The sequence below is a fragment of the Sphaerodactylus townsendi genome, linkage group LG05 (genome assembly GCF_021028975.2).
Source record: "Sphaerodactylus townsendi isolate TG3544 linkage group LG05, MPM_Stown_v2.3, whole genome shotgun sequence".
NCBI classification, from domain to species: domain Eukaryota; kingdom Metazoa; phylum Chordata; class Lepidosauria; order Squamata; family Sphaerodactylidae; genus Sphaerodactylus; species Sphaerodactylus townsendi.
The window spans coordinates 10,789,553-10,859,168 of record NC_059429.1 but is presented as its reverse complement, the minus strand read 5'-3'; the positions used below and the strand labels follow the sequence as shown (position 1 = coordinate 10,859,168).

The 69,616-nt window shown below is 51.6% G+C and overlaps 3 protein-coding genes and 1 long non-coding RNA gene across 7 annotated transcripts in view; all 4 read left to right on the top strand.

The window, feature by feature from the left end:
- The first annotated feature begins 9,654 nt into the window (after positions 1–9,654).
- On the top strand, positions 9,655–23,500 carry ABHD17A (abhydrolase domain containing 17A, depalmitoylase). Of its 4 annotated transcripts, none has more exons than XM_048498284.1 (6): positions 9,655–9,969; positions 10,537–10,581; positions 14,416–14,981; positions 18,656–18,850; positions 21,305–21,484; positions 22,319–23,500. In XM_048498284.1, the coding sequence occupies exons 3-6, from the start codon at positions 14,668–14,670 to the stop codon at positions 22,542–22,544; spliced, it is 915 nt and encodes a 304-aa protein (XP_048354241.1). In that variant the 5' UTR covers positions 9,655–9,969; positions 10,537–10,581; positions 14,416–14,667; the 3' UTR covers positions 22,545–23,500. The 4 variants fall into 4 exon arrangements, with proteins under 4 accessions (XP_048354241.1, XP_048354242.1, XP_048354243.1 ...); XM_048498285.1 differs by having other exon boundaries at positions 10,493–10,581; XM_048498286.1 differs by lacking the exon at positions 10,537–10,581.
- Positions 23,501–32,576: 9,076 nt separating this feature from the next.
- On the top strand, positions 32,577–44,886 carry LOC125433611. Its single transcript, XR_007244637.1, has 3 exons — positions 32,577–32,713; positions 42,275–42,850; positions 44,314–44,886. It is a non-coding gene; the product is annotated as an uncharacterized LOC125433611 (long non-coding RNA).
- A 3,442-nt stretch (positions 44,887–48,328) lies between these two features.
- On the top strand, positions 48,329–59,296 carry KLF16 (Kruppel like factor 16). The gene is made up of 2 exons (XM_048498002.1): positions 48,329–49,000; positions 58,143–59,296. Exons 1-2 carry the CDS (start codon positions 48,667–48,669, stop codon positions 58,439–58,441), a joined length of 633 nt encoding a protein of 210 aa, XP_048353959.1. The 5' UTR covers positions 48,329–48,666; the 3' UTR covers positions 58,442–59,296.
- Positions 59,297–68,827: 9,531 nt separating this feature from the next.
- REXO1 (RNA exonuclease 1 homolog) overlaps positions 68,828–69,616 on the top strand; it is a 28,125-nt gene continuing 27,336 nt past the window's right edge. The window contains exon 1 of the mRNA XM_048496137.1: positions 68,828–69,166. Within this exon, the coding sequence (XP_048352094.1) occupies positions 69,001–69,166 (166 nt within the window). The 5' untranslated portion in view covers positions 68,828–69,000. The remainder of the gene's footprint in view (positions 69,167–69,616) is intronic.

The window sequence follows — 69,616 nt, the reverse complement described above, 5'->3', positions numbered from 1 at the left end:
GGGGGGGGGGGTGGGGGGGGGGGGGGGTGGGGGGGGGGGGGGGTGGGGGGGGGGGGGGGTGGGGGGGGGGGGGGGTGGGGGGGGGGGGGGGTGGGGGGGGGGGGGGGTGGGGGGGGGGGGGGGTGGGGGGGGGGGGGGGTGGGGGGGGGGGGGGGTGGGGGGGGGGGGGGGTGGGGGGGGGGGGGGGTGGGGGGGGGGGGGGGTGGGGGGGGGGGGGGGTGGGGGGGGGGGGGGGTGGGGGGGGGGGGGGGTGGGGGGGGGGGGGGGTGGGGGGGGGGGGGGGTGGGGGGGGGGGGGGGTGGGGGGGGGGGGGGGTGGGGGGGGGGGGGGGTGGGGGGGGGGGGGGGTGGGGGGGGGGGGGGGTGGGGGGGGGGGGGGGTGGGGGGGGGGGGGGGTGGGGGGGGGGGGGGGTGGGGGGGGGGGGGGGTGGGGGGGGGGGGGGGTGGGGGGGGGGGGGGGTGGGGGGGGGGGGGGGTGGGGGGGGGGGGGGGTGGGGGGGGGGGGGGGTGGGGGGGGGGGGGGGTGGGGGGGGGGGGGGGTGGGGGGGGGGGGGGGTGGGGGGGGGGGGGGGTGGGGGGGGGGGGGGGTGGGGGGGGGGGGGGGTGGGGGGGGGGGGGGGTGGGGGGGGGGGGGGGTGGGGGGGGGGGGGGGTGGGGGGGGGGGGGGGTGGGGGGGGGGGGGGGTGGGGGGGGGGGGGGGTGGGGGGGGGGGGGGGTGGGGGGGGGGGGGGGTGGGGGGGGGGGGGGGTGGGGGGGGGGGGGGGTGGGGGGGGGGGGGGGTGGGGGGGGGGGGGGGTGGGGGGGGGGGGGGGTGGGGGGGGGGGGGGGTGGGGGGGGGGGGGGGTGGGGGGGGGGGGGGGTGGGGGGGGGGGGGGGTGGGGGGGGGGGGGGGTGGGGGGGGGGGGGGGTGGGGGGGGGGGGGGGTGGGGGGGGGGGGGGGTGGGGGGGGGGGGGGGTGGGGGGGGGGGGGGGTGGGGGGGGGGGGGGGTGGGGGGGGGGGGGGGTGGGGGGGGGGGGGGGTGGGGGGGGGGGGGGGTGGGGGGGGGGGGGGGTGGGGGGGGGGGGGGGTGGGGGGGGGGGGGGGTGGGGGGGGGGGGGGGTGGGGGGGGGGGGGGGTGGGGGGGGGGGGGGGTGGGGGGGGGGGGGGGTGGGGGGGGGGGGGGGTGGGGGGGGGGGGGGGTGGGGGGGGGGGGGGGTGGGGGGGGGGGGGGGTGGGGGGGGGGGGGGGTGGGGGGGGGGGGGGGTGGGGGGGGGGGGGGGTGGGGGGGGGGGGGGGTGGGGGGGGGGGGGGGTGGGGGGGGGGGGGGGTGGGGGGGGGGGGGGGTGGGGGGGGGGGGGGGTGGGGGGGGGGGGGGGTGGGGGGGGGGGGGGGTGGGGGGGGGGGGGGGTGGGGGGGGGGGGGGGTGGGGGGGGGGGGGGGTGGGGGGGGGGGGGGGTGGGGGGGGGGGGGGGTGGGGGGGGGGGGGGGTGGGGGGGGGGGGGGGTGGGGGGGGGGGGGGGTGGGGGGGGGGGGGGGTGGGGGGGGGGGGGGGTGGGGGGGGGGGGGGGTGGGGGGGGGGGGGGGTGGGGGGGGGGGGGGGTGGGGGGGGGGGGGGGTGGGGGGGGGGGGGGGTGGGGGGGGGGGGGGGTGGGGGGGGGGGGGGGTGGGGGGGGGGGGGGGTGGGGGGGGGGGGGGGTGGGGGGGGGGGGGGGTGGGGGGGGGGGGGGGTGGGGGGGGGGGGGGGTGGGGGGGGGGGGGGGTGGGGGGGGGGGGGGGTGGGGGGGGGGGGGGGTGGGGGGGGGGGGGGGTGGGGGGGGGGGGGGGTGGGGGGGGGGGGGGGTGGGGGGGGGGGGGGGTGGGGGGGGGGGGGGGTGGGGGGGGGGGGGGGTGGGGGGGGGGGGGGGTGGGGGGGGGGGGGGGTGGGGGGGGGGGGGGGTGGGGGGGGGGGGGGGTGGGGGGGGGGGGGGGTGGGGGGGGGGGGGGGTGGGGGGGGGGGGGGGTGGGGGGGGGGGGGGGTGGGGGGGGGGGGGGGTGGGGGGGGGGGGGGGTGGGGGGGGGGGGGGGTGGGGGGGGGGGGGGGTGGGGGGGGGGGGGGGTGGGGGGGGGGGGGGGTGGGGGGGGGGGGGGGTGGGGGGGGGGGGGGGTGGGGGGGGGGGGGGGTGGGGGGGGGGGGGGGTGGGGGGGGGGGGGGGTGGGGGGGGGGGGGGGTGGGGGGGGGGGGGGGTGGGGGGGGGGGGGGGTGGGGGGGGGGGGGGGTGGGGGGGGGGGGGGGTGGGGGGGGGGGGGGGTGGGGGGGGGGGGGGGTGGGGGGGGGGGGGGGTGGGGGGGGGGGGGGGTGGGGGGGGGGGGGGGTGGGGGGGGGGGGGGGTGGGGGGGGGGGGGGGTGGGGGGGGGGGGGGGTGGGGGGGGGGGGGGGTGGGGGGGGGGGGGGGTGGGGGGGGGGGGGGGTGGGGGGGGGGGGGGGTGGGGGGGGGGGGGGGTGGGGGGGGGGGGGGGTGGGGGGGGGGGGGGGTGGGGGGGGGGGGGGGTGGGGGGGGTTTGGGAGGGGTGGGGGGGGGAAAACAGAGAGAAAACGGGGGCACTTAGCTTACTCCTACTGATCCTGGATATTTTCAGAACTAGTGGGTCTATTTACAATCCCCAACTGGTTGTTGTGGGTTTTCCAGGCTGTGTGACCATGGTCTGGTAGATCTTGTTCCTAACATTTCACCTGTTAGGGACGAGATCTACCAGACCACGGCCTCACAGCCCGGAAAACCCACAACAACCAGTTGAATCCGGCCGTGAAAGCCTTCGACAATACACTGAATCCCCAACTAATGCCCCTGTCAAATTGAAGGTCCCCAGAGCTCCCAGGAAAGCAAGAGTCCATTGGATTCTGCGCAGGCCAAATACAATGGGAGTAGGGGGGAGACTTCACATTGGTCCCTGCCAAGGGCTGATGGGATTTGTAGTCCATGAACATCTGGAGAGCCGCAGGTTGCAGACCCCTGGGCCAGATATTCTTAGCCTAACCCACCTCATAAGGTTGCTGAGAGGGCAGAGCAGAAAAGGGGGAGAACTCTGCATGCCTCCTTGAGTGCTGTTTTTTGTGACGCTCACAAGCTGGGCTGTTCCTTGCTGCTTGACCTCAGCCTTCGGTAATCTAAGGTAAACTGCTTGTGCTCCTGCAGGTTCCACTCAACCTCCACAGCTCACGACCCTAAATATGTTTTCATCCTCCAAGAATTGGTCTCTCTGTTCCCAAAGCTCAAGGCCATTGCTGTATCTTGCAGGATCGAGTTTTAGGAGTTAAGCATTTCTCGGCTTCCGATTCTATTATATGCAGATGATGCGGTCCTTTTGTCTAGATCCAGAGTTGGCTCAAAATGTCTCCTAAGAACATAAGAACAAGCCAGCTGGATCAGACCAGAGTCCATCTAGTTCAGCTCTCTGCTACTCGCAGTGGCCCACCAGGTGCCTTTGGGAGCTCACCTGCAGGAGGTGAAAGCAATGGCCTTCTGCGGCTGCTGCTCCTGAGCACCTGGTCTGCTAAGGCCTTTGCAACCTCAGATCAAGGAGGATCAAGATGGGTAGCCATAAATCGACTTCAACGCGTGATTGAAGCAGGATTATACAGCAGCCACAGGGAGGTGGAGGTGGACATCATCCTGGATAGCTTTAAAAAAGGCTTGGGGTGTTAAGCCAGATGATTGATGGGAGAGAAAATGATCTCGGTTAATAAGGATCCTTTCCTTGATCTGAGAATGCAAATACCTTAGGAGACCAGGTGCTCAGGAGCAGCAGCAGCAGCAGAAGGCCATTGCTTTCACATCCTGCAGGTGAGCTCCCAACGGCATCTGGTGGGCCACTGCGAGTAGCAGAGTGCTGGACTAGAAGGACTCTGGTCTGATCCAGCAGGCTCTTTCTTATGTTCTTAACATCTTCTCGAAACCAGGGCATGGTTAGTGGCCTTCAAGTTCTGGGTCCATTTGGGCTTCTATCCAGAGGTCTCAAGTTTAATGTATGAAGCTTTGCCCGCCCTCTGAAGATCTGAGTGGTGGGAATGCATAGAGGCAAAAAAAAATTGCTTTGTGTGTTGTGGGTTTTCCGGGTTGCATGGCCATGTTCCAGTAGCATTTTATCCTGACATTTTGCCTGCTGGTGGCCATACAACCCGGAAAACCCACAACATCCTAGTGATTCCGGCCGTGAAAGCCTTCGACAATACATACTTGCTTTGGTTCGTCACTTGAGGCTTTGGCAATTGTTGCCAGCCAATGAAATCCTTCAGAGCTTGAAAAGGAGGCTGATCGACCAAGAATCTAACCAGAGAAGCCAGTAAATTCTGTTTCCCGCTCTTCTTTGGAATCCACCACAGGGTCGCTTTTATGGCAAAGGGCTCAATCCAACTAACAGAGCCCAATCATCGCTGAGCCTTCACCCGTGCGAGATGTGACGTGTTACCGTCAGCTCTGTTGCAAGGGAGACCGCTGGAAATTCCCCATCCTGAGACAATTTGCACGCGCACCGTGAACTGTGTAAAATCGCTCAAGCATATGATATTGTGCTGCCCGCTCTATGAGCAAACCAAACTAAGGCCCCTTCCTCACATGCAGAATAATGCACTTCCAATCCACTTTCACGATTGCTTGCAAGTGGATTTTGCTATTCCGCACGCTAAAATCCAGCTGCATCGTGCATTGAAAGTGGTTTGAAAGTACCTTATTCTGCATGTGCGGAAGGGGCCTAAATCTTTCACAACCGGTTCTGGCGAAGAGAAAAAAGTTTGTCAGATCACCGAAAAATCTTATACCTGTTGAATAATGATGTTGATAATAAAATGGAGACAACAGCCAAATTTCTATGTCTCGCTACTGAGATGCATTCGCAAATGAAGACTTCTATAGTACTTCAGCCGATTCTCAAGATCTATTATATCATTTATGGATATTCTTCTTTTTTTTTGTCTTTTATGCTGAGGTGCCAATAAAGAAGAAGAAGAGTTTGGATTTATATCCCCCCTTTTTCTCCTGTAGGAGACTCAAAGGGGCTTACAATCTCCTTGCCCTTCCCCGCTCACAACAAACACCCTGTGAGGTGGGTGGGGCTGAGAGAGCTCCAAAGAACTGTGACTAGCCCAAGGTCACCCAGCTGGCATGTGTTGGAGTGCACAGGCTAATCTGAATTCCCCAGATAAGCCTCCACAGCTCAGGCGGTAGAGCGGGGAATCAAACCCGGTTTGACTTGACTTGAAGTTAAACATTTTCGTGTGCCTTCCTTTCCACCGGGTGACCCTCAAATCCTGGGCCTCAGTTCCCGGTTGCTTGAGGCATACTCTTTTCTGAATTCAACTCGGAAACATTGACTTTTGCAGAACAGAAGAGGGTCTATCCCACTTCACGCAGAGATATACCTGGATAACATGTGGAAGCTATAAGAACATAAGAACATAAGAACAAGCCAGCTGGATCAGACCAGAGTCCATCTAGTCCAGCTCTCTGCTACTCGCAGTGGCCTACCAGGTGCCATTGGGAGCTCACATGCAGGATGTGAAAGCAAGGGCCTTCTGCGGCTGTTGCTCCCGAGCACCTGGACTGTTAAGGCATTTGCAATCTCAGATCAAGGAGGATCAAGATTGGTAGCCATAAATCGACTTCTCCTCCATCAATCTGTCCAAGCCCCTTTTAAAGCTATCCAGGTTAGTGGCCATCACCACCTCCTGTGGCAGCATATTCCAAACACCAATCACACGTTGCGTGAAGAAGCAATGCCAGAATGACAACTTGTACAGAGATGCAACAGGAATCCGTTGCTAAAAAAATAAGCCAGCCAGCTGCCTCACATAACTGTGAGATGCTGGATGTGAGGGCGATCTGGCTGCGACATCGGCCACCCGGTTGATCGCCAGGGTTGATTCGGCTGATCTGGCTGGCTAGGCGGGTGTCACCCTACCTCCCTCACCGCTCCATGTGCGCCCCTCCCAAAGCTGTGCACTCAGTGGAAGAGGACGACCATTCCAGTTAGAAGGAGTGTACCGTTCTTCGGTCAAGGGCAGACGATAGCTGCGCTCCCCTGCTAGAACCTCCAAGCACGCCCATAATTGCGATATGCTGAAGTCTCCAATAAGGTCAGATGCGCAGACATGGCAGAATCACGGGTTCTGTGAAGCTGGAGCAGCGACTCGTGCAGAGTTGCAGAGGGGACCAAATGCTGGGATCATGACCGAATTATTGCTGTAACGCAATCTACAGCAGTGGCGTAGTGATGACGTTCATTAGAACCTCCAGATTCAGAGGCAGTCTACCACTGCATTCCAGATATCGGGAGGGAGGATTTTATCCATCTCCACACCAGCCACTATGGCACAGTGGCGTAGTGGTTAAGGGCAGGTGCATTCTAATCTGGAGGAACCGGGTTTGATTCCCCGCTCTGCCGCTTGAGCTGTGGAGGCTTATCTGGGGAATTCAGATTAGCCCAGGGGTCTGCAACCTGTGGCTCTTCAATTGGCCATGCTGGCAGGGGCTGATGGGAATTGTAGTCCATGAACCTCTGGAGAGCCGCAGGTTGCAGACCCCTGGATTAGCCTGTGCACTCCCACACACGCCAGCTGGGTGACCTTGGGCTGAGCTCTCTCAGCCCCACCTACCTCACAGGGTGTTTGTTGTGAGGGGGGGAAGGGAAAGGAGTTTGTAAGCCCCTTTGAGTCTCCTACAGGAGAGAAAGGGAGGATATAAATCCAAACTCTTCTTCAAACTCTTCTACATGAATCAGATAGCAGAGACAAAAGAAAAAAGGATCGTGACACATTAAGGGACATTTCGATTGATTGTGGCAGAAACTCTTGTGGGAAAGGAGAAGTGAGACCTCCGATCGAGACACTGGAGGTGGGGGTGGGAATAAAACCGGAAGGATAAAAAGGCCACAAAACGTAAGAGCCCAGAATCTCTGGTGAAGCTTACGGCAAGGTGAGAGACCTCCTCTCAATTCATTCCTCGCTACACATTTTTCCCCCAACTGAAATTAATTGCACTGTATGTTGTGGTTGTCGTGAAGTGCTGTGAAGTGCCGAAGGCCAGGCCGAGACTCACACAGAGACACAGCATCCTCCCCCATGGAAGACCCATTAGTGTGGGTTTGCTTCGGGGCGACTTGGGAACAAATGTTATACCGAGCTTCCCCCTCCTGTGTTGAAGATTGTTGTTTTAAAAAGGGACTCAGCTGCCGAAGCCCGGGCTGAGACTCATGTAGAGATGAAGAAGCCTCCTCCACAGTTTATCCTTTTTGTGGGTTCTCTAAGGGGGCGGCTGGGAGCGAATGTTCCACCATGATGGCCCCCCCACCCGTGTTGAAGACTGTTGTTAAAAAGAGTGACTCAGCTGCCAAATCCCTGGCTGAGTCTCATGCAGAGACACAGAAACCTCCTCCATGCTTCATCCTTTATTTGAGTTCTCCGAGGGGGCGTTTGGGAGCAAACGTTCTACCGTGACACACGCACACCCTACACTGAAGATGGCTGTTGTTAAAAAAGAGTGACTCAGAAGCAGAAGCCCGGACTGAGTCTCATGCAGAGACACAGAAGCCTCCTCCACAGTTTTTCCTTTATTTGGGTTCTCGGCGGGGGCGCCAGGGAGCGAATGTTCCACCTTGACACACACACACACACACACACACACATCTCCTTGCATTGAAGATGGTTGTTAAAAAGAGTGATTCAGCTGCCAAAGCCCGGGCTGAGACTCATGCAGAGATGAAGAAGCCTCCTCCACAGTTTTTCCTTTATTTGGGTTCTCAGCGGGGGCGCCAGGGAGTGAATGTTCCACCTTTTTTTACACACACACACGCACACACACAGAGAGAGACCTTGCATTGAAGATGGTTGTTAAAAAGTGATTCAGCTGCCGAAGTCCGGGCTGAGACTCATGCAGAGACACAGAAGCCTCCTCCACAGTTTTTCCTTTATTTGGGTTCTCGGTGGGGGCGCCAGGGAGCGAATGTTCCACCTTGACACACACAAACACACACACACCTCCTTGCATTGAAGAGGGTTCTTAAAAAGAGTGATTCAGCTGCCAAAGCCCGGGCTGAGACTCATGCAGAGATGAAGAAGCCTCCTCCACAGTTTTTCCTTTATTTGGGTTCTCAGTAGAGCCAAGGAGGCGAATGTTCCGCAACACACACAAACACACCTCCTTGCATTGAAGGCGGTTTATTAAAAAGAGCGATTCAGCTGCCAAAGCCCGGGCTGAGACTCATGCAGAGATGAAGAAGCCTCCTCCACAGTTTTTCCTTTATTTGGGTTCTCAGCGGGGGCGCCAGGGAGTGAATGTTCCACCTTTTTTTACACACACACACGCACACACACAGAGAGAGACCTTGCATTGAAGATGGTTGTTAAAAAGTGATTCAGCTGCCGAAGTCCGGGCTGAGACTCATGCAGAGACACAGAAGCCTCCTCCACAGTTTTTCCTTTATTTGGGTTCTCAGTGGGGGCGCCAGGGAGCGAATGTTCCACCTTGACACACACAAACACACACACACCTCCTTGCATTGAAGACGGTTGTTAAAAAGAGTGATTCAGCTGCCAAAGCCCGGGCTGAGACTCATGCAGAGATGAAGAAGCCTCCTCCACAGTTTTTCCTTTATTTGGGTTCTCAGCGGGGGCACCAGAGAGCGAATGTTCCACCTTCACACACACACACACACTCACTCACTCACTCACTCACACAGCCTTGCATTGAAGAGGGTTCTTAAAAAGAGCGATTCAGCTGCCGAAGCCCGGGCTGAGAGTCATGCAGAGATGAAGAAGCCTCCTCCACAGTTTTTCCTTTATTTGGGTTCTCGGCGGGGGCGCCAGGGAGTGAATGTTCCACCTTTTTTTACACACACACACGCACACACACAGAGAGAGACCTTGCATTGAAGATGGTTGTTAAAAAGTGATTCAGCTGCCGAAGTCCGGGCTGAGACTCATGCAGAGACACAGAAGCCTCCTCCACAGTTTTTCCTTTATTTGGGTTCTCGGTGGGGGCGCCAGGGAGCGAATGTTCCACCTTGACACACACAAACACACACACACCTCCTTGCATTGAAGACGGTTGTTAAAAAGAGTGATTCAGCTGCCAAAGCCCGGGCTGAGACTCATGCAGAGATGAAGAAGCCTCCTCCACAGTTTTTCCTTTATTTGGGTTCTCAGCGGGGGCGCCAGGGAGTGAATGTTCCACCTTCACACACACACACACACTCACTCACTCACTCACTCACTCACACAGCCTTGCATTGAAGAGGGTTCTTAAAAAGAGCGATTCAGCTGCCGAAGCCCGGGCTGAGAGTCATGCAGAGATGAAGAAGCCTCCTCCACAGTTTTTCCTTTATTTGGGTTCTCGGCGGGGGCGCCAGAGAGCGAATGTTCCACCTTCACACACACACACACACACACACACCCCTTGCATTGAAGATGGTTCTCTCTCTTTCTCTCTCTCTCTCACACACACACACACCCCTCTTGCATTGGTTGTTAAAAAGAGCGATTCAGCCGCCGAAGCCCGGGCGGGCCGAGACTCACGCAGAGACGCAGAAGCCTCCTCCACCCTTTTTCCAGTAACACGGACTGGCTTGGGGAGGCGCTGGGGAGCGACTGCTCCGCCGCGGCACCCCCTCCTCGTCGTCATTTCCAGCGCAGGCTCCTTTCCCGTCACATCCGCCTCCCTGGAGCAGGAGCAGGAGGAGGCGGCGGCGGCGGCGGCGGCGGCGCTGCTGGAGCTGGAGCGGGGCCGGGAAGGGGCCGCGTCCTGCTGCTGCCATCTGAGCCCAGCAGCAGCAGCAGCAGCAGCAGCAGCCGCGCCCCCGGCTGGCAGGCGGTCCCGGCGCGGAATGCGAAGCGCCATCGGGGGGGCGCCCGGCGGAGGCGGCGCAGGGGCGGATCGGGGCCGGCTGAGCGGCGGCGGCGGCGGGAAGGAGCCGGAGCCCAGCCGAGGGAGGGTCTGCTTGGGGGCTGCCCGCGATCTGAAGGTAGGCGGCTCGGGGGAGGGTCTCTGCCTTGTCCTTCCTTGGGGTGGGGGTGGGGGCGCGAGTTTGCATGCCGGGCCTCGCCCCCCCCCCCCCCCCGCGCTCTGGTCTCTTTGCCCCCTCCCTCCTTTTGCAGTCCTTGCCCGGGAGCAAGCCCGCTTAGGGGCTTGGCCGTCTGGGGTTGCCCTCCTGTTGGCGACCCCCCCTCCCCCGCCGCCGCATGCACCCCCCTTGGGGATCTGCCAGCCGTTTGCAGAGCCTGGGGGGCGCGGGGGGGGGGCGTTGCAGCGCCGTCGCCAGCTGCCTCGCTCTTGCAATGGCTGGGGAACAATCGTATTAAAAATGCTGCCATTGTGTGTACGTGTGTGTGTGTGTGTGTGTGTTAAGTGTTGTGTGTCCGGGCGGATTACACACTCGCTCCTGCTGTCTCTCTTGCCTTCCCCTGCATGGAACGGTCCCCGTTTCCCAAGATGCACCTGGCCTGGCTTATGTCATCGTCATCATCATGTTTGTTTGTTTGTTTTAGGCAAAACATTCACACTGAATCCCGCCCCCCCCCTCTCTCCCTAGATTGGCGGCTCGACGGTCGTGGGAAGCTAAGCAGGGTCGGCCCTGGTGAGTCCTTGGATGGGAGACCTCCAGTGAAGTTCAGAGTTGCTATTACAGAGGCAGGCGGTGGCAAACCACCTCTGAACACCTGTCACCCTGACCTGGCTGGCCCAGGCTCGCCTGGTCTTGACAGAGCCCAGAAGCTAAGCAGGGTCGGTCCTGGTTAGTACTTGGATGGGAGACCATCAAAGAAGTCCAGGGTTGCTCTGTAGAGACAGGCAGTGGCAAACCCTTTCTGTCTGTCTCCATACCCTTTCCCGCCGAAAGATGTAAGTACAGTCAGCAGGGGTATGGTGCAAAAGGATACTTCCGCAGTAGAAAATAGTACCAAACGGTGAGTTGGTGGGAATGGGGGCAGGGGAATCGGGAGGCTGTTGCCAGGCCTAGTGGGACTCAGCTTGATGTTTGGGCTGGGTGGGGGGATGGGGAGGCCGTTGCCAGGCCCAACAGGACAAGCTGTCGCTGTCCTGTGGGGGCCATCTTGGTGTTGGTGGAGGCAAACGGCTCCCCATTCCCACCTCCTGCCGCTGGCATCTGGGGCAGCTTGGTGTTTGGGGTAGTGGGAGTGGGGTTTTGGGGAGGCTGTTCCTGGGCACTAGGACCCAACGGGAGCGTTCTAGAACAAAGAAGGTCCAGGAAGCGGCAGCAGAGGAATTCAACATTTTACTTGGATCTCTCGGTGGGAAAGGGTATTGCTTTGGCCTAGATGGCCGAGGTTAGCCTGTTTTCATCAGATTTTGAAAGCTAAGCAGGGTTGTCCCTGGTTAGGATTTGGATCGGAGACCCCCGAGTCCAGGGTCGCTCTGCAGAGGCAAACCAACCAACCAATCAATGAGCACATCTTTGTTACGGTCATAGACCAGCATAAGATCATTAAGATCCTTTCAGTTAAAAAGGTAAAATGTCTTAAAACTGAAAATGAATATCTAAAACGATCTACTGGCAGAAGAAATTTGGGGATGCAAGAATGTATGGGAACGTAAGGGGGATGATGGGATAAGAGGATAAAATATTAGAAGGGAACAAGGTATAAGTCAACCATAAAATTGGCTAATAAAGGTTATAACTGGGAGGTCATTCTAGTACCGTGGTGGTGAACCTTTGGCACTCCAGATGTTATGGACTACAATTCCCATCAGCCAATTGGCCATGCTGGCAGGGGCTGATGGGAATTGTAGTCCATAACATCTGGAGCGCCAAAAGTTCGCCACCACGGTTCTAGTAAGACATTCTTACATATTCTTACATATAACTATTAGTACATTCTAGTAAGACAGCCTTAGGATTCCTTAAAACGTTTTGTAGTTTAGTTTTCGTTTATTATATTTATACCCCGCTCTTTCCTGGCCTAAATCCGGCTCAGGAAGTACGCAACCAGGGGTCCTTTGAATACCCGTCAAATTTATTAGGTTTGAATGGTTGGGTTTTAACTTGTGTAATTGAGACTTAAAAGCATCAAAACACAGTCTCAATTACACATGTTAAAACCCAACCATTCAGGCTTGATTTGATCCAGACCCCACTCAGTCCACGGCATCCGTAAAGCTCTCCTCTGACAGCACATTTGAAATGAATCCAACGTCTTCCAATGCCTTCAATTGTCTGTCTGCATTCTTCAAATGTCTTCACATTGGGCGGGGCATGGGATGACTTGGGAGGGGCCTGCCAGCTGTGGTTAGAACGGTGGCATTTTTGTCTTGGCTGTGCGTTTGGGCAGTAGGGAATACTTCCTGTTTGGAATTTCCAACAAGCAAGTTCCTAGTCCCTACTGCTCAATAGTGCGTGGCCCTGCTGGGGTGGACCCTAGGACAGTGGTGGCGAACCTATGGCACGGGTGCCAGAGGTGGCACTCAGAGCCCTCTCCGTGGGCACACATGCACAGAGTTTGTCATGTGGGGAGGAAATCACGCCCCCCCACACACACATCTAGGCTGGCCTGAGCCGCTGGACTTGATGTTGGGGGGGGGGGGGGAGAAGAGGCGGCAAAGATGCTAGAGAGGCGCAGAGCGGCGCATGTGGGACTTGCTGGAGGCTACAGCAGGCTGGCCCCTGCTCGAGGGGGTTATTCAGGTTAAATTGCCACATTGGCACTTTGCGATAAATAAGTGGGTTTTGGGTTGCAATTTGGGCACTCGGTCTCGAAAAGGTTCGCCATCGCTGCCCTAGGAAGAAGAAGAAGTTTGGATTTATATCCCCCCTTTCTCTCCTATAGGAGACTCAAAGGGGCTTACAATCTCCTTGCCCTTCCCCCCTCACAACAAACACCCTGTGAGGTAGGTGGGGCCGAGAGAGCTCCGTAGAGCTGTGACTAGCCCAAGGTCACCCAGCTGGCGTGTGTTGGAGTGCACAGGCTAATCTGAATTCCCCAGATAAGCCTCCACAGCTTAGGCAGCAGAGCGGGGGAATCAAACCCGGTTCCTCCAGATTAGAATGCCCCTGCCCTTAACCACTACGCCACTGTGCCATAGTGGCTGGTGTGGAGATGGATTAAAATCCTCCCTCCCGCTATCTTGAATGCCGTGGTAGACTGCCTCTGAATCTGGAGGTTCTGATGAACGCCATTCAGGCCAAAAGGTGCCGCCCAGAGGTGTCACGACAAATTACACAGCGGCTCTTCAAAATCTCTCAGGGGTTTGGGGGAAAGACCTCCCGACCTCTGACCTCCCCGATTCTTCTTGAGAAAGCTGTCGGGCTCCTGAATCCCAGCCAGACGTTGCTGCAGACTTCTCTAGCTGAATCGTGAGGGCTGGAGTCTCCCCCACCCCCTTCAACCCCAGACAGGATTGCGATGGCTGCAGCCTCGCCATAAAATTGTGGCATGTGCATTCTAGTAGAAGTTCGGGAATTTTGGTGCGGGCGTTCTCCAGAGGTCTTCATGGGATTCGAGCAATTCCCATCAGCCCCTGCCAGCATGACCAATTGGCCATGCTGGCAGGGGCTGATGGGATTAGTAGTCCATGAACATCTGGAGAGCCGCAGGTTGCAGACACCTGTTCTAGTGGGCAGGAGGCTTTGGAGGGGAACTTCTGTAACATGTTCTTGGGCGCGTGGGTTGTGGAGAGTGTTCCCTGTGTGCCTGGCAGTGGCGTACCTAGGCAAACTGGAGCCCTGGGCAAAACCTGAGTTTGATGCCCCCCCCCCAACAACAACAACAACAACCTTTATTAGGCATTGAAAGAATAAAAGAAAGAGAGAAAACAAGCATTGGCAGGAAGGAGGTGGATTTAAAAGGAGAATCTGGGGAAATTTAGGGTGTGCCTGCTGTGAGGGGTGCAATTATTAAAATAGCAGCACCAAAATTTCAGAGTATCTTCAGGAGCCTCTCCTGATGATACCACCCAGGTTTGGTGAAGTTTGGTTCAGGGGGTCCAAAGTTATGGACCCTCAAAAGTGTAGCCCCCATCTCCTATTATCTCCCATTGGAAACAATGGGGGATGGGGACACTCCCTATGGGAGTCCTTAACTTTGGACTTCTAAACCAAACCTCACCAAACCTGGACGATATCATTAGGATAGTCTCCTGAAAAATCCCTGAAATTTTGGTGCTGCTAGCCTAAAAACTGCGCCCCCTGCAGGTCAAAAACAGAAAAAACACTGAAAATTCAAAAAAAAAATCCCACCTGCATTTTTGGCGCCCCCCACAAGGTGGTACCCTGGGCAACTGCCCACTTTGCCCAATGGGAGGAACGCCTCTGGTGCCTGGGGAGCTTTGCTGTGTGTGAGTGTGTGCCTTCACACGGGCGCATGGGCTTTCCGCTGCCCTCGTGTGGGATCAGCGTGCTCTAACATGTTCTTCATGCCCTCTGTTACCCAGTTTTCCCTCCTTTTTTTGCCTTCAGGAGCCTGCGCAGCGGAGAATGCGCGCAGCCAGAGTCGCTGCGGTTCTCAAGCCCTACCCCGGAATGCGGGAGCCCCCGACTGCGGCCGTTCCAGAGAGCCATGTCACAAAGGATCTGTTTATCTCCCCGGAAGCTGAAACGCTTTCCTAAGCAGCCGGGGTTGCTGATTTCCTGAGGAGGCCCCGCTGTTCTCCTCGATCCACCCCCCGAAACTTATCCAATCTCCTGGTCTACAGACGATCACCAGCTGCCATGAACGGGCTTTCGGTCAGCGAACTGTGTTGTCTCTTCTGCTGCCCGCCGTGCCCTGGCCGGATTGCCGCCAAGTTAGCTTTCTTGCCCCCGGAGCCGACTTACGCCATGGTGCTGGAACCGGAACCGGCGGGCAGTACCAGCAGCAGCTCCCTGCGGAGCAGCGCCATGACGCGGTGGAAGCTGCACTTAACAGAGCGGGCCGATTTTCAGTACAACCAACGGGATCTGGACACCATCGAGGTGTTCCTGACCAAAAGCAACCGAGGGAACCGGGTCAGCTGCATGTACGTCCGATGCGTACCTGGCGCCAGGTGAGCCGCGACCCGGGAGATAGCGCAAGTGGCATGCGTGTGCAGGGGTGTAACGAGGCAAACTGGAGCCCTGGGCAAAACCTGAGTTGGATGCCCCCCCATGGGCGGCCACTCCACCACGACCAAATGTTTTTGCACCAGGACATTGGTGCCTGCAGGGGGTGCATTTTTAGACATATCAGCACCAAAAGTTCAGCGTATCATCAGGAGACTGTCCTTATGCTCCCCCCCAGGTTTGGCGAGGTTTGGTTCAAGGAGTCCAAAGTTATGGACTCCCAAAGGGGGTGCCCCATCCCCCATTGTTTCCAATGGGAGCTAATAGGAGATGGGGGCTACAGTTTTGAGGGTCCATAACTTTGGCCCCCCTGAACCAAACTGCACCAAACCTGGGGGGTCCCATCAGGACAGTCTCCAGATGATATCCTGAAATTTTGGTTCTGATACATCCAAAAATGCACCCCCTGCAGGAACATCCCAGAAATTTGCCCAAGAATCTTTGTTCTGCATTGAGTTTTCTGCATTGCTGTCAATTGGGGTTGCAGGCTGGGGGGGCCACATTTCTGAAGGCACAGTCTCAAAACTTTCATGGTCTCATCAGGAGACTGCCCTAATGATGCCCCCCAGGTTTGGTGCAGTTTGGTTCAGGGGGGCCAAAGTTATGGACCCTCAAAACTGTAGCCCACATCTCCTATTAGCTCCCATTGGAAACAATGGGGGATGGGTCACCCGCTTTGGGAGTCCATAACTTTGGACTCCCTGAACCAAACCTCGCCAAACCTGGGGGGGGGAGCATAAGGACAGTCTCCTGATGATTCGCTGAAATTTTGGTGCCGCTAGCCTAAAAACTACACCCCCTGCAGGCCAAAAATGGAAAACCACTAAAAATACCCCAAAACAAACCCTGCATTTTGATGCCCCCCCCCCCCCCAAGGTGGTGCCCTGGGCAGATGCCCACCTTGCCCAATGGGCATTACGCCCCTGCAGCGTATGCACCATGAATTGGGAGGCTATTGTTGTGAGCCAAAGTTGAATATGTATGACCGAAGAGCAGCCATGCTGACCAGCCGCGCAGGTTTCCCAGATAAATGCTTGCTTTGGACACACCTTCTATAGCTTATGTTTTCTCTTTGCTACAAACAATAATCCATAGTGCCCCCCAGCTCAGTACAAAAATGTACATCACAAAAGAAGTGAATAATAAAGTTTTGTCGAAGGCTTTCACGGCCGGAATCACTAGGGTGTTGTGGGTTTTCCGGGTTCTGTGGCCGCGTTCCAGTAACATTTTCAGATGCCAGCCACAGATGCAGGCAAAATGTCAGGAGAAAATGCTACTGGAACACGGCCATACTACCCATACAACCCACAACACTCTAATAATGAAGTAATTACAGACGTCTGGATGTGGCTGCCATAGTACGTCTTGTGGTAAAGAGCTAGCAGAAGCATCAATGATTACTTGATTTGTGTTGAGGACTTGGGAGAACTGGCGATTTGAGATCTCACATTCGAGGTGCTTGTGTCAATGTATGACTAACAGCAGAATAGCAGCTGAAAAAGTGACAGTTATTTGTATAAAGGAAAGCATAGAGCTGGAAGGGATCTCAAGGGCCATCTAGTCCAGCCCCCTGTACAACATAAGAACACAAGAAAGAGCCTGCTCGTTCAGACCAGAGTCCATCTAGTCCAGCACTCTGCTACTCGCAGTGGCCCACCAGGTGCCTTTGGGAGCTCACCTGCAGGAGGTGAAAGCAATGGCCTTCTGCTGCTGCTGCTGCTCCCGAGCACCTGGTCTTCTGAGGCATTTGCAATCTCAGATCAAGGAGGATCAAGATTGGTAGCCAGAGATCGACTTCTCCTCCATAAATCTGTCCAGATGTATGACGTGCTGTTGAAGACTTTCACGGCCGGACTCAACTGATTGTTGCGGGCTTTCTGGGCTGTGTGGCTGTGGTCTGGTAGATCTTGTTCCTACCGTTTCGCCAGGCGAAATGTTACCGTAGGAACAAGATCTACCAGACCACAGCCCCACAGCCCAGAAAGCCCACGACAACCTGTCCAGATGTATGATTTGCCCCTAAAAGCAGATGCAACATATAATGGCAATGGGGCGGAGGATTTATTTGACTGTAGGAGTACCCCATTCCTCATTGAAAATGTGTCCCTCCCCCAAATGCTTTAAGGGACTCAAGACCACAGCGAGACTTATAGCTACCAAGGCTTATAGCTTTAAGAAGCGGGGGACATTTGATTAAGGAACGCGTACGGAGGGGAAGATTTACCCTTCCCCCTTTCCCCATTCTTAATTCATACTGCCTCACTCCAGCTTCAGCTTCTTGCAGTTTTCTTCATAGCGGATCCTTTATATCTCCAGATGTTAGGTGGATTCATACTTCCATCAGCCCCTGCCAGCATGGCCAATTGGCCATGCTGGCAGGGGCTGATGGGAATTGTTGTCCATAACATCTGGAGTGCCAAAGGTTCGCCACCACTATCCCAGGAGCAGTGGTGGGATCCAAAAATTTTAGTAACAGGTTCCCATGGTGGTGGGATTTAAACTGTGGCGTAGCGCCAATGGGGCTGGGCGGGGTACGACGCGGGCGTAGCCAGGCATTCCGGGGCGGGGCATTCCTGGGGCAGAGCTGTGGCAAGGACGCAGCTGCTGCACCGGTCCTTGGGCAGGAAACGAATGCACGCAGGCGCAGGCTGCCACGCCCGCCGGTGCACCTCCTGCTAGACTGCGTCAAGTTCTGCGCGCTACTGCTGAGAGGAGGGGCGTAAGTAAGGCAAAAATCACATGGCAAAATCACCCATTAGCAACCCCCTCTCGGCACACACAAATAATGAGTCACCTACTCTCGGGAACCTGTGAGAACCTGCTGGATCCCACCTCTGCCTAGGAGTACAGTTTGAATCTGTGTGAATTCTCCCTTCTGAAGGATAAGTATACCCTTCTTTGGGTTGGTCTTGAGGTCTGTAGAGTGAGTTTCAAAGCTGATTTGTGTTATTACCCAGAAGATACTGCTCCAGAGGAGAGAAAGAAGGGGGGTGGGGGGTGGAAAAAACAGGAAAGGGTGGTGTGTGAGAAGCATCAGAGTTGTGTGGGGCAGAGGGAAGTGGGTGGTGGGCGTTTTCTGGTTGGAATTTTCTTCCTCTTTGTAAAAACCACTTTTAGCATCCTTGGCTGCCGGCTTCTGCGGGGCTTTCAAAAGCGCCTCGCCCCCCCTGCCTTTTGGCCCGGCCCTCCACAATATTTTCTGTTTCTTATGTGGCCCCATGGAAAAAATAATTGCCCACCCCTGGTCTAGTCACACAGTTCTTTGGAGCTCTCTCAGCCCCCCCTACTACCTCCATGGGTGTTTGTTGTGAGGGGGGAAGGGAAAGTTTGTGAGCCCCTCTGAGTCTTCTTACAGGAGAGAAAGGGGGGATATAAATCCAACTCTTCTTCTTCTTCTTCTTCTTCTTCTTCTTCTTCTTCTTCTTCTTCTTCTTCTTCTTCTTCTTCTTCTTCTTCTTCTTCTTCTTCTTCTTCTTCTTCTTCTTCTTCTTCTTCTTCTTCTTCTTCAAATATGCTGTAGGAACAGAATTCCAATCCAGTAAAGGAGGGCGAAAGAGGTCAGCTGAATTGTGGGAAACCGCAGCATGTCACAGGCTGACACTTCCTTCTTCCCCTCCAGGTTCACGGTTCTATTCTCCCACGGCAACGCTGTCGACTTGGGCCAGATGTGCAGTTTCTACATCAGCCTGGGGACCCGAATCAGCTGCAACATCTTCTCCTACGACTATTCCGGATACGGGGTTAGCACGGGGAAGCCCTCGGAGAAGAACCTCTACGCCGACGTCGACGCAGCCTGGCAGGCGCTCCGCACCCGGTAAGCCTCGAGCAGGGCTCTCTCGCGATGACTGGATTAACCTGGATGGTTTGAAAAAGAGCCTTCCCGTGTAGGGGCAGCATATCTCCGAGCAACAGGAGCAGCAGTGGTGCAGTGGATAAGAGCAGGTGTGCTCTAATCTGGAGGAACCGGGTTTGATTCCCCGCTCTGCCGCCTGAGCTGCGGAGGCTTATCTGGGGAATTCAGATTAGCCTGTACATTCCCACACACGCCAGCTGGGTGACCTTGGGCGAGTCACAGTTCTTCGGAGCTCTCTCAGCCCCACCTACCCTCACAGGGTGTTGGTTGTGAGGGGGAGGGGGAAGGGAAAGGAGCTTGTAAGCCCCTTTGAGTCTCCTTACAGGAGAGAAAGGGGGGATATAAATCCAACTCTTCTTCTTCTTCAAAGGATGGGAATGTCCCCTGTCACTCAGTGGTTTATAATACCGATATTCCAAGTCTGACACATTGTCCTACAGTAATAATATCTCAAGGGCTCTTTTCATAAGCTCTCCTCGGCGTGTTGATTGTTATTACGGGTACAAGCTGAGGCCTGTGAGAAATCGAGGCAAGGGGAACAGTCTTGCAATCGTTTTTGAAATTTTGCACTGTGATCTTACGAAGTAACAGAAGTCCAGATCAGTCGGGGGCTATGCCCCTGCGGGACTTGCAGTCTCAAACAATGGGAGGGGGGTACACAGCAGACCCCGAAAACAGGTTCAATGTAAGAAGCTCCGCTAGACTAAACCAAAGGTACTTCTAGACCAGCTTCCTGTTTTCATCTAGGCCTCTTGGGCCGTAGTTGTATTCCCTGTCTACCACCCATTCACAGGTAGACTGCATCCAGACAGGGAGGTTCCGCTGTCCTGGGAGGGCATTAAGAATGCCATTTGTAATTCATGCCCACCGTATTTGTCCTGTATTCAACCATGTCCCAAAGGCATACAGGTGTTTTTATTTTATTTTTCAAGAGGAAGGGACTTCTTCTGCTAGTTCCCCACTCTAGCTGCTGTTCTAGCAGGGGCAAAATTTGGATGAGACAGTCCGGTGGGGTACGGTGGGGTCCCTAAGTTTAATATAGGCTTCTTTCTAGCCGTGACTAAACAGATACCTGAAGAGGTTGCCAAACAGTCGGTCCCTGTGATTGGTCATTCTCCACTGTAGTGGTAGACTTCCATTCAACGTGGAGGATCTGCTCAGCGATTGTGGCTGATTGCCCCGCACCACTTTCCCCTCCCAGCAATGTGCCTTGTTCTTTTTTTAAAGAATAGCCGTTGCCACTTCCGGTGGCAGGGAGTTCCACAGCTTCATTCGTCCTGTGTTTGTGTGAAGGGGTATTGGGAGGCATGAGGAGGTACATACGATTAGTCTAGAGTTGGGGTCTCAAACCCTTTTGCGCCTTGCGGGCGCCTTTGGAATTCTGAGACAGTGGGGTGGGGGCAGCCGCAAAATGGCCGCCTCAGGGGGCGGAGTCAGACATGTAACGGGATGCAGGTTACCTTGAGCTGCACAGAGAATAATCTTTGTGCTGTGATGGCAGCAATTTGCACAATCAGGAGCCTTGCTGGACGAAAACCCCGTCTGGCCTCACCTGCTGTCTAAAACATTTGGTGGGCACCAGGCAAGGGGTTAGTGGACACCGTTGCAGCCGTGGGCCCAGTGTTGGGGACCCCTGCTTTAGAGAAGTTACTACAACTGAAACCGTGAGGGTTATGTTGTTATTATAGGCTGGGTGACAATGTTCTTATCCTGTGTATGATACGTTATGATATAATGTTTTATTATGGATGTAATGATGTTGTGATGTTTGATATTATGATGTTGTTATATTATGAAATGTTACTATGTTATGATGCTGTTATGTTATTATGCTGATTATGTTATGAGCTTGTTAACCTGTTTGTTAAATCGAAACAAACGATAACCAAGCAGGTATCAATATCATATAACCTTCGAGTAGTACCTTAACTATAGTTCAACACCAGATTTAGTAACAAATTTTACTAATCTGGTGTTAGACTATTGTTAGGGTTTATGGTCAGATTGTTAATGATGTCGTTACTATGACCAGTCCAATTGTATTGTTATGTTATTGTTTATTTCGTTGTACACCGCCCTGAGCCCTCCAGGGGAGGGCATTACAGTGGAACCTCGGTTTTCTTCGGTAATCCGTCCGAAAACAATCAGCGAAATCCAAAACCGACGAAAACCAAGGCAATGATTTCCATAGGACAGTTCCATAGGAAATTAGCAGCAATCTATGACCACGAAAGCGGCGAAATCCGATGAAATCCAAGGCAACCAATGAAACCCGAGACAAAATGTTCACGGAAAAAATCGATGAAACCCGAAACCAACGATAACCGCAGTCAACGAAAACCGAGGTTCCACTGTATGTAAATTAAAGTTCCAGTGCAATCCAATGTCTCTTTGGATCTTCTCTCCGCTATGCAGATATGGGATCAGCCCAGAGAACATCATCTTGTATGGGCAGAGCATTGGTACCGTACCCACGGTGGACCTGGCCTCTCGCTACGAGTGCGCCGCGGTCATCTTGCATTCACCTCTGACCTCGGGCATGCGTGTCGCCTTTCCAGAAACCAAGAAGACATACTGCTTTGATGCTTTTCCCAAGTAAGTCTTGGCGACTCCCTCTAAGCTACTTCCTTTCCTTCAAGGAGTGGGGTGGTGGTGGTGATATGTGGCTCTCTTTGAATCCTCACAGCAAACCTGTGAGGAAGGTCAGGTGGAGAAAGAGTGACTGGGTCAAGCTTCTTCAGTAAGGTTTGTGGCAGAGTGGGGAATTTGAACTCAGGTCTCATTTCAAGGTTAAGGGGTGTGTGCGGATTTGTGCAGGGAGAATTAATAGACAGTTGAGGTATGGCGAGTCTCTTTGAGCTTGTCAGTTTTAACCTCCCTCCCCCTAGCATGTTATTATTGATTAAACATTTAGATTGGGCCTAAATATCTCACAATACACCACACTGGCTTTCTGGCTGATCATAAATCCCCCATGGCACATACGGTTTGGATTTTGCTGCCAGTATGAGCTTGTTTAGCACCTGGAATCTTTTTTTTAACATTGTACCCTTCCATTGGTAAAAGGGTCATAGCATTTCCTTTGCATGCAGAGGTCCCTGGGTTCAATCCCTAATTTCTCCACTGTTTAGTAGAGTCTCGAGAGTTTGCCAGCCCTGGGCTCACACTGGCTTTCTGGCTGATCATAAATCCCCCATGTCACATACGGTTTGGATTTTGCTGCCAGTATGAGCTTGTTTAGCACCTGGAATCTTTTTTTTAACATTGTACCCTTCCATTGGTAAAAGGGTCGTAGCACTTCCTTTGCATGCAGAGGTCCCTGGGTCCAATCCCTAATTTCTCCACTGTTTAGTAGAGTCTCAAGAGTTTATCAGCCCTGGGCTCGGTTTGCTCCAGGCCTCGTGTCCTCAGTTCCTTTCTCTCCCACAGCATCGACAAAGTATCCCGCATCACGTCCCCAGTCCTCTTCATTCACGGCACCGAAGATGAGGTGATCGACTTCTCGCATGGCCTGGCCCTCTACGAGCGCTGCCCCAAAGCCGTCGAGCCCCTGTGGGTGGAAGGTGCCGGCCACAACGACATCGAACTCTACAGCCAATACTTGGAACGCCTCCGCAAGTTTATTTCCCAAGATCTGGCCAACCAGCACAACTGACAGGCCGACGTTCGGCGTTCCCCTTGGTGACCGTTCCCGTTGGCAACCGTTTCCGTGGTCTTTGGTGATGGAGACGAGGGGATGCTCGCAAACTCCAAAAGCGGAACAGTGTCCACGCCACACCCCTTCCATCAAAGCGTGACTGGTCCCCGGGCTCTTCGAGACGAGCTCGGTCTCCGTGCAGGTCTCCACCAGCAATGCCTCGTCTTCGTCGGAGTGCTCCAGTGACTCTTGCTTGATGCCACGTCTTTGACGATGATGTGTCTGTCTGTGAACATGCGCCAAGGATGGGGGCCCTCCGTCTGCTCCCATCCCTCGGTTTCAGACTGAAGAAGACTGGCTTCTTGCCATCATACCTTTTTTTTTTTAATGACCACATCTGCTGGGACTACACTGTGTTTTTTTGCCGCCGTTACACCATCCTGTGCAAAACTTTTCACTTCTCCCTGTGCCAAGCAATAGCAATAAGCCACTTTGGGGAAGGGGAAAAGGGGCGGGCGTGGGAGACCCCAGTGCTGCCTTGGGGTAATGAGATGCTTTGCATGATGGCCGTCTTTTGGGGTCCGCCCCGCCCCGCCCCTCAAAGCAGGGGAAGAAAACTCCATCCAGGTTCCCTTGAGAGGGAGGGAACAGCGGAAGAGGAGCAGGATTGGGGACGGCCGCAGTTTGGCTCCTGCCGCTTACTGCGCCCAATCCACAGAGCCCAGCGATGAACTTGCCCGGGGGGGGGGGGGGGGGGGTTGAGAAATGCCAGCTGTTTGGGGGAACAGATCCATTTGCCCATGTTTGGGGGAACAGGTCCTGGATTCCCCATGTTTAACCCTCTCCCCTGCCCCTTCCGAAAGCCCCCACACATTTGGACCATGCGTTCCTTCATTTCAGGTATGTGGACAGAGGGGTCTGATGCCTCCACGCATTCATTTTGGAAACAAGAAGGAATAAAAGTTTGAACGATCCGGGCTGTTTTTCCAAGAAATGTTGTCTGGTGTGTCTCTAGCGGGGGGGGGGGGGGCGCATCTGTCTTTTTGTATATTTTTACCCTACCTGTTCTCCAAGAGAACATCTGGATGATAGTTGATAGTTCCATGGGAGTGTCAATTCAATGCATGGCTGCTGTGAAAAAGGCAAACTCTATGCTGGGGATCATTAGGAAAGGAGTTGATAATAAAACTGCAAGGATTGTCATGCCCTTATATAAAGCCGTGGTGCGACCGTACTTGGAGTCCTGTGTTCAGTTCTGGTCGCCACATCTCAAAAAGGATATTGAAGAGATAGAAAAAGTGCAGAGAAGGACAACGAGGATGACTGAGGGACTGGAGCACCTTCCCTATGAGGAGAAGCTGCAGCGTTTGGGACTCTTTAGTTTGGAGAGGAGACGTCTGAGGGGGGATATGATTGAAGTCTATAAAATTATGCATGGGGTAGAAAATGTTGACAGAGAGAAATTTTTCTGTCTTTCTCACAATACTAGAACCAGGGGGCATTCATTGAAAATGCTGGGGCGAAGAATTAGGACTAATAAAAGGAAACACTACTTCACACAACGTGTGATTGGCGTTTGGAATATGCTGCCACAGGAGGTGGTGATGGCCACTAACCTGGATAGCTTTAAAAAGGGCTTGGACAGATTGATGGAGGAGAAGTCGATCTCTGGCTACCAATCTTGATCCTCTTTGATCTGTGATTGCAAATGCCTGAGCAGACCAGGTGCTCAGGAGCAGCAGCAGCAGAAGGCCATTGCTTTCACCTCCTGCACGTGAGCTCCCAAAGGCACCTGGTGGGCCACTGCGAGTAGCAGAGTGCTGGACTAGATGGACTCTGGTCTGATCCAGCAGGCTAGTTCTTATGTTCTTATGATGTACTCTGCTCCCACAATAACCCTGCGAGGTTGGTAAGGGTAAAAGAAGTAACTGGCCCAAAGGCAGACATAGCTGAGCGGGGATTTGAACTGAGACATTCTAACACTACACCACCCTAACGTTTATGCACAGCAGTCCCTTTAACAAGAGAATGAAGCGAGTGTGTGTTTTGTTAGTTCATGCATGCTTTCATTCTAACATTATTATTATTGTAGATTTCTCAGCTGCCAGATCTTTAGCTGGTTGTTGGGCTTCATTACAATTTGTGCCTTACCCAGAGGCCTAGGAAGTTGAAATGTATCGGCGTAGTATTCGTGCGGATCCCAGCAGGGCTGCCTTCTGAATTTGACAGATGTTAATTTTGTCAATTCGAAGTTATTTCAAGTGCTGCCCTAGTGTTAGTATGGCGCCCAGCGTGCCGATTACCAGTGGGATGACCTCAACTGGTTTGTGCCATAGACGCTGAAGCTCGATTTTCAAATCGCAGTATCTAGTGACCTTCTCATGTTCTTTTTCAATGACCCTGCTGACACTGGGGACTGCTATGTCGATGATGGTCACTTTCTTGTCCTCGATCACGGTGGTGTCTGGTGTATTGTGTTTCAACACTTTGTCCATCTGGATTCGAAAGTCCCACAGGATCTTGACCGTCTCATTTTCCATTACTTTCTCTGGACAATGTTCCCACCAGTTCTTAGCTGTTCTTATGTTGTAGTTCTTGCATAAATTCCAGTGGATCATCTTGGCCACTGAGTTGTGTGTCTGTACTCAGTCTGGGCAATCTTTTTGCAGCAGCTGAGGACATGATCTACAGTTTCGTCAGCTTCCTTGCACAATCTGCATTTTGCATCATCTGAGGATTTTTCGATTTTGGCCTTGATCGAATTTGTTCTGATGGCTTGCTCTTGGGCGGCTAAAATCAGGGATTCCGTTTCCTTTTTCAGAGTTCCAGTTGTTAACCATAAGAACATAAGAACATAAGAACAAGACTGCTGGATCAGACCAAAGTCCATCTAGTCCAGCTCTCTGCTACTCGCAGTGGCCCACCAGGTGCCTTTGGGAGCTCACATGCAGGATGTGAACGCAGTGGCCTTCTGCGGCTGTTGCTCCCGATCACCTGGTCTGCTCCCAAACCACAGCCAGGTCTTTTATTATTATTATTATTATTATTATTATTATTATTATTATTATTATTATTATTATTATTATTATTATTATTATTATTACTACTACTACTACTACTACTACTACTACTACTATTGTTACTACTACTACTACTATTATTATTATTATTATTATTATTAAAACTTATACATCGCCCTCCCCCGGAGGGCTCAGGGCGGTGCACAGCAGGAATATAATAGATAGAGCACAACATAAAATAATTAAACAACCATAAATAAATAAATATAGGCTCTATAATATTAAAATACTAACCCCATTAAAATACAGCATTCCAAGTTACCAATTACTAATATAACAGGTGGCGTCCAGCAGCTAAAAACCCTCCTGAGAGGGGAACGGCAGGGTCTACCGATGTTATAAAGGGGGGGGGGCACACAATCAGCGGCCGGCCTCCTCAAAAGCCCGGTGGAACAGCTCAGTCTTACAGGCCCTGCGGAACTCGCCAAGGTCCCACGGGGCCCGGACCGCTGAAGGAAGAGCGTTCCACCAGGCAGGGGCCAGGGCCGTAAAAGCCCTGGCCCTAGTGGAGGCCAGCCGCATCATTGAGGGGCCGGGGACCACCAGTAAATTGGCCTCTGCGGAACGCATTATGAATGCCGAACGCATTATTAATTATTAATATTATCTAGGTTATTTTTATCCTGTTCTGAGGAGCACCCGTGTGCTTCGTGCGTTAAAAGAATACCGGAAGGCAACTGTCGGTTGAAAAAACAAAAACACCAAAACACATTACGACACTAACAACAGGCGCCAAACATCTAAGGCTGTACAGGAAACAAAACCCGCCGCTTAAACAAAAACAGAAGAGCCCAGAGAGGAAAATGCTAAAAGCGGGAGCTGTACAGCGACACGCTCAGAGCGGCTGCCTAAAAATAGCAGCTAAAATTATTTCGAAACTGCAGGCTCCGGAGGTGGAGAACATCTTCCTCTTGAAGAAAATCTCCCTTGGTCCCAAAGGCCCCCCGGAAAAAAAGCAGATATTTGCAGAATGGACTGAAAGGCTGGCTGACAAGAGGGTGCCTGGACTTCCAGAGGCTGAAAGTTTAACGGAAGGGAGCCACCACTAAAATGGCCCTAGTGGATGCGCCTGCTTTAGGGGCGTAACGAGGCAAACTGGAGCCCTGGGCAAAACCTGAGTTGGATGGCCCCCCATGGGCGGCCACCCCACCACGACCAAAATTCTTTTTGCACCAGGACATTGGTGCCTGCAGGGGGTGCAGTTTTAGACATATCAGCACCAAAATTTCAGCTTATCATCAGGGAACTGTCCTTATGCTACCCCCCAAGTTTGGTGAGGTTTGGTTCAAGGAGTCCAAAGTTATGGACTCCCAAAGGGGGTGCCCCCATCCCCCATTGTTTCCAATGGGAGCTAATAGGAGATGGGGGCTGCGGTTTTGAGGGTCCATAACTTTGGCCCCCCTGAACCAAACTGCACCAAGCCTGGGGGGTATCATTAGGGCAGTCTCCTGATGAGACCCTGAAAGTTTTGAGACTGTGCCTTCAGAAATGTGCCCCCCCCCCCAGCCTGCAACCCCCATTGACTGCAATACAGAAAACTCAATGCAGAACGAAGATTCTTGGGCAAATTTCTGGGATGTTCCTGCAGGGGGTGCATTTTTGGACATATCAGCACCAAAATTTCAGGGTATCATCTGGAAACTGTCCTGATGGGACCCCCCATGTTTGTTGCAGTATGGTTCAGGGGGGCCAAAGTTATGGACCCTCAAAACTGTACCCCCATCTCCTATTAGCTCCCATTGGAAACAATGGGGGATGAGGGCACCCCCCCTTTGGGAGTCCATAGCTTTGGACTCATTGAACCAAACCTCACCAAACTTGGGGGGTAGCATAAGGACAGTCTCCTGATGATACGCTGAAATTATGGTGCTGCTAGCCTAAAAACAGCTCCCCCTGCAGGTCAAAAATGGAAATTTACTAAAAAATACCCAAAAACGAACCCTGCATTTTGATGCCCCCCCACAAGGTGGTGCCCTGGGCAGCTGCCCACCTTGACCAATGGGCATTACGCCCCTGGCCTGCTTGATCTCGCCTCTCGCAGAGCAGCCTCTTGGCACCTGATTTTAATGGGATGGGGTGTGGGGTAGGAAGTCTTTGTGGCCCTACTTAGATGAAAGATTTGGTTAAGGGGGCTACTAAAATGGCTCCAGCAACTGGCATCGCTCTGCCTTGCCTTGGCCCTGGTCAGTATTTGAATGGGAGATCACCAAGGAAATCCAGGGTTGCTGTTCAGAGGCAGGAAATGGCAAACCACCTCTGAATGCCTTGCCTTGAAAACTCTATGGTCGTTACCATCAGTCAGCTGCCATTTGATAGCTCCTCCTACCTCCGGTTTGATGCCCCTTAGCCCCAGATAGCCCAGGCTGGCCCGATCTCCTGAGATCTGGGAAGCTAAGCTGGGCCAGCCCTTGGTGCTTGGATGAGAGATCACAAGGAAGTCCAGAGTTACCATCCAGAGGCAGCCAATGACAACTCTGTTATACTCTCATCTCAGAAAATTATGTTAGTATAGTCAGTGGAGGCGCAGCAGTCAAGGAAATTGTATGCTTCGGCATTAGGATATAGTCCTGAATGAATATGAGAATTCTCTCTCTCTCTCTACCTACCTACCTACCTACCTACCTACCTACCTACCTACCTACCTACCTACCTACCTACCTATCTATCTACCTATCTACCTATCTATTGCTTAAACTTTTATACCGCCCCATGCCCAAGGGGCTCTGGCCGGTGTACAACACAAAATATAAATATAAATAAAGTTAATTAAATTATTAAAACCATTAAAACAGCGGTAACAATAAAAGTGTGAAAACCGTTATTTTGTGCATTATGGAACATGGTACTTTGATACAAGAGCATTTACAGCTTCAAACTTTCAAACAGATTGCGGGTAGCGGGGGGGAGAGCAGGGCTAGGTAGGCACTAAGGACCAGGTGTGGGGCTGCAAAGACCAGCCCCAAAGAGCTCAACAGAAGGGCAGCACGTTGGGGAAGAGTCATAATGTGTGCCTCTATGCCCCCCCCCCCCCCGCTCCCCCCCTGCCATTTGCCAATCACCCCCAGGGTCTTTGCAGTTTTTGGTTAGGACATCGTTGCTTGTGATACTCCCTGCGTGACATTCCTTTGGCAGGGTGTGTCCATATTTCACGTCCTTTTTCTAAAATGCGCCTTCTAGCGTTCCGAACCGAGACCAGCCGGATTCCGCAACCGTAGAGATTTGCATAATTTTACTCTGGTTTTCTGGGGCAGGAAGGGGGTGACGAGAAAGGAACGCAAGCAGTTATTTGGGATGTCGACAGCCCCACTGGGAGTCTTGCTGAACTGCCCCTCTGGCTTTTGAGATTTCAGCCGGGCGTTGCTGACGGGATTTGCAACCGTGGGGAACTGGTACGGAGTTTAAAAGAGGAAAATGAGATTATGGACGTTACTTAGAAAGTTCTGTCACTTGTAAAAGAAATGTTGCCACTTTTCCCAAGCCTCTGTGTTATTTAACAAAAGCTCCACAACGGAGTTGTCAGAGTCTCTTTCAGATTTGTCTAAGACCTGCCCAGGAGAGAAATTCCTAATACCCACATATCTCGGACAGTCAAGTATAATGTGAGCAAGAGTCTCCCCTTGGTTTTTACAGTGTGGACAGACCCGATCATGTCTTTTTCCTTTCACACCCCCCCCCCCATTTCCTGAGTGGCTCCATCCCACCCCACCCCACCGCAGCTTTCCCACACACAGTCTCCGCTTGTCCTGGGTGGCCTCGTATTCGTAAAGCTGCTGGAACAGCTAGCGCTTTAATCCCAACAGAGGACTAGCTTGTGCCAAAGGTGGAGGGGAGGGGAGGATTATCCACTTAGCAGTGTTGACTTCCTGTTGGGGGAAGTCAGGAGGGACGGCGTGAACTTGAGGTCCACGGGGAAACTGGGCTGCTGGGGTGGAGGCCTGCCTTTGGGGCAGAGCTGGGGAAAGGACCGCTCTCAAGCAAAAATACCAGAAGGTCGCAGACGAGGCTTGTTAATAAGAAAAAGGGGACAGGATGGGGATTTATTAAGTCCGCGCCGTTGAATGAACAATCCGTATGCAACTCAGGGTCAGCCAGCTGGCGGCTGGCAAAAGGATGTGGTTCTCTACTGCAGATAGGGCCGGTGGAACCCCCTGCCACATGATTGAATGACCGGTCGTGAAGTTAGCTAGCTTTATAAACGGTACAAACTGTCTTGCAGGAGAGGCCTTTAGATGGCTCTTAACAGTGAGAGCTGCAAAGAAACCTGTGGCCAGCTCCTGCATCTCAAAGTAGATGCGGTTGGAGTACCAGCGTGCGATGCTCGTTTCCCGAATCGAGCACCCGTGATCGCTACTCCGAGGGAGCAACGTTTCAAGTCTTGTGTGCTGGTGTCTTTAGCAGCATCCAGTACTGCAACTGGGCTGTCGGTGCATGGTCAGAAACACTTGGGTCTAGGACAGGGGTCTGCAACCTGCGGCTCTCCAGATGTTCATGGACTACAAATCCCAGCAATGCTGGCAGGGGTTGTTTGTAGTCCATGAACATCTGGAGAGCCGCAGGTTGCAGACCCCTGGTCTAGGAGATGATGTGTGCTCCAGAGCCATCGTTGTCTGGTCCGGCATCATTTCATGCGCTGTTTTTAAATGCCTAAACCAGTGATGGCGAACCTTTTGAGACCGAGTGCCCAAATGGCAGCCCAAGACCCACTTATTAATCACAAAGTGCCAACACAGCAATTCAGCCTGAACACTGAGGTTTTAGCTTAGAAAAAATGGTTGGCTCCGAAGCGCGCGTTACTTGGGAGTAAGCTTGGTGGTAGTGGGTGGCTTTGCTTTGAAGCAACCTTGCAACTCTTCAAATGGGTGAATCACGACCCTAGGAGGGTTTACTCAGAAGCAAGCCCCATTGCCAGCAACCGAGCTTACTCCCAGGTAAAGGATCGCACTTTAGTTCTTCGCAAGAAAATCAGTGGGGTTTAGCAGCGCTTAACAGGGTCACCTACACTGCTTCCCCAAAACTAGGTCTTAGGTTTAATGCTAATAATCAAGCCCAGCGGCCCAGGCCAGCCTAGATGTGTGTGGGGGGGGCACTCTGTTTGCGCATGCCCACAAAGGGGGCTCTGAGTGCCACCTCTGGCACCCGTGCCATAGGTTCGCCACCACTGGCCTAAACTGTTGGCAGCGATTGCCATGTTGCAGCATGCTCTGTAATGCCTGGATTAAGCAAATGTTCCACACAGCAGAGTAAAAACTCATCAAGGACTGGCAAGACAATTTAGAACATATAAGGCTTTGGGCGTCAAGCCGGGCCACATGGGCTCAGGCAAAACTGTAGAGTGACAAATCTGGCAATTTCCAGCAGGCAGAAGTTCACCAGGAAAAGTGCCTAAAGCTCAGGTGGATTTTTCTACGGGGCATATTGGCCAGACAGGTGTGGGGGCAGGGGCGTGAGAACACGAGCATGTTTTCCAGGGCTTGCTTTGTTTTCATATTGACGATGTGTGAGATTTGTGATGGTTTTACAGTATTGTTTTTACCCATAAGCCACCTTGAGCGGGACTCTGGAGAAACGGAGAACGAACGACATGCAAAGGGTTTGCAGAACACACCGAATCATTCTGCTTCCAAGAGTGTTGCTTGCGAGTGCTGCTCAGAAGTGGTCTGTTTGCCCATCTCTGAGAGCTTTTTCTGGCCACAGGGGTTTGGTTCTCTTGGATCCGAACAATCTTCTGGCCCTCCTGGCCTTATTGTGAGGCTCCCTGACCTATTTCAGCCACAGGGAATGGCCGCAAAATGGCTGCCACAGGGAATGGCCACAAAATGGCTGCCCACAAAATGGCCGCCCCAGCTTTTCTTCAGTCACGCAGTGAAGATCCTGTGGGCTGGCAGCTGCCGCCAAAGCAAATCTCTCAACAAAAGCCTTGCTGGGTAAAAGTCCTACCATGTCCTTCTCAAAAGCATTTGGCACATGCCAAAAAACCCATTGGTGGGCAATATGACACCTGTAGACGTCACATTGAGGACCCCTGACATTGAAGAAGAAGAAGAAGAGTTTGGATTTATATCCCCCCTTTCTCTCCTGTAGGAGACTCAAAGGGGCTTACAATCTCCTTGCCCCTCCTGAGGTGGGTGAGGCTGAGAGAGCTCTGAGAAGCTGTGACTAGCCCAAGGTCACCCAGCTGGCGTGTGTGGGAGTGCACAGGCTAATCTGAATTCCCCAGAGAAGCCTCCACAACTCAAGCGGCAGAGCGGGGAATCAAACCCGGTTCCTCCAAATAAGATACACGAGCTCTTAACCTCCTACGCCACTGCTGCTGAATTCTATAGATTTAGCAGACCAACAAACTGTATAACTTGGAGGGTGTTCTCAAAATCTTCCACAGCCAGAATCAACAGGATGTTGTAGATTTTCGAGGCTGTGTGGGTGTGGGCTGGTAGTTTTTGCTCCTGACGCTTCACCTGCACCTGTGGCTGGCATCTTCAAAGGCATGTCACTGTAAGAAAAAAAAATTTTGAATTGTCACATGCCTCTGAAGATGCCAGCCATAGATGCAGGCAAAACGTCAGGAGCAAAAACTACCAGACCACCGCCCCACAGCTCAGAAAACCCTCAACGGCCAGGTAACTTGGAGGGCTCCCCCAATGCGGCTGACCCTTCTCCACTTGTTCACGGCCTGGGAAGTCGGGCCCGACCCTGCGCAAAAAATGGCCGCCCCGCAGCTCTCTTTGGCTCGGTTGGCGACCCTGTCCGATAAATCACCCAGCCGAGGGAGCGGAGGTCACGGAGAAGAATAAAGACCCCTTTGAGAATTCGGGCTCGGCATGCCCCAGTCATGGGATTCCTCCTCAGCACCACGGGCTGATCATGGGATCCGACAAAGTGAATTAAGTCTGCTTAAAGGGGATTTTTCATTCCACTCCGGCCTCCCCCAAGCCCACCCCTTTCCCCCCCGGTTAGCTTTTCACGTGCTTGTCATCTGAACGGCTATGGCATAAAAGAGACTGTGGAGGGACCCGAGTTTCACTGCCCAGAAGGAAATAGGCTCTGCTTTGGCCGCGAGTAAAGACGGGATGCTGGGAAGACGCCCTTCCGAAGCCTGAGATGTGGTTGGTAAGAAGAGAAGACCTCATTCTCGTAGGGCACAGATGGAAATGGTGAACTTGCATGTGGGCTAAGGAGGGGGGGGGCATAATTGGAGTTTCCAGGTGGGTGGGGGTGGGGGTGGCGTACCGTTGCCAGATCCAGGTTAGGAAACTCCTGGAAATTTGGGGATACAGGCTGACAAGAAGCCTAATTCCAGCATGAATTCTTAAAGGGTTACAGGCAGTAAACAAACAAAACTTTAACATGTTAACAATGGGTTTAACTGAGAAACGCACTGCACACCGGCTCTGGCAAACGTAAACAATATGTTCGCAACCTTTCAGATTTCAATCGGTTCATAATTCATTCGAGAAAAGATATCATAATCATTCGTAACTCAAATTTGTCAGATTTGTAGAATTGGATTCTATGACTTGTCTTTTTGACTTTGTGAGAAGTAGAAGTATTTGGATTCCACAAATCTGACAAATTTGAGTTACGAATGATTGTGATATCTTTTCTTGAATGAATTATGAACTAATTGAAATATAAAAGGTTGCTAACATATTGTTTACGTTTGCCAGAGCCAGTGTGTCGCGCGTTTCTCAGGCTCATTCCGCACATGCAAAATAATGCACTTTCAAACTGCTTTCAGTGCTCTTTGAAGCTGTGCGGAATGGCAAAATCCACTTGCAAACAGTTGTGAAAGTGGTTTGAAAATGCATTATTTTGCGTGTGCGGAAGGGGTCTCAGTTTCTCCACTTTTTACGTTGCACACAATTGTTTGTCAACAGAGCCCTACGGGGATGGGGCGGTATAATAAATCGAAAAAATAAATAAATAAAAAACAATGGGGTTTTAAAAAAACCATTAAAACCAAATGCGTTTTGACCCAATAGATAGAGCTTCTTCGGCGATAGAAATGGTTAAAACGCACCTCGTCGAGTAAAATTGTTCAAAAAACGAAATACGGCATCTTTGATCAAGCTTTGACATACGCAGAAGAAGTAGTAGGGCCACTACATTAACTACCGTGTCTCCCCGAAAATAAGACAGTGTCTTATATTAATTTTTGCTCCCAAAGATGTGCTATGTCTTATTTTCAGGGGATGTCTTATTTTTCTGCTCCACAGCTGCATGCTCTGGTCGACGGGCATGCTTCCAAACAAAAACTTTGCTACGTCTTACTTTCGGGGGATGCTTTATATTTAGCACTTCAGCAAAACCTCTACTACGTCTTATTTTCCGGAGATGTCTTCTTTTCGGGGAAACAGGGTAGATAATCTCCTCTTCCTTATTGGAAAAGATTGAGACCTTGAAGGATTTTTTTAAAAATTAAATTAATTTTATCCATATACGCACACGCACCAAAATAGAAAATCATTGGGAAAAAAAACATCAAACCATATAACAAACAAAATGACAATACAAAGGATCTTAACAGCGAATGAAATATAGACGTGCCCGTTTGAGAGGGACCCTTCCGTTTTGCTTGTTTCATCGCACATTCTGCTATTTATTTATTTAATTAATTTGAAGGATCCTTTTTTGCAGGGTGTGGTTATCAGCCGGGCCAAACATCTCAGTAAGCAAGATCTGTAGCTCTGTGGTGTACATATCCACAACCAGGAAGCAAACTACAACAACTCACTTTGGAACATGTTAAATGTTTGTGCATTGGTGGCATGCAACCCCCAAATATTCATTTGAGCACTAGGCCAGTAGTGGCGAACCTATGGCACGGGTGCCAGAGGTGGCACTCAGAGCCTTCTCTGTGGGCACGTGCAAACAGAATGCCCTCCCCCCCCCCATCTAGGCTGGCCTGGGCCACTGGGCTTAATTATTAGCATTAAACCTAAGACCTAGTTTTGGGGAAGCAGCGTAGCCCTGTTAAGCGCTGTTAAACCTGATTTTCATTCGAAGAACTAAAGCACGATCCTTTACCTGGGAGTAAGCTCGGTTGCTGGCAATGGGGCTTGCTTCTGAGTAAACCCTCCTAGGGTCGTGATTCACCCGTTGGAAGAGTTGCACAGTTGCTTCAAAGCAAAGCCACCGACTACCACCAAGCTTACTCCCGAGTAACGCACGCCTCGGAGCCAACCGTTTTTTCTAAACTAAAACCTCGGTATTCAGGTTCAATTGCCATGTTGACACTTTGCGATAAATAAATGGGTTTTGGGTTGCAATTTGGGCACTCGGTCCCAAAAAGGTTCGCCATCACTGCGCTAGGCTGTTTGTCAGCCTTCTTGGTTACCTGGTCTTTCTCAGTTGAAGGTTTTTTCCCCCTTTCCATTTTGGAATTGGGAATAGAACCTGGGGAGGACAGGTTCCTACCATATCCTACTCACTGGGGCGCAATCCAGAGTCTTCTCTGATCTCCGTAGCGTGGAGATGACCTCAAGGTCCACCTGCCCGCCAACATCCCCAAAATGTTGCGTCCTCGGGATTTAAAGGGGAGGGCATACGGTCCTCCCCTTTAAATCCCGAGGACACAACATTTTTCTAGGTATGGGGATTTGGGGGTGTGGTATTCAATTCTGCCAACCTTCCTTAGTGGTGCACCTGAGGGCTACAGAGAGCCCCTCCCCCCAATAGCGTGATGCACCGGGGCCAAAGTGTCAGTGAAGAATGGTGCGCAGAGTTGCGTTAAACATTCATTCTCCGCCTTTCTGCCTCGTAGGGATTCGACTCGAGGCAGCTTGCAAAGAAAATAATAATGAAATACGTAACTCCCCGCCCCAGTTAAGGTGGATAATTCTGCTGGTAGGCAGACGAACTAATCCAAATGCCGTCATGAATAGAACTGCCTTCCGCTGCCTCCTGGAGATTGAAAGCGAGGCGCACCTCTTTGGGGAGGTTGTTTCATAACGGCAGAGCTGCCACTGAAAAGGCCCCGTCTCGGGTACCCACTCCCTCTGATCCTAGTTTCTGGGCAGGAGAATATAGAAGAAGATGGCCATGTAGGCAGTGGTGGGATCCAAAAATTTGAATAACAGGTTCCGATGGTGGTGGGATTCAAACAGTGGCGGCACCGCACACACGCACCTCCAGTCCCTATTGGGCAGGGAGGTTGCTTTAGTAACCCCTTCTCGGCACTCAGAAAAAAAATTAGTAACCACTTCTAGACAAGTGGTGAGAACGGGTTGGATCCCACCTCTGCATGTAGGGCTTTAAAAGATCAAAACCAACTCTTGGGCTGTTTACGCAGACAATACTTATCCTGGGGCTGTTTGCTTCCCAGTGTGGTTTACCCACAGTTTTTTTAAAAATGCACAGGGATTCTCCTCTTACAAAAAGTCCCCGGCCAAGCCAATCCGCCATTGTGCCTGCCTGCCATTTCCTCGTCGTTTCTAGGCAACTTCAACTGAGGGAGGTTACCATCCACCTTCCCCCTCTTTGGTCTAGTGCAGGGGTCTGCAACCTGCGGCTCTCCAGATGTTCATGGACTACAAACCCCATCAGCCCCTGCCAGCATGGCCAATTGGCTATGCTGGCAGAGGCTGTTGGGAATTGTAGTTCATGAATATCTGGAGAGCCGCAGGTTGCAGACCCCTGGTCTAGCGTTAGCTTGCTAGACCATGTCTATTTCTTGTCGATTTCAGTGTGTCTGTCACCCCATCAATAGATCTTCAGCGTGATTTTTTTTTAAAAAAAGAAAGCCCTTCTGATCCTTCTAAATTTGGAATTTAGAATTTGGAATTGGCCCGAAGAGGAACTTCTGTTGTCTGAGTGGGGGGAGGTGAGGAAAAGCAAGGAAACACGAAGAAAGCATAACACAAACAGTTCTCTGCTTTCCATGCAAAGGGAGAGGGAAAGACGCACTTTCAGAGCTTTTTGGAAGCTGTAAGGATTCTCTGATCTGAAGGCGGGGTGACTGCGGAAGGAAGGGAAACGTGTGCATAACTAAGAATCCAACCTGAAGCGAATGTACACTCAATGCAAAGGAGACCACAAGAGCATAAATGTTCTCTGTTTCAGGCTCATGAGCGAATCGGAAGTCAGTGTAATTGTGGTAGGGTTGAGGTCACATGATCCCAGCAGCTGGCCCCCCAACCACGTGAATGAAGCAACGGGTTTGCAGTGTTGTCCCAAGTGAATGCTCCTCCATGAATATGCCCTACAGCCGTGGTGGCGAACCTTTGGCACTCCAGATGTTATGGACTACAATTCCCATCAGCCCCTGCCAGCATGGCCTGATGGGAATTGTAGTCCATAACATCTGGAGTGCCAAAGGTTCGCCACCACTGCCCTACAGTATGGGGGAGGGGGAAGATGTATTTATTTATTTATTTATTTCATTCATATATACCCCACCTTTCCCCCCCAATGAGCACACAGAGTGGTTTACATCCTTTCCCTCTTCTCCATGTTATTCTCACAAGAACCCTGTGAGGTTAGGCTAGGGGTGGCCAACCTGTGGTGCTCCAGATGTTCACGTACTACAATTCCCATCAGCCCCTGCATATTTGTTGCATCGGCATGCCGGCAGGGACTGATGGGAATTGTAGTCCATGCACATCTGGAGCACCGTAGGTCGGCCACCCCTGGAGGGTGAGAAAGAAGACACATACTCTCCCTCCACTCCAGATTTCCATGTTCGATATTTATTTATTTTAATTTAGGGGGACATCCCTGTTCCCTCTGTGAATGACAATCGTTCCTTCATATGGAAGAAAGAGGGATTGCATTTGGAGACAGCAGTGGTGTAGTAAGGCAGGATATGGCAGACTGCAGCCCCAGTGTCATTTCCTTGGGGGTGCATTGGGTTGCGCCCCCACCCCTTCACAACTGCGCCCTGGCTCGAACACCGAGTTAGGGGCACAGGCGCAGTTGGATGCTGGCGAGCAGGACTTACCCAATTCCCAGTCTTCACATAGAGATTGGGTGTGTGTGTGTGTGTGGGGGGGGAGCCCAGCTTACCTGCCCCCATTTCCACATGGAGATCAGGAGCGGGGCTAGCCAGAGTGCCAGCCCAAGGCACTGTTTTATGAAGCAATGCCCCTGGAAGAGAGACATACCTGTTGCTATTGCTGGCAATCCAAGCCATGAGCATAATGGATCCTGCTCTGGTCTGCCTAGCAGCCCCATTCCTTAATTTGCACAGCTACCTCTTAAATTCTACTAGGTCAGTGATGGTGAACCTTTTTGAGACTGAGTGCCCAAATTGCAACCCAAAACCCACTTATTTATCGCAAAGTGCCAACACAGCAGTTTAACCGGAATACTGAGGTTTTCGTTTAGAAAAAACGGTTGGCTCCGAGGCGTGCTTTACTCAGGAGTAAGCTTGGTGGTAGTCGGTGGCTTTGCTTTGAAGCAACCGTGCAGCTCTTCCGACGAGTGACTCACGACCCTAGGAGGGTTTACTCAGAAGCAAGCCCCATTGCCAGCAACCAAGCTTACTCCCAGGTAAAGGATCACGCTTTAGTTCTTCACATGAAAATCAGTGGGGTTTAACAGCGCTTAACAGGGTTAACTACACTGCTTCCCCAAAACTAGGTCTTAGGTTGAATGCTAATAATCGAGCCCAGTGGCCCAGGCCAGCCTAGATGGGGAGGGGGGGGGGCTCTGTTTGCACGTGCCCACAGAGAGGGCTCTGAGTGCCACCTCTGGCACCCGTGCCATAGGTTCGCCACCACTGTACTAGGTCATGTTTCTTGGTAATATTTGGGTTTCTTTTTAAAGGAAGGCTTTGAGCCTTTTATTAATCATTGACGTTCCACCCACATACGGACTGAGATGCGAAATGTGGGGAAAAAATGAAATCAATGCACCAGGAAAGATCCCTGGTACAATTTAAGACTGTTCAAAATGCCTTGTTTGAAGCCAAAAATAATGTTCGGCATTCTTGCCCTAGTCAAATCAGGTGAGAAGTGATCAAAGGCAGTCAATGGCTTCACAGACGTTTATTTAATCTTTACAAAACCTTGGCACGTTTCTGGGACGAAGTGTGACTAGAAAGCCAACCCATTGGGAGGTAGGACGAAATGGTGTGCCCAACCTAAATTCCCTATAGTTTGCAACTGGCATGAGTTATGCAAATGTGAGGTCTACTGTTTTGCATAATGCTCTGTTATGCATATTTGCACCCAGCGTTTGCTTTTGCTAAAGGAAGGAGCCGCGTGGCGTAGCGGTTAAGTGCTTGCACTGCCACTCACACGGTCAGGAGGTCGAGCCTCCTGTGGGTCAGATATCCTGGCAGCTGGCTCATGGTCAACTCAGCCATCCATCCATTCCTTGGTCGGTAAATCAGTACCTAGCTCATAGCCAGGGGGTAAAGAATAGCCGGGGAAAGCAATGGCAAACTACCCCACAAAAGAGGCTTGCCCATTAAATCACTGCTCGCAGTGGTACCCCAGGGTCGGACACGACTGAAGGGGAAACTTTACCCTTTTTTTGGCTAAATAAGAGAGAGAGAAATAAAACACATCTCTTTCCACATGTTCCTTGACCCCACCGGCTTTATAAGATTTAATTAATTAATCAATTGACACACTTTTTGTGGAGCAGCAGTGGCGTAGGAGGTTAAGAGCTCGTGTATCTGATCTGGAGGAACCGGGTTTGATTCCCCGCTCTGCCGCCTGAGCTGTGGAGGCTTATCTGGGGAATTCAGATTAGCCTGTGCACTCCCACACACGCCAGCTGGGTGACCTTGGGCTAGTCACAGCTTCTCGGAGCTCTCTCAGCCCCACCTACCTCACAGGGTGTTTGTTGTGAGGGGGGGAAGGGCAAGGAGATTGTCAGCCCCTTTGAGTCTCCTACAGGAGAGAAAGGGGGGATATAAATCCAAACTCCTCCTCCTCCTCTTCTTCTTCTTCTTCTTCGGGCTTACAATCTCCTTGCAATATCCACCTAATTCGCCAGTAGGCCCCAAAGCTGCCTCCATCATTCTCCTCTCCCCCGTTCTATCCCTACAACAACCCTGCGAGGTTTGTTAGTGTGAAGCTGTGTGACTGTCCAAGCAGGGTTTCAAGCAGATTAGAACCTGGGTCATCCTAGGTCCCGGTCGTACACTCTAACCACTACGCCACACCGGTAGAAGTCCTCTGCTTAATTCCAAATTCTAAACTCTAATGGCATACACGGGCTACATCTTTTGCTTCCCAGCTCATTCATTGGTACAGCTGCTGTGATGTCACGGAAACTTCACAAACATTCTCTGGGGAGTGTGGAGAAACTGCCGCTTTTTTGAGGGAAGAAAAATATGCTTAATATTTTTGTTTTTATACCTTGCTTCAAGGATCACAAAGTGGCTTATAATTGCCTCACAGACACCCCCCCCCCCCACTCGCAATGGATACTTGTGAGGTAGGTGGGGCTGAGAGAGTTCTGAGAGAACTGTGACTGGCCCAAGGTCCCTCAGCAGGCTTCGTCTGGAGGAGTGAGGAAAGCAATCCGGTTCACCGGATTGGAGTCTGTTGCTCACGTACAGGGGTCTGCAACCTGCGGCTCCAGATGTCCATGGACTACAAATCCCATCAGGTTGCAGACCCCTGCTCATGTGGAAGCGTGGGGAATCAAACTCAGCTCTCCAGATTGGAATCCGCCACTCATGTACGGGAGAGGGGAATTGAACCTAGTTCAGATTAGTAGAAGATCAATATGGCTCTGAAAAGAGAGGAAAACGTATGTGGGATCAACCAGGAGCAGCAGTGGCGTAGCGGTTACGAGCAGGTGTACTCTGATCTGGAGGAACCGGGTTTGATTCCCTGCTCTGCCGCTTGAGCTGTGGAGGCTTATCTGGCGAACCAGATTAGCTTGTGCACTTCAACACGCGCCAGCTGGGTGACCTTGGGCTAGTCGCAGTTCTTCCGAGCTCTCTCAGCCCCACCTACCTCAAAGGGTGTTTGTTGTGAGGGGGGAAGGGAAAGGAGTTTGTCAGCCCTTTTGAGTCTCCTCACAGGAGAGAAAGGGGGGATATGAATCCAACTTCTTCTTCTTCTTTGCAGGATGTTAATGCAGAAAATAGTGTGTGTGTGTGTGTGTTTTGAAGAAGGGATTTTCACGTTGTCCCTGTTCATAATGGCTGTTAGCGTGGCCTAGCAAAGTACCTTGCCCATTTCAGCACGGAAGCGACGTCTATCCTTTGCAAGCAGGGGTGATCTTAAACGCCAATGCCAGCACACTTTTCAACATTCTCCAGGAATCTGGGTAGAGAATTCAATAGATATATTTCCCCATGAAGTGCCTCCTCACACACGCGCCGCCATTAACCTGTGGAGCTCACTGCTACAATATACAGCGAGGGCTGATAGCACAGATGGGTTTAAAAGGAGACTAGAGCCATTTGTGGCAGATAAATCTATCCGTGGCTATCACAATGGCTAAATAAAACACCCATGTTCCAACACAGTCCATCTGTGAGGACCAGTTATTGGGAACCAACCACCTGGGGAAGATCGCGAAGCATCCTCTGTGCTCTTGCTACAGGTATTCTCCTGGGAAACAGGACTACCCTGTTTCCCCGAATATAAGACATCCCCGGAAAATAAGACATCGTAGAGGTTTTGCTGAAGTGCGAAATATAAGGCATCCCCCAAAAGTAAGACATAGCAAAGTTTTGCTTCTGGAAGCATACGCCCCCCCAACAGAACACAGAAAATAAGACATCCCCCTGAAAATAAGACATAGCACAATCTTTGGGAGCAAAATTAATACAAGACACTGTCTTATTTTCGGGGAAACACGGTAGGTATGTATTGTTGAAGGCTTTCTCATGGCTGGAATTACTGGGTGCTGTGTGGTTTCCCGGCTGTGCATGGTCGTTCCTAGTAGCATTCTCCTGATGTTCTCTCGCTTCCGGCATCTGTGGCTGGCCTCTCTCAAGAGGATCTAGTAATGGTAGAAAAGTTAGTAAAGTGTCCCTTCTGACGATGCCAGCCACATGGTGATGCAGGCTAAAACGTCAGGAGAAAATGCTATCTAGAACGCCGCCACACAGCCCGGAAACCACGCAACTCCCGAGGACTAGGTATGCTGGAGGCCTATTCCAGATGGGGTCCTTGCCATATTTCAAAACTACCATCAATTGGCTTTTTAAAATTTCTGGATAGCTAATTAGTTTTGAGCTGGTGACTTCTCTGCCTTTTGGCCGACGGATGCTTCAAGAACACTGGCACAGGGGCTGAGCACTCAATATGGTATCGGTAGAAGAAGAAGAAGAAGAGTTTGGATTTATATCCCCCCTTTCTCTCCTGCAGGAGACTCAAAGGGGCTGACAATCTCCTTGCCCTTCCCCCCTCACAACAAACACCCTGTGAGGTAGGTGGGGCTGAGAGAGCTCTGGAGAAGCTGTGACTAGCCCAAGGTCACCAACAGAAGGCTTGTGTGTGTGGAGCGCATAGGCTAATCTGAATTCCCCAGATAAGCCTCCACAGCTCAGGCAGCAGAGCTGGGAATCGAACCCGGTTCCTTCAGATTAGATACACGAGCTCTTAACCTCCTACGCCACTGCATCAGAAAATTTACAGTGAAGCAAAGCTTGGTGTGTAGATTGGGAACACCTTGAGGGCACAGATCTCTTCCCTTTTGCTTCTCTTATTCGTTCAACAGCTGTTCTTGCTCTTTGCCCCCTCCCCATCCCTTTTGCAGGGTTGCTGGCAGACACCAGTCTCTTCTACCGTCAATTCTTGGCCGAGGCTGCACAGTCTCCTCTGCTCTCGTGAAGCAAAAAAATGCCCCCCTCCCCGGTTTTGTGGCCTTCCCTTTGTCATCCTATGCCTGGTAGACTCTTGGAGGCTGGGACGCTGAAGGGAAGGCCACGGGACTGCGGGTCCAGCTGGGGCGAGAAGACCCGCCTCGCAAGGCCGGCATCTGGGAACTCCCGGCGATTCTCTGGCTGAACGTCGTCTCACACAGTAGCAACCCTGCTTTGTACCAAATTACGCCATTGGTCCTTCTACCCCAGCAGGATCTTTTCCGATTGGCCGCAGCTGTCAAGCAAGCAAGAAAGGCCTACCGTAACAGGGCTGCAAATCTCCAGGGGGCGGCTGGAGTTCTTCCGGAACTCTCCAGGAATTTCCGACCCCAGAGTTGGCAACTCTGTCTACCCAATGCCTGATTAACTTTCCAACAGGGGTTGGAGGGATGGAACCAGAGGTGGGATCCAGCCAGTTCTCACCAGTTCCCGAGAGTGGGTTACTAATTATTTGTGTGTGCCGAGAGGGGGTTGCTAATTGGGTCCGCTTTTCAGTCTCCACGCCCTCGCCTCCCTCGGTAGAGGCAAGAGCATCCTGCTCCTTTGAACGTGAAGGTTCCATATAGCAATTGCGACTAATAATGTCACTCCCTGAACTGGGTTAATCCCTTTCAGGTACTGCCATTCATTGATTCTCAGCCTTTCGTACCTTTTATCTCACCAGTCTCTATCAAAGAACCTGTGTGTTTCACCATTGCTGTGTTCAGATTTGTGAGTTGGGGCATTTTTCTATAATGGGATGTGATGATTTCTAGAAATGACCTGGTGCAAAAAAAAAAATTGGCGGTCGCGGGTGGTGGGTGGAAGCTGCCCATGGGGGGGTGATCCAACTCAGGTTTTGCCCAGGGCTCAGGTTTGCTTCTGCCTAGGTGACGCCTTCTGGCTCCCCCTTTGCTGGGGGGGGCGGGCTGGTGAGGGAACCTGTTACTAAATTTTTTGGACCCCACCACTGGATGGAACCCAGGAATTAGTGCATGGAGAGTAGAGACTTGATCTATAAGCTAAGACCCCCCGCCCTCACTTGGAACCCTACAGCAAGCCAGTGAATGCCTGGGTTCGAATCTTCCCACTCAGGCGTGAAATAGAAGGCCTCAAGCCTATTCTCTTTGCTGCTCCAATCCTAAAAGAGCAAAACCAAGCAAGGCCTCCAGTGGGTGCGGATTCGAATAGTGCCTCACATACAACGGAGGTTTCTTATAATATTGATTTATTTATTAGTTTTATGCTCCGCCGTCCCCAATCAAGAGCAGCTCTCAACAAACGATTCAAAGTATTCCATATAATAAAACACCCCGTGTGACATATCGATTTCTGGCCACCTCAACCAATCAACTGCAGACCAGTTCGGAGGGAAGGAACAAATCAGAACAGGACAATGGAAGAGGGCGGAACCATAACAAACAAGGGGAAAGGGATGAGAAGAATTGTTTGGATTTATTATTATTATTTATTAGATTTATAGGTCAGCTTCACCTCCCCAAAGGGCCTCCTAGGCGTTTCATACAATACAGCTGTTCCAATAACAGCACATAAAATACATAACTAAAACTTATACCCTACTTTTCTCAGCCATATGGAGTGTAAAGGGGCTTACAAACTCCTTTCCTTTCCACACAACAGGCACCTTGTGAGGTAGGCAAGGCTGAGAGAGTTCGGAGAAAACAGCGACTGGCCCGAGGTCACCCGGCAGGAACGTAGGAGTGGGGAAACAAATCTCGCTCACCAGATAAGAGCCTGCCACTCGTGGGGAGGAGAGGGGAATCGAACCTGGTTATCCAGATTGGAGTCCATCGCTCTTAACCACTATACCACGCTGGCTCTCGAGGGGAAGGAAGGGAATAGAGGAGGGGGGAAAGGGGGAAAGCCAGCTAGGATGCTCACTGTCGCTGCCCTGATGGAACATCTGCATCTTATAGGTCCTGCAGAATTGTAGCCCAGATCGCACTTGGGGCAATCTTCCCCCATGCTGGGGGGCAGTGCCAAAAAAGGCTCCAGCTGAGGACAGCCAGATATTTTTTGGTCCGGGGATCACCAATAAGTTGTTATTTGCTGAGCGAAATGCTTTTTAGGGAGGCATACTGGTGGTTTCTGCAGATACCAAGGTCCTAGATCATAGGTGTCAAACTTGATGTTCTCCAGATAAATAGTGGATGTACAGTTCCCATCATCCCTTGCCAGCATCATGCTGGCAGGGGCTGATGGGAACTGCAGTCCATAACATGTAGTCCTAGGGAACATGTAGTCCATAACATGTAGTCCTAGACCATTTAATTATACATTAATGCCAGAACCTTGAACATGATAGTTTACCTATACCACCTTGCTAAAATTGCAATGAAGTGTGCTGCAGTTCTAGGTTGCATGAATATGTCCTACACACTTTGTAATATGTCCTACACACTTTCTCACAATACTAGAACCAGGGGGCATACATTGAAAATGCTAGGGGGGAAGAATTAGGACTAATAAAAGGAAACACTTCTTCACGCTAACGCAGTGATTGGTGTTTGGAATACGCTGCCACAGGAGGTGGTGGACGGCCACTAACCTGGATAGCTTTTAAAAAAAGGGCTTGGACAGATTTATGGAGAAGAAGTCGATGTATGGCTACTCTTTCAATCTTGATCCCTCCTTGGATCTGAGATTGCAAATGTCCTTAACAGTCCAGGTGGTGCTCGGAAGTTTACATACAGCCGAGAAGGCCATTATTGCTTTTCACATCCTGCATGTGGAGCTCCTCAATGGCAATTCCTGGTGGGCCACCGGCGTGAGTAGCAGTAGAGTTTGATTCGATCAGTGGCTGTACTCCAGAGGCCTTCAGGAACTACAATTCCTCTTATCATCAGTTTCCTGTCAGCATGGCCAATTGGCCATGCTGGTAAGGGCTGATGGGAATTGTAGTTCCTGAACATCTGGAGAGCCGCAGGTTCCCTACCCCTGGACTAGATGGACTCTGGTCTGATCCAGCTGGCTTGTTCTTATGTTCTTACGAAGGGAGGAGGCTAAGCTGTGATTAAGGATTACTTATCACGCCTCCTCCCTGTTGCTTCAGTTCAAAACATATAGTTACCATTTTGGTTTCAGGAGATATGAACCTGCAGGCCCCCCCCCCCTTCTCTGCCTTTTTCTTTGCATTGAAAAGTTCCCCTGATCAAACAGACAACCACCTCAATAAATTAGCTTTATTGATCTATTGTACAAAATCAGCGTGGCTCTTCAGAAGGCAGGTTCAGTTCATGGCGTGGCGCAGTAGGGGGTACGATCTCGTGATTCTTCTTGGGTACCAGAAAAAAAGTCCCCAAAGGTTTGCAAACAATACAATTAGCCACACTCATAATGAAGTCTGCAAAAAGAATGACTTTTCTGAAAGGCTGCGGGTAAGAATTCCACCCTTGCCTCAAACTCACTTGGCGGCCTTCCAGAAGTTACTTCCTGCAGCCGGCTAATCCAATGGGCCCACTCTACAGGGCTGTTGTAACAAAGGCAGCCAAACAGTATATACTAGCAGCACTGGGAAATACTAATGAAATGCCAAGTGTGATTAAAGACAAGGGGTGGGGCCATACATACACATCCCTTTTAGCTGCCTCCCCTCCCTCGGCTTGCTTTCCAGCCTTTGTCAGTCTTTAGGTTGAAACTCCCTGGAAGCAAGCAGGCAAGGTTGTATAGTGGTTAGCAAGTCAAACTGGGACTTTTTCTTTACAAACCCTTTTGAAATGTTTCGAGGCAGGAAATAAAACGCTTCCTCCCTGGAGTTCTGCATTTGTTTTTACCCACTTTGGTTCCCAAAACCTTTCATTTGCAGCCTTAAAATGTTTTTAAAAAATGATTATTTAGGTTGAAACATTTTCAAAATGGCTTCACCGCTGTGCGATCACTTTAAGACATTTTCATGCCTCCTTGCTATCCACGAATATCTTACTTGGCGTCATTTTCTGAGCTTACTGTCCGTTCTCTCCTGTTTGTAAGATTATTTCGGTGAGTCTTTTTTATTTGGGGGGGGGGGGGAATCTTCAACGCATCGAGTATGTGAGGCGCAGAGAATTGCAGCCCGAGTCTGTGAAGCAATAAAGGATCAATTTGACAACAAACTCAAAAAAGAGAGAGAGAGAAATCACATTCTGGCGGCCATGGATCATTGTGAGTACAGACATATGTCAAGGTAAAGAGTCACCCCCAAGTACTTGGGTGCCAGGAATTTTTGCTTGTGTGAAACAAACTCCAGAAGAACACAAGGGTTTGTCTTCTGGAGGGGGGCTGCCGCCACCTACTGGAAGAAAGGTGAATCGCCGAACTTCTGTACAGGTTGTATCAGATTTCCAGCAACCAATTGAGGCCAGAGACACCAATTATTTTTAATTTCGTATTTATTTGAGAAGGGGGCCAGCTCTCAGCATGGTTTGCAATCTGTCTACCTCTGACAAGCTGGGGGCCGGCAGGGAATCAGGAATTAACCCCTCCCCATCTGCCCCCTCGAGAATCAAGCTGTTAAAGACCTGAGCCGGGGCCCCGATGAAGGCAGAAAAGCGAGGTATAAATCCTGTAGATAAATCAGCAAGTGCCCTCAAACTCCTATTCTCTGCCTCCTCTGCATTCAGCCCAGAATTGCCAGTTTAATTCCCCAGGATTTTCCTCAAAGGTGGGATCCAACCCGTTCTCACCACTTCTCTAGAAGTGGTTACTCATTTTTTCCGAGTGCCGAGAAGGGGTTACTAAAGCAACCTCCCTGCCCAACAGGGACTGGAGGTGCGTGTGTGCAGCGGCGCCATTGTTTGAATCCCACCACCATCAGAACCTGTTATTAAAATGTTTGGACCCCACCACTGATTTCCCACCCCCCATACGCACACACATATGTACATATGTACATACACACACACCTAGATATACATACGCACGTGCATATACAGACTTACGCACATACGCGCATAAATATAATGCTTACACACACGCATACATATACAGACTTACACATATACGTGCGTGCAAATAAACACACACTACACATATATGTGCGTGCATATACACACGCATATACAGACTTACACATAAACGCATGCACACGCACACACACATATACACAGACTTACATGTATACACACATACATATGCATACACACCCATATTTGTACCCAAGCATACACAAACACACATACATATAAATATAAGAAGAAGAGAAGAGTTTGGATTTATACCCCCCCTTTCTCTCCTGCCGGAAACTCAAAGGGGCTTACAATCTCCCTGCCCTTCCCCCCTCACAACAAACACCCTGTGAGGTAGGTGAGGCTGAGAGAGCTCCGAGAAGCTGTGACTAGCCCAAGGCCACCCAGCTGGCGTGTGTGGGAGTGCACAGGCTAATCTGAACTCCCCAGATAAGCCTCCACAGCTCAAGCGGCAGAGCGGAGAATCAAACCCGGTTCCTCCAGATTAGATAGATGAGCTCTTAACCTCCTACGCCACTGCTGCTCCTATACACACAGACTTACACATATACACATACATACATAGATTATACACAGATTATTATATATGCACGGAGCCGCTCTCATCCCGGTTTAGGCCGCGCAGGGGAGGATTATCAGGTCGAATAAAAGAACTAAATCCACATACAGATGTGCACAGGCATATGCATACCTATCAATACACACGTGCACTCACATCCACGTGTTCACCCATACGCGTCCGAACCCACACACGTTCATACACCCACAGCTATGGTGACATGCGGCCATCAAGTCAGGCGACCCCTACAGCGACCCCTGGCGGGCTTTTCAAGGCAAAAGACGTCACGGGATGGTTTGCCCCGGGTCTGCCCCGCGAATCCTAACCAGAGCCCTAGGGGGGCGGCGGCGGCGGCGGCGGCGGCGGCGCTTCCCTTCTCCCTCCCGGCTCGGGAAACCGGCGCCCGGTGGGTGGGTGCGTGCGCAGGGGTGGCGGTGGGGCAGCCCGGTGCCGCTCCCGCCTGGGTCAGCCGGCCAGTCCGTTCCCGGCCAGGACTCCTCGTGAGCAGAGCCGGGCGTCCGAGGCGCGCCACTCCCCTGCCGGCCGCGACCTCTGGGCTCCGCCCCGCCCTTCCCCGGCCCCTCCTTCCCCGGGATCCGACGTGCCGAGAGGTGGAGACTGGCTGGGGAGGAGGAGGAGGAGGAGGAGGAGGAGGGTCACCCGCCACTGGCCGACCTGGAGGCACCCCGGCGGGGCGGAGCCGTGCGCCAGGGCGCGGCACCCCCGTCCTCGCCTCCCAGCGCGGCCGGCCGGCGCGCCCCCGACGACGCCCAGGCCAGGCGGGATGTCGGGCTTGGACTACCTGGCGGCCGAGTGCCTGGTGTCCATCTCCAGCGGGGCCCTCGTCCACCCGCCCGCCCCCCCGGAAGACTGGACGCCGCGCCCCGGCTGCCGCTCGGCAGCGCTCCCCAACGGGCTGGGTCCGGCGCCGCTGCCCGGCGGAGGGGGCCCGCTGGCGGGCGGCTGCGCGGCTCTCCCGGAGAGGCCCCGGCGAGCCCCCGACGGCGCGCCCGGCCCGGCCGCCCCGTCGCCCAAGAGGCACCGGTGCCCTTTCCAAGACTGCGCCAAGATCTACGGCAAGTCGTCGCACCTGAAGGCGCATCTCCGGACGCACACCGGTAAGCGCGCCCCCCGCGCGACCCCCCACCCCACCCCACCCCCGGCCTCCCCCTTGGGGTGGGGGCGCTAACTCCCCCTTCGCTTGCCTGGCGAGGGCCCTGGCCTCAAAGACGCCGCTTCCCCGACCCCACGTGGCTGCTTGGAAAGCGAAAGTACTTTGCATGAAGGGCGGGGGGGGGGGAGGGAAGCCGTTCGTCCCGTGCCCCCGCCCCCGCCCACCACCCCAGGACAGGACAGATCCGTGCTCCTGCTCGACGCAAGGAGCCTCCACGTCGCGATGCAGTCTACCTCGGGCCAGGGAGAGCATTTTCCTTCCCATCCCCCTTGGGAGAGGCCGGTTTTGATCCAGACTTGCTGCGCGCGTGCGCTTGTATGGGGGGGGGGGTGTCCGTTTTTTCCCGTTCTCTCTCTCTTACTCTCTCCCCACCCCCCCGCTGGTTTCCTTGGAGACCTCGCCAGCCTGCCAATCCCGCCCCCGCCCGGCTTCTGGTGCCAGTCTGGAGATGCCCACGCGGGTGGGAGGTGTGGCCGTGCGCGGGATGGCCCCATTGGGTTGTGGCCACGTTGTTGGAGCTGGCGACGGGTGGTGGGGGGGGGGCGGGGAGAGGCATGCCTCGTGCCCGCCCCCGCCCTCTGATCTCCTTATGCGAAGTTAGGAGGTCACATCTGCAAAGGGGAGTGGTGTGGGTGTTAATACCATCTGTGGAGTGCCGCTCGCCAGCGATTGGATTATCTACGCCCAACTCGGGCACTGGAGATGTTCATGGACTACAATCCCCATCAGCCCCTGCTGGCATGGCCAATTGGCGATTGGATTATCTACGCCCAACTCTGGCACGGGAGATGCTCATGGACTACAATCCCCTTTAGCCCCTGCTGGCATGGCCAATTGGCTATGCTAGCAGGGGCTGATGGGAATTGTAGTCCATGAACATCTCCCGTGCCAGAGTCGGACACCCCTAATCTACCTACTAGTAGTGAAAAGCCCACTTTAAGAAGCAATAAAATGGACTCTAGATTAATTGGGGGGGGGGAAGGAAAAGCTCTGCCCAAGTTCCCCTCCTGACGTCTCCACTCCAACCTCACCGCTCCCCCCCCCCCCAAGTCACTGTTTGATGCTTTGGATGGGTAGGTTTGTTGTTGGCACAGATGTTTGGGGTGCAAGGAATAGGGAGGTTTCTGGCGGGCAGGGCAGGGCATTGGTGGATTGCGGGGGGGGGGGGCAACCATCTTTATGCTACCACGTGCCACCCGTAGCAAATTATGCGTTAGGGTTTACACCCGCTTGCAGACCCCTCGCAGAAATGCCAAGCCAAGAGATGTGCAGAGGTAGTTTGCCCATCGCTCGCCTCTGCGTAGCAGCCTTGGATTTTCTTGGTGGTCACTCATCCCGGTACTAACCAGGATCGAGCCTGCTTGGTTTTGTGGGTCGGGGCTGCAAACCTCTTACCTGCTCTGCATTTGGGTTGCTGGGATGACGCTGCAGCGCCTGCTCTGATTTCTTTACCGATAAATATAACGGGTGCAAAATAATGGGGGTTTTTCCCCTTTCTCTTCCCTATATTTACTTGCCGTCAGGAATTTAATCCCAACCCCCTTTTCTGCTTTCCCCTGAAATAAACATTTCTGTGTTTTAAAGCAGTTTCCAAAAGCTACGTAGTCCTGAGGAAATTTCTAGCGTGGGTCTCCGAGTTATGTTGAACAAAATAAAAAAATGTAATTTGTGTCTGTTCTTTGGCTGAAACGTTTCAAGGAATAAATTACAATAAATAAAACAAACTGGGGGCAACAGCTTCTGGCTGGGATGGCTTTCATTTTGCAACAGTACACACTCCTTTGTGACCTCATTGTACCCTTTTCAACAAAAAGAGTTAAGCAGAATTGTCACTTCCTCTGCCGCGTGCTGGGCCCTCTTTTGTTTTAGAACGTTACAGACGCATTCCCGTGTTTGGGTGGCAGCGATGAGGCACGGACCCAGTGGTGGGATCCAAAAATTTTAGTAACAGGTTCCCATGGTGGTGGGATTCAAACTGTGGCGTAGCGCCAACGGGGCTGGGCGGGGCACAACAGGGGCATGGCCAGGCATTCCGGGGCAGGGGATTCCTGGGCAGGGCTGTGGCAAGGAAGCAGCCACTGCGCCGGTCCTTGGGCGGGAAACGAATGCACGCAGGCGCAGGCTGGCACGCACGCCGATGCACCTCCTGCTAGACTGCGCGCTACTGCTGAGAGGAGGGGCGTAACTAAGGCAAAAATCACGTGGCAAAAATCACCAATTAGTAACCCCCTCTCGGCACACACAAATAATTAGTAACCTACTCTCGGGAACCTATGAGAACCTGCTGGATCCCACCTCTGCATGGACCCTCTTGCTTTCTGTAGCAAAGCCACCTGTGGAACACTCCGCCACAAAACCGATTCCATTGGATTTTCCCAACAACCTTGCGAAGTAGGCTAGTCAGACAGAGAGGGGCCCAACAGGCCTGGTGACTTTATGGCTTTTGTCCTCTTCCTGGTTCTCCTCCAATCCTTTACTCCTCCTCTTCCTGGTTCTCCTCCAATACCACCTTTTGTGATAAATATGTTGTGCTGGATTGTGGGTTGCAACACACAAACAGGGAGTTGAGGCTTACACGTCTTGATCCGGAAGTGCTGCTGTGTTTGGAGGGCTGGAAAACCCAATACATTGGCCTAGCGGTAAAACTGGGCAGGTCTTCTCAGGAGTAAGCCCTGGAATGTGCTGTCCTGTCTCAAGAAGCGTGCTTAAATTTAGCTCCGTTGCCGAGTGACATGTCAGGGAGCGGGGAGGGGAAATTCTGAACCTCTTATCGCATTTTTAGCCGTCTCCTGAGGTGCTCGGGACTTCGATGCATGCTTCCATTTAACCTCACAACAATCTTGCAAGGTGGGCTAGGCAAGGAGAGAACGGCAGGCTCCAAACCACGTAGGAAGTTCTAGGGTAGGTCGGGAATTTGAAAGACCCAGGAAGGCCCAACCCCGGTGGTGGGATCCAAAAATTTTAGTAACAGGTTCCCATGGTGGTGGGATTCAAACAGTGGCGTAGCGCCAATGGGCCTGGGCGGGGCACAGGGGGCGTGGCATTAATAATTTCTCTGTTACTATAACAAACTTACTGTAAAAAAAAAGTTCCTAATTTCCAGCTGGTATCTTTCTGTCCATAATTTAAACTCATAATAGCAAGTCCTATCGTCTACTGCCAACAGAAACAACTACTTCTCCTCTAATTGACTGCCTGTCAAATACTTAATACTTTCAAATACTTAATTTTGTTTCTAGAAATCAAAAGAAGGCCACTTTCCTTAAACCAGGAACTTTACCATATTTCTAAAACATGTTTTCAATACAGCCCAACAGGGAGAATTATCCCGTTTCCCACCTTCGCTAACCAGCCACATAGGAAGCAACAGGACTTTATGATTTTTGGACCTAATGGAATTTCTAGCGGAAAAGCAGACCCAATTAGGAACCCCCTCTCGGCACACACAAATAATTAGTAACCCACTCTTGGGAACTGGTGAGAACCTGCTGGATCCCACCTCTGCCCAACCCCCCTATGTCACAAGATTATTTTTCTCCGTTCCTGCATCTGGAGGAGAGAGAACTTCACTGCCACTCCTTTCTAAGTGGGAAAGTGAAATACCTGGGCCGGCCTGCCCAGGTTTCTAGTCCGCGGGGTGTTTTGTTGTCCAGAAAAGCTGTGATGTGGCTACTGGATGCAGGCATCCCATATAGTACAGCCTGGGGAATGCAGCCAGGTTTTTGACTTCCAAGGAAACGGGCGAAAGGAGATGGTAACGGAGCAAGCGCGGCTGGGCGGTGCCCTGGCAATGAATTTTTGTTGTGTGGAGCCCTGCAAAATGTCTTAGCTGCCTGGCATGTGCCCATGCCCTTAATCCCCTCGTAGGCGGAGGGTTGGGTTGGCAGCTGCCAGTCTTGTACACGCAGAGGCTGAAAATCTTGTTTGGGGGCGGCGGCGGCTGTTTACCTAGATTCCATCTTGTTTAAGCAGTGTGTTCTTCAAAACATCTGGACTCTGTGGGGTAGGGAGAGCTTTACAGTATGAGCGTTGCTTCCTCGTCCCCGATCTGTAGCTAACTGTGTTTCCGAGGCAAGGTTTTTAGACCTTTGTATGTGGTCATGCATTAGACCCAGTGGTGGGATCCAATTTTTTTAGTAACAGGTTCCCATGGTGGTGGGATTCAAACAGTGGCGTAGCGCCAATGGGGCTGGGCGGGGCACGACGGGGGCGTGGCCGGGCATTCTGGGGGCGGGGCATTAGTAATTTCTCTGTTACTGTAAAAACTCTTACTGTAAAAAAAAAGTTCCTAATTTCCAACTGGTATCTTTCTGTCCATAATTTAAACTCATTTTAGCAAGTCCTATCGTCTACTGCCAACAGAAACAGCTACTTCTCCTCTAATTGCCTGTCAAATACTTAATACTTTCAAATACTTACCGGTAATTTTGTTTCTAGAAATCAGAAGAAGGATACTTTCCTTCAACAAGGATCTTTACCATATTTCTAAAACATGTTTTCAGAACAGCCCAACAGGGAGAATTATCCCGTTTTCTACCTTCGCTAACCAGCCACATAGGAAAGAACAGGACTTGATGATTTTTGGACCTAATGGAATTTCTAACTGAAAAGCGGACCCAATTAGTAACCCCCTGTTGGCACACACAAATAATTAGTAACCCACTCTCGGGAACTGGTGAGAACCTGCTGGATCCCGCCTCTGACTAGACCGTGCAAGGGCTGGGTTCTCTTGTGATCCCGGCTGGATATTTCTGTAGTTGGAAGCGGTCTAGGGGTACCTCTCGAAGCTCAGGTAGGGGCGAGGAATGGGCCTGGAAGAGCATTGGATGCAGTGACACATTTAACAGAAGTCTTGGTGATTTTTCAAGGTGCTCGGTGGGGAAGTCGATTGCTGGCTTAGGGCGAGGCTTAGTATGGGCAGCAGGCTGGGTGCATTAGAAAGAGCAGATTCTTGCAGCCCTTGTGCCTATGCGGGAAAGCACAGACAGTTGATGAGTTCTAGAGAAAATCTGGCATGTGACACTGCACAGTGGCAGGCTGGGACGGGGGCACAGGAGCAGTCTACCTGAGCAGCAAGAATTTGGGATTTCTTGAAACTGCAGCTTTCATCCAACACTCCTGGTGACACTGAGAGGGAGAAGAAGAGAGTTTGGATTTATATCCCTCCTTTCTCTCCTGCAGGAGACTCAAAGTGGCTTACATACTCCTTTCCCTTCCCCCCACACAACAAACACCCTGTGAGGTAGGTGGGGCTGAGAGAGCTCCGAGAAGCTGTGACTAGCCCAAGGTCACCCAGCTGGCGTGTGTGGGAGTGCACAGGCTAATCTGAATTCCGCAGATCAGCCTCCACAGCTCAGGCGGCAGAGCTGGGAATCAAACCCGGTTCCTCCAGATTAGATACACGAGCTCTTAACCTCCTACGCCACTGAGTGTGTGAGCATAGAACTGGAACTCTTTCTTGGGCATAGAGAGGTTAAGCCACTGCATTTATATTTTGCAATGAGACAAAGTGTGAGGTTGGGAGATGGGAGGAAAAGGTACAGTTGGCGATATCAGAGAAAATGGCCCCCTTTATTTAGGAGTATAATGGTTCAAAAATAGAAAATATGAATTTAAAATATGGCATATGTGTGCATGGGGGTCTTATTCATGATGACCCTACTTACAAAACTAGTTGAAACTAGTTGAGAATTGAGAGAGGTGTCGGACTAACGCTGACGACCAGATGAAAGGGAAGCCCTTTGCATGATGCCCGATTCACTTGTGGAACTCCTGGCTACTGGATGGAGTGATGAGAGCCAGCGGGGTGTCGTAGACAGTGTGGCACATTAGGACCTCGGGGGACCCAGGTTGAAATCCCCACTTCTACTCTGGAAGCTCCCCGGGTACCGTAGGGCCCTTCAAGTCCCCCGTCTAGCGTACCTCGCAGGGTAGTTGTGATGGAGGAGGGGCGGACGGTGTTCTAATCCACTTGGCATCCTACCTCTGGAGAAAAGCAGGCTATAAACAAATGAATAAATGCACTGTGTCACTTGCCACGGTGGCTTTTCAAAGGGGATCTGGGCAGATGGAGGGAGGAGGAGGAGGAAGAGGAGAACTCTGCTGCTGGCTGCTTGCAACAACAGCTAAGTAGAGCCTCCATGTTTGGAGGCAGAGGACATCTGAACTCCAGGAGCCATCAGAAAGGGAGACGTGGGCCTCTGTGCTTCTACTGGATAGACGCTGAGGCATTGGGATACTTGGCGGCGTAGCCCTGTGATCAAACAGCCCCCCTCCCCATTTGCTTTAAAGGAGCAGCAGTGGCGTAGTGGTTAAGAGCCGGTGCGCTCTAATCTGGAGAACCGGGTTTGATTCCCCGCTCTGCCACTCGAGCTGTGGAGGCTTATCTGGGGAACTAGATTAGCCTGTGCACTCCCACACATGCCAGCTGGGTGACCTTGGGCGAGTCACAGCTCTGCGGAGCGCTCTCAGCCCCACCCACCTCGCAGGGTGTTTGTTGTGGAAAGGTGGGAAGGGAAAGGAGATTGTCAGCCCTTTTGAGTCTTCTTACAGGAGAGAAAAGGGGGGGGGGGTATAAATCCAAACTCTTCTTCTTCTTAAGCACCTGCACCCCAGTCAAATTCAGCATATATTTAAAAACATGTGGATATATTCAGCAAAATTCTGATTTTTCCTGCCAGGGATTGTCTGAAATGTTTATTTGTGTTTCTGCCTCTCCCCCCCCCCCCTCTCTCTCTCTCTCTCGTAGCCTTTGTGATTTCTTTTTGCGAGACAAAGGCTGGGCTCTGCCCGCCCCTCTCCAGATGGCACTGTCTCGTCCTGGCAAGATGAGAGGTCTGGAACGTCCCCCACGCATCTCTGGGGCCCTCCCTTGCCGCAGTTTCTTGGCAGCGAAGCTTTACGTCTTCATTATCAAGGGGGTGGGGGGAGCTGCTGTTTCGTGCTCGGCGTGGTCCCACTGGGAACCACTTCCCCCTTCCGTCATCAGGTGCGAGCGTTCACGAGAAAGGTCGCCGGCGCGATATGCCTCCTCAGTAGGAGATAGTTTGCCATGGCATGCAAACTCAGGCAAATTCAGCAGGATGTACCGGGTTGGGCTGTATTTCCCAAGTGGAATTAACAACACTTAATAACTCACTTTTCTTTCTTTTCAAAATCCTGCCCTGCCGCCCACGAGCTCAGTAATGCAGCTGTTAAAATTGCAGCAACCCAGAAGTTGATTCGAAAAAGAAAAGGATAACGCGTGTTGAGGCTGAGTGTTTATGAGTAATATAAAACGAAGGGATGCTTGTGTTGATGAGCAATATAATATGAGCAATACAATATGTTTATGAGTAATATAAAAAGAAGGGGTTACAGACTCAGTGCTACTCCATTGTTTTCTTCACAGTATTAATTACGATATTAATCACTTTTAAAGGTTATAGGCTGTGATCTCTCTATAGTTCATAATCACAAAATAAAGGAACATTTATCTGGAAATTCTGGCTGCTGTGGTTCGTTGTACGATTTGCCATTAATTACCTCTGTTGCCTGTTATTGCTTTTGGTTGTCGGTACATGATGCATATTATTACAAGTTATACTCTTGAATTATTACTGGATGTCTTCAACTATTATTTATGATTATGAACTATATAGTGGGGGCCCAAGCGGGGCCCAGCCACACGTTGCTGTGGCAATTGTCCTTCTCGTCACAGTCCGCAACCCACACAGATGTCCATGCAGGTCCAATGATCCGCAGCATAGCCTTTTGGGGTGGTCAAATGGAATCCCTCTTTCCCTGTTCAATTCACAGTGTTACATGGTGGTGTCTTGTTTTTTTTAGTATAAGGTAACCCTTTCCTTTCTACAACGGAACTGTCCAGAGTGCGAATCCCGCTGTCTATGAGGCTGGTTGACATGCACAGTCCTGGCTTGGGGAAGGCAGAACTGGGGCAAGGAGGCTATCCCAGTCAGGCAGCAGAGGCAGGGTGGTGAGGCGCTTAGATCGAGGCCAGCTCCCTGGGTTCTTAAAGGGCCACGTGCAAAAGAAGCGGAGCCAGTAGTGTTGGTTCGCCCCCACCCCGTGGATTTTCTTAGAAGAAAAAGGCAAACTCCAGCTCGCTTTTAGTAAAAGAGAGCTGTGGCGAATATGGGTGAGGAAGTGGGTAAGTGGTGGTTGGATGTGAGGGAGGGCAGAGTGAGGTGTGTGAGGATGAGCTGGATGTGTATGAGAGTATGTGTGTTGTGTGGTGGCAGTGGGTGAGGCACAGAGAGTGAAAGTTACCTGCGTGTGAAGGGTGTGTGTGTCTCACATGGCAAAGTGTGTATGTGTTTCACTTCCACTCGTATTACCTACCAGTGTTACCTATTTACTGTTTTCACTGCTCATCTCTGGCCATCTGCGTGAACATTGTAAGGGCATACCAACCCCTCAGGCCACAGACAGGCTGCACGAACATTCTAAGGGTGACAGTTAAACACAAACAGCTTCATGGCCTGGTACGCCAGGAAAAAGACGTTTTACCTGGCTCAGGTATGGACTTTCAGCAATTTGAAGGTCCGATTACCTGCCCGCAACAGGGAGGAACGTCATGTGAAAATTTGGGGGCAATCTGTCTAGCCGTTTCGGCGTTAGGGAGTGACTAACAAAGTCACTGTTTGCTTTTTATATATATAGATATGCATATATATATGTGTGTATATATGTATATATGTATATATATATAACCTTTGGTTATATATATATATATATAAAAACCTTTGGAAGAGAGTAATATTGTAAAGGAAACAATAAAGTTGAGCAAAGTCTGTGCATGGTGTGCAGATACGCATCAGACACCGAGGAGGAAGTGGCCAGGGCACAGCATGCAGAGATGCAGCAGACCACCTCCTTTCTGGGTAGAAACTTTTGCGCTCATTCATTTTCCTGGCACAGAGTTTGGAGATCTTATGAGATATATTACGGTGGGATGGCAGAGCCTGGGATCTGATCCTTGAAGGTCTCGGCCTTCTGGCTTGGTTGTTTGGCATTACAAGATAGACTGCCTCTGTTCATGAAAGTTCCACTTGGGTAAACTGTGATTCTTCTTTCCCCTTTTGCAGGTGAGAGGCCTTTCCCCTGCACCTGGCCCGGCTGCCAGAAGAGGTTTGCCCGCTCCGATGAGCTGGCCCGTCATCTGCGCACGCACACCGGAGAGAAGCGCTTCGCCTGCCCGCTCTGCGACAAGCGTTTCATGCGCAGCGACCACCTGACCAAGCACGCCCGGCGCCACCCTGCCTTCCAGCCGGGGATGGTCCGACGGCCCAACTGCCACAGCGCGTCCCCCAGCGACTCGGCTGCGAGCAGTCTGGCCGGGAGCCCTGCCCCAGACAGCCCCACCTCTGACAGCCCCGCCCCTTAAAAGGCTCGGGACGGAAACCCCGGCAGGCCTGGTGCTCTGTGCTTCTCGGAAAGATGCCATCCCAAACCTCAGAAGACGCCGGGTGGCCGTTCTGTGTGGTGAAACTTTGCAATCCAATAGTTCTCTCCCCCACCGTCGGTCTGGAGTTCCCACAACTGGGAGATGCCCCTCGGCTCCAGCTGCCGAGCCCAGTGGAATCCCCCAGATCTATGCAGTGACAGTGATAAGCATCTCAGCCAGATAGGATATTTCTAATCAATGCCCTTTGAATCTAGCATTCTCCCCCTGCATCAGAGCAGTTGCGTCTGTTCCCCCGGCATGAGAGACTCTGCGACTGGCATCCACGCTCCCATGAAGATTTTTAACCCGCCGTTTGCTGCCGCTCCCCGGTATTTGGGAACAGAAGGCCGCGGAGTCCAAGACCTGTCCTACCCAGCTATCCATTTCCACCCTAAACTGGAGCCTGCTGGAAAATTCAGTCCTTTGTTTTTTTCCCCCCTAGTGCCAAAGGTATTCTGCCCCTGAACATGGAGGATCCATTCTTCACTGTCATGGCCAGCCGCAATGGATGAGAGACAACAGCGCTACTTTTCCTGAATGGGGCAGATCCTTTTAAACGTAGGCCCCCCTGCATCCTTTCGCCGTGAATTCTATACATTGCTTAGATGTTGAACGGAGAAGGAATTTCAGACGTGAGGCTGTTTCAGCCGGGCCCTGGCTGTGTCTGGCGTGGTCAGACTCAGTTATACCGTTTCCTTCGCTTCCACCCCCCCCCCCCCCCCAAATTGCTCCCCCTTGGCTTACGTGGTTGCATCCCTCTCCTATTTTTCTGAACTTAATATAAGGATTAGTTGTTGTGGGTGTTCCGGGCTGTGTGGCCGTGGTCTGGTAGATCTTGTTCCTAACGTCTCGCCTGCATCTGTGGCCGGCATCTTCAGAGGTGTATCGCACACTGGACACAGTGTGTAACAGACTTCCCTCTGAAGATGCCGGCCACAGATGCAGGCGAAACGTTAGGAACGAGATCTACCAGACCACGGCCACACAGCCCGGAAAACTCACAACAAACAGTTGAATCCGGCTGTGAAAGCCTTCGACAATACATTAATTTAAGGATCCTGATATAATTCTCCTTTGGGGGGGGGGGGGGGAAGGCGTCTTCGTGGGTGTAGTCGATTTCTGCCCCTAGGGGTATAACTTAGTGGTACCAATCCTAAGTTAACTGATGCTGTTTGTAAATAATATTTCCGCCCCCCTGGCTTGAACCTTACCTTGGAAGAGAGATATTGGGGCAGTTTTACAGGTGCGGTGGCTGTTGATTTTTTTTTCAAAATAATCTGTTTATTTTTATTAAAGTGTAAAATCAAGCGAATTGCAGAAGAGGGGTGGATTTCCCATTCACCTTCTTCTGGCGGTAGATCTCCAGGGAATTAATGCTTTTGCAAAGTGGAAACGGGAATCAAATTGGAAGGGGGGGGGGTTATACTGGGGAGAAAAATTAAACAGAAAAACAAAGCCTCGTCTGCTTACAAGAGTTCCTGACTATAGAGTTCCTAGAGATTCCTAGAGTTACCCAGAAGTGGCGTGGGTCGCTCTAGGAATTGTCAGGAACTCTATGGTCAGACCCTCTTGCAAGTAGGTGAGGCTTAATTTTTTCCCTTTATTTCTTTTAAATTTTTGTGCTGGGAGACTGCCTCCCCAATTTTCCCACCAGTCAATTTTGGGAGGTCAGTTGGGGTTGAGTGGCTTGAAGCAACGTAAAGGGAGTTGCACTAGAAAAAGGGAGCTACCCCACCTCCTGCCACAGAACGTCTTTGACCCCCTCTCCTATGTTGTTCCTTCACATTGGTGAAATTGAAGAAACAGCTCATGGTACAAACTGGCAAAAATCTCCTTCCCGGCTTCAGCTGTTACCCCATAGAGCACAGGTGTCAAACTCGTGGCCCTCCAGATGCTAGGGACTACAGCTCCCATCATCCCCTGCCAGCATGAAGCTGGCAGGGGTCGATGGGAACTGTAGTCCATAACATCTGGAGGGCCGCGAGTTTGACACCTACGCCATAGAATGTGAGGTTGTTGGCTCCGCCTTTTGGAATATAGAGGGAATGGGTGTGGCTAGGTTGTAGCCAATCAGAAGGGAACTAGTTTTCCTTGAAGCACATCAAAGCACTTTTTACTCAAGGGGCAACCCAGGACAAATCAGGGATTCCTTTTTTAAACAAACTCAATTTGGATGTTTCGGAGTGATGGGGGAGACCCCAAAGACATGCCCAATTTCCGGAAAGCTGGTGCTTAGAAGTTAGGGCTCTGTTGTGGGTGTGGGTCGTTGTGGCCTCTTTGTGGCTGTCTGCTTTTGGAAATGTCAGGAGTGCGTGCATATGATGACCGCTCACAGACAATTTCACATGATTGCAATAGGTGGAATCTTTTGTTAAAAAAAAAATCAGCGGGGTCACCGGCTGGGGAGAGTTCCTGCCAGCCAGATCCATGGTTGCTTGCTCCGCGCAGGAAGTGATTGGATAACACAGGAAGTATTGGACGACCAAAATGTCCCGGGGACAGTCGAATTAGCTGGGGCTGTCTTAAGGGAACCTAATAAACTCTGGGGTTTCAAACCTATCAACTCTCCCTGAAATGTGTAGCCGAATGCCCCAGGTCTAGTATGCTGCGGTATCCCCATGCCAGGACGGATTTGAGTTTGAGACCAGGGATTTTGGAACGTGGGCCATGATTGGGGGATCACGAGATACTTTAAAGCACAGGTGTCAAACTCGCGGCCCTCCAGGTGTTGTGGACTACAGTTCCCATCATCCCCTGCCAGCATCATGCTGGGAACTGTAGTCCCTAACATCTGGAGGGCCGCGAGTTTGACACCTGTGCTTTAAAGGCACACTTGACCCAGAAACACAAGTCATGGGGAGAGGAAAGAAAGATTTTGGGGAGCACGGGAATTTTTGGGAAAATTCTATAAAAAAATAAGACTTTCAGCCCTGTTGGGGAGGGAGTGTCGAATCTGCTGGGGGCAGCGGCACAGGGCTTTGCGCTCCTCGGGGCACTTGCCCTGGCGGAGGGGCAAATCTGAGGGCAGTCACCACGGTGCTCCACGACGGTGGGATATGGTGCCGGATGCCGGTATGCCCTGTGCCCCCACTGCCGGTATTCTGGGGCCTGTCTGGAGGTGTGACCAGGGGAGGAGCCAATGTTCCAGCCTTTGGCCCAATCACATGAGAGGGCGAGGCACCAGCCATGGGGGCTTTCTGGTGGCGGGGAGACTTTGTTTCCTTTTAAGCCTCCCGCGCATTGCCAGGAAATTTGGGGGGTGGGCCAACATGGCTGCAGCTGGATACCCAGCCCATTGGAGGGGACAGTTATCAAAACTTTTTTCAACTGCTTCAAGACCATCACAGGCACTTTTCATAATTGTAGCCGCTTCCGCACGGGGTTTTTTCCCCCCGTTTCGTGTGCAGCACAGAAAACCCCTGTGTTTCAGGGGAACGATCGGGTGCAATTCGTCATGCTTCCAGGCGTTTCTCAGTTGGGCTGGAGAGAAACAGATGATATATTTTTTTGTTTTGAAACGGGAGGGATGGATGGGCGGGGGGGTTGATGTGTGGCAATTGCCCATCTGGACTGTCACCCGGTTGCCACTGCGGGAAGCAGGTAGAGCTAAGCTCTTTCATAATGGTGCATGGCAGTGCATCCCCCCCCCTCACCTTTTTAGCCCTCTAGAGCAGGGGTGTCAAACTCACGGCCCTCCAGATGTTCATGGACTACAATTCCCATCAGTCCCTCCCAACATGAGCATTGGCTGTACTGGCAAGGGAATTGTAGTTCATGAATTGTAGGTCACGAACATCTGGAGAGCCGCGTGTTTGACACCTGTGCTTTAGAGGGTTTTTCAAACATTGCAGCATAGCGTGGCTGTGACAGAGACAGGTTCCAGGGTCTCACAGCAATTGATGTGGTCTCTGCGCTTTTGCATTATGGGAAAAGGGGAAGATAAGGTAGTTGGGGGTGCATATGGAAGCCACAAATAGCCTGGAAACATGTGTATGTACAGGTGTGGATGCCATTCCCTCCTTTTCCTATGGCAGAGGTGCATTTACACACACACACACACACACGGTGTGGAATGGGTCTGCAACCTGCGGCCCTCCAGATGTTCATGGACTACAAATCCCACCAGCCCCGCCAATTGGCCATGCTGGCAGGGGCTGATGGGATTTGTAGTCCCTGAACATCTGGAGAGCCACAGGTTGCAGACCCCTGGTCTAGAAGCAGCCTTTGTTAGCTTCCAAAACCGCCCCCTTTGGTACGCCAGTAACCATTTAGACAGATGTGAATCCAGTAACATCTTAGAGACGTCCAAGATTTTCAGCACAGAAGCTTTGCAGAGTCCAAGCTGTCTTCGTTTGATATCTGATGAAGGGGAGCTTTGACTCCTAAAAGCTCATACCTTGAAAATCTTCTGGTCTGTAAGGTGTCATTGGACTCCCAATTTACTTGTTCTGCTGCAAACAGACATGGCGGAACTATTGGAACCAAAATGGCCAGCGTACCAGAGAGAGCTGCAAATGGCCTCAGCGGAAATGCCTTACTTTCCACCATCTTGAAAAAATAGGAATAAATGAACAGTTGGAAATAGAAACGGGATGCTTGGCTTTCGCTAGGAACAGTCTTCATCCAGTCACGGGATTTGAAGACCGTCGACCAATGTGGATATCGAGTTGAACTTCAGAGCACTGAAAATATCGATCCCTTCCATTAATACTGTCCATCTTTTGAAGTGTGAGCAAAATTAATAATCACCTGAAACAAGCTACAGGGGCATTATCATCATCTGATGCTGCGTAGATGGACATATGTAGAAAGCTTTATATGCCGCTGAAAGCATTTTTCTCGTAAAAAGTGTCTTTAAAAGCATTTCATTTCTTCTGACGGTTAACATAATTCATCCTTTTTTTAATATTTCCAATATCTCGATAGAAGTTTTTTTTTTTAAGTTGATATGGTGGGGAAAAGGTTTATATATTTTTTTCTCAGGTCTTCACATCTCTAGGTTGTTCGGTCTAGCACAGGCGTCAAACTTGCGCCCCTCCAGTTGTTATGGACTACAGTTCCCATCATCCTCTGACAGCATGATGGGAACTGTAGTCCATAACATCTGGAGGGGCGCAAGTTTGACACCTGTGGTTGGGGGGCGGAATCCCCAGCATCTGGGAAAGGAACGGAACCACATGCAGTGGTAGTTTTTGTGGGCCCTGCTTAAAATCTGTGTTCTCACGGGATGTATGGAAGCAGTCATTTTTCTCCCATGCTTTCCTTTTAGGATAAATTTTGTTAAAAAGAACAACAACAGCAACCTTATTCCCTCTGTGTAGTTATGAATTTCAAACATGCAACTGTTTGAGAGAGGTGCATAAATATTTTTTTATTATTATTATTTTGAAAGAGGTATTTTTGAAAGAGAGAGAAAAAAAGGATTCGATGGCATCGTTGGGCTCTAGGAAACCAGCCTGTGCTCTATTTTTTATGCATGATGTTGTACGGCAGAGACTTTGTTCCTGTCCCGTTCGTAGTGCGGGATGAGAAGTGCTGCATTTCTATGTGCAAGGAATAGTCCATTCCATTTGCCCGGTGTGGCTCGCGCATAATCCTGTTGGTGCAGATCCTTGTTCGTGTATAGAAAGAAACAGTGATTTTAGGAGGTAGTAGCTGTAGAGGTACTTTAAATGGGACATGTCTGTCCTTAATATATAATTAAGCCAAATTTTACTTTGGAAAAGCCATAATTTTGGGGGGGAGGAGCTATGACCGCCCAAAACTTCGGCTTGAATCACTTTAATTGCAATGCTTGTGGTCATTCCCTAGGAGCGACCGGATTGATGTGTTAATATTTATATTTATCTAGTAACAGAGTTCGAGATCTAATTTTTGTTAAGAGTCTATATATCTGGGTTTGTGGATTGCTGGGTGCTGTGCAGAGTCCCAAGTGGATATTTTTCCAGGTCTATGTGTGTGTTTTTTTCTATATAAGCACTGAAAGTCATGATGTGTATTTTTCTCAAGTCAGGTTTTTAATTAAAGGGGAAAAAATTGCATTATAATTTGTGCCTGTGTGCTGTTTCTGGATACAATTGTCTCGTCCCGTTCCTACACACTTTACTCTGGAGGAACATCCATTCAATACACGTTCACTCCTTGACAAGCACGCGCAGGATTGTGTTCTCCAAACCGGACATGCATTGCCTTGCAACCCTTTCATAAAGAACATAAGAACAAGCCAGCTGGATCAGACCAGAGTCCATCTAGTCCAGCACTCTGCTACTCGCAGTGGCCCACCAGGTGCCTTTGGGAGCTCACCTGCAGGATGTGAAAGCAATGGCCTTCTGCGGCTGTTGCTCCCGATCACCTGGTCTGTTAAGGCATTTGCAATCTCTGATCAAAGAGGATCAAGATTGGTAGCCAGAGATCGACTTCTCCATAAATCTGTCCAAGCCCCTTTTAAAGCTAGCTATCCAGTTTAGTGGCCATCACCACCTCCTGTGGCAGCATATTCCAAACACCAATCACACGTTGCGTGAAGAAGTGTTTCCTTTTATTAGTCCTAATACTTCCCCACAGCATTTTCAATGTATGCCCCCTGGTTCTAGTATTGTGAGAAAAAGAGGAAAAATTCTCTCTGTCAACATTTTCTACCCCATGCATAATTTTATAGACTTCAATCCTATCTCCTCTCCAAACTAAAGAGTCCCAAACGCTGCAGCCAATCCTCGTAAGGAAGGTGCTCCAGTCCCTCAATCATCCTCGTTGCCCTTCTCTGCACTTTTTCTATCTCTTCAAAGGGAGAAGTGGGGTTCACTCTGCACATGGTCAGAGGGTCAGCCTGAGGATTCAGCAGTTTAGAAGACCTCAAACTTATACTTCCATTTCTCACACCTCCCCCCACCCCCCAAGTAAATTGCCCCTTTCCCCTAATCAGCATTAGGGTGTTAATGCCTCTGCCGCCAAACTGACAAAACCTTGTACGGGGCAGAGCTTTTAAAGGCAGAAGAGCCCTTCCGGGGAAAAGTTGGCACCCGCACTGTTGGTGCTCCCCAGCTGGCTTTTTTCGATCAAGCAGGGGTCTGCAACCTACGGCTCTCCAGATGTTCATGGACTACAAATCCCACCAGCCAATTGGCCATGCTGGCAGGGGCTGATGGGATTTGTAGTCCATGAACATCTGGAGAGCCGCCGGTTGCAGATCCCTGGGCGGTGCCCAGATGGATTGAACCAGGGAGCGCCAACATGGTGCCCATGAGCGCGGTAGTGTGTGCAAGTATAACCTCAGCTTGTGGGTTCTGTGGGGCAGAACCTGGAATGAGTTTGCAACAACAATTTTTAAAAACAAAATGGTTTACTTTCTTAACACATAACATATAACATCACATTTCAAGGTCCTGTTCAGGTTGCAATTTCAAGTCCTTATATTTACAGTCTACTGATACTGCCAAGTCCATTTCTTCTTTGCAAGTGGGTTGGCTCCTGAAGACTCCAAGGGCTTGATGAACAGGCTTCAACATGAGGAAGGTTTCCAGGAGAACTCTCACCCATTACAACCACAAAAAAGAAACCCTTAACAAGGTGTTAAGGGCTTATAGAAATCAAGGTCCGAGTCTGGTAGCCTTGTCTCCTCCAACTACATTAGGTCTGTTGCCTCGTGCTGCTCTGAGTCTCCACCCCTTACTGGGTCAACCCATTCTGAGCATGGGGGTTACACAAGCATCTGCCCTGGCACCTACCAAGTATTTTTAGAAAGTGGGGAGGGGCAGATCAGGCTCCTGCCCAGAGAAGCTTCTGATTCGCCACTGGAGAGCTGGTTGGCTGTGCAGATAAAGGCCGTTGTCCTCACAGTGTTGCTTCTAGTCTCACGCCTCGGTAGGAGTGTATGTTTAAAAATTGCTCCTCTTGCCCCCTGCACTTTGCAGCTGGATCTTTACTGTGCAGAAGAGCAAAACCCACCTGCAAACAATTGTGAAAGTGGATTGAACGTGCATTATTCTGCATGTGCGGAAGGGGCTTCCTATGTGCGCATGTGGCTCCACATCCCAGAACGGCCACTTTGTGACTGTGCCTACCATCCTGTGTCAGAATTCTCAAACGATTCAGGCTCAGAACGATTGGAGAGCCCTGCATTACATCGATGCATACAGCATCCTTTTCCACGCAGTAGCCAACAGTATGCCCCCCTCCCAAGCGCTACAAGCAGTGGTGGGTTCCAAAAATTTTAGTAGGTTCCCATGGTGGTGGGATTCAAACAGTGGCGTAGCACCAATGGGGCTGGGCAGGGCACCACGGGGGCGTGGCTGGGCATTCTGGGGGCGGGGCAATAATTTCTCTGTTACTGTAAAAAACTCTTACTGTAAAAAAAAGTTCCTAATTTCCAGCTGGTATCTGTCTGTCCATAATTTAAACTCATTATAGCAAGTCCTATCGTCTACTGCCAACAGAAACAACTACTGCTCCTCAAATTGACTGCCTGTCCAATACTTCATACTTTCAAATACTTAATTTTGTTTCTAGAAATCAAAAGAAGGATACTTTCCTTAAACGAGGAACTTTACCATATTTCTAAAACATGTTTTTAAAACAGCCCAACAGGGAGAATTATCCCGTTTTCTACCTTCGCTAGCCAGCCACATAGGAAACAACAGGACTTTATGATTTTTGGACCTAATGGAATTTCTAACGGAAAAGCGGACCCAATTAGTAACCCCCTCTCGGCACACACAAATAATTAGTAACCCACTCTCGGGAACTGGTGAGAACCTGCTGGATCCCACCTCTGAACTGATCTCCAGACTGTGCAGATGAATTGCCCCATGGAAACAGCAGCTTTGAAGCACGGACTCTAGGACACCTAAGACTGCTGGGAAATCCTGGGAGATTTTGGGGAGCAGAAGGACCTCTGTGGGGTGTAATATCATTGTGTCTGCCATTGCAGCTGCCGTTTTCTGCAAGGGAACTGATCTGCAGTCTGGATACGAGTTCAAATTTTGGGAGATGTCCAGGCCCTACCTGGAGGTTGGCAACCTTAATTTACATTGCATTTCTGTTGAGTTGCTTTCCTCCTCACGCACCACTCCTAACTGTCCAGGAATTTCACAAACTGGAATTGGCAGCTTTCAGCCTGGCTAGCCCAGGGCAACCCTATCATGTTGTCTCACATTTTAATAAGAATACTGTGGCCTTTCACTTACTGTATTCCAGCTGGGGATGGCAGCCTCCAGGTGTGACCTAAGGATCTCCTGGAATTACAACTCATCTCTAAAGTACAGAGATTGGAGAAAATGGTTGCTTTGAAGGGTAGACTCTTGTGCCCCACTGTATGTCAGGGGAATTGTATCTATGTGATTGAGATGCATTCCTACCTCAACGTAACTGCTTAAAACTACAAATCAATGCTGCTAAAAAGATATATGTAACCAGCCTGCTATATATCACCACTGCCATCTGGGGCGTTCCTTGATCTTTATGGCTTCACATGCTTTGTAGATAACTAGGCTTCCCCTGACACCCTGGTCCCATGAGAAACAGAGCTGCATCCCTTATCTTGTGGGGGCAGGAAGCCAATTGGCTTTTTCTTACAATCTGTCGCGGGCCTTGGGGCACCCCCAAGGACTGTTTTTCACAGCTTCTTGGGAAAACGGGAGGTAGAATTGCAATGGGATAAATGGAACTGCAAAAGCCAGGTTGGGCAGAACTTGCTTTGCCACGCTTTGGTGCTTCGATGCCTCATCAATAAAAAGGTACAGTTTCCCCTTAAGTCGTGTCCGACGCTGGGGTACCATTGCGAGCAGTGATTTTATAGGCAAGGCTCTTTGTGGGGTAGTTTGCCATTGCTTTCCCCAGCTATTCTTTACCCCCTACCTATGTGCTAGGTACTCATTTACCGACCAAGAAATGGATAGCTGGCTGAGCTGACCATGAGCCAGCTGCCAGGATATCCGACCCACAGGGGGCTCGAACTCCTGACCGTGTGAGTGGCAGCCTCATCAATAAACGCTACTGATCAACAACCGAGAGTCTGTTTTTCGGTTTAAGGCTGGAGACCTAACACTGTACTCCTCAGGCTCCACCCCCAAATCTGCAAGAATTTCCCAAGCTGGAGCTGGCAACCTTGATTCTAGCCCAACCTCCTGGCCCCATTTTGCTTCTTACTTGTCAACTTTCCATCAGGCGCCACCGTAGTCACTTCTCTCTTTAGCCCCCGCCCATTGGGTCCTTGCCAGCACCTGCGCCCTTCACTTCTTCCCTTCGTGCCCCCACATAAGATGGCGGCTCGCGTCCACCTCCTACTCCACCCCTCCAAGCTCACCGAAAGCGCATGCGCTCTCTCCTCCTCTCCCGCAATCAGGATGGCGGGTCTCGCGGTTTTTCGGGAACGCGCAGGAGCACTGCCCGCCTTGCCCGGAGCTAAGATGGCAGCGGCCTGACGGGGAAAGCTCGACTGAAGAGGGGCGGCAGTTGCGGGTCTCCAGAGGCGGCGGCCTCCTCCCTCTCCCGATGCTGGCGCGATGCTCCGCTCCAAAGGGTTCTTCCGCGGCATCGAGTGCCCTTTCGGGCCGGCTTGCGGGAGGCCCTATTGCCACTTCCGACACCCGCCGGGGACCACTGACCCAACCGCACCCGCCCGACGCCTCAGCGGCCAGGCTGGTCCCAGCAGACGCTCCTCTGGCTCAGGTAAACCCAAGGCCTGAGAGTACAGGGGTGCTTCGAGGATCTTTCCGAGGAGGCACTCTGCGCATGCTCAGAGTAATAGGGGTTGATAAACACCCCAGATGATGAAGGCTTTGCGCATGCTCCGAGTTCTCCCCCCCCCCCCAGCCCTCTCTTGGGGGAAGATTGTAAGGTGGGATGGGGAAACCACTCTGTAAATGCTCAGAGGCTGCATCGGGGAAGAGTGGGGAGGTCTCCTGGGTACCCTTATATCTTTCATTATTTCCTTTAAAAAAATAATGATTGATTTTCACAGTACATTTGACAGACTAGAAATAGAAAAAAACATACTTTAGAATGGATAAAAACAGAACAGAAAAGACATCTACTCAAAACTGTATTAATATAATTATAACATAATGAATCTCATATTTTTTTAAAAAAACAAATTTTAATGAATTTTCACAATATTAT

What these genes read in the sequence shown, in the direction of transcription:
- ABHD17A (XM_048498286.1), top strand. Translation starts at nt 14,668, where the DNA reads ATGAACGGGCTTTCGGTCAGCGAACTGTGTTGTCTCTTCTGCTGCCCG. An exon ending in TGGCAGGCGCTCCGCACCCG is followed by an intron (nt 18,851 to 21,304) that starts GTAAGCCTCGAG and finishes TCCGCTATGCAG; the next exon opens with ATATGGGATCAGCCCAGAGA. An exon ending in TGCTTTGATGCTTTTCCCAA is followed by an intron (nt 21,485 to 22,318) that starts GTAAGTCTTGGC and finishes TCTCTCCCACAG; the next exon opens with CATCGACAAAGTATCCCGCA.
- KLF16 (XM_048498002.1), top strand. Translation starts at nt 48,667, where the DNA reads ATGTCGGGCTTGGACTACCTGGCGGCCGAGTGCCTGGTGTCCATCTCC. An exon ending in GCATCTCCGGACGCACACCG is followed by an intron (nt 49,001 to 58,142) that starts GTAAGCGCGCCC and finishes CCCCTTTTGCAG; the next exon opens with GTGAGAGGCCTTTCCCCTGC.